The sequence below is a fragment of the Garra rufa genome, chromosome 2, assembly GCF_049309525.1.
Source record: "Garra rufa chromosome 2, GarRuf1.0, whole genome shotgun sequence".
Taxonomy (NCBI): Eukaryota; Metazoa; Chordata; class Actinopteri; order Cypriniformes; family Cyprinidae; genus Garra; species Garra rufa.
In genome coordinates this window covers 39,078,976-39,148,245 of record NC_133362.1, presented here as the reverse complement: position 1 = coordinate 39,148,245, position 69,270 = coordinate 39,078,976, and the positions used below count along the sequence as shown (strand labels likewise).

The 69,270-nt window shown below is 36.9% G+C and overlaps 2 protein-coding genes across 4 annotated transcripts; one reads left to right on the top strand and one right to left on the bottom strand.

The window, feature by feature from the left end:
• The first annotated feature begins 9,323 nt into the window (after positions 1-9,323).
• LOC141325498 (E3 ubiquitin-protein ligase UBR2-like) lies at positions 9,324-49,309 on the top strand. Of its 3 annotated transcripts, none has more exons than XM_073834237.1 (41): positions 9,324-9,451; positions 9,558-9,620; positions 12,089-12,209; positions 13,717-13,824; positions 14,274-14,362; positions 19,530-19,628; positions 20,800-20,963; positions 23,904-24,003; positions 24,088-24,216; positions 24,309-24,492; positions 24,642-24,703; positions 24,784-24,894; positions 24,984-25,049; positions 26,181-26,303; positions 26,428-26,491; positions 26,615-26,739; positions 27,089-27,141; positions 27,222-27,324; positions 27,411-27,459; positions 31,907-32,061; positions 32,349-32,442; positions 32,519-32,628; positions 34,123-34,203; positions 34,287-34,468; positions 34,638-34,843; positions 34,930-35,023; positions 36,884-37,042; positions 38,621-38,791; positions 38,879-39,027; positions 40,403-40,458; positions 40,622-40,718; positions 40,836-40,903; positions 41,100-41,235; positions 41,323-41,419; positions 43,808-43,935; positions 44,023-44,131; positions 44,228-44,284; positions 44,363-44,440; positions 44,562-44,732; positions 44,827-44,928; positions 47,902-49,309. In XM_073834237.1, the coding sequence occupies exons 1-41, from the start codon at positions 9,338-9,340 to the stop codon at positions 48,041-48,043; spliced, it is 4,569 nt and encodes a 1,522-aa protein (XP_073690338.1). In that variant the 5' UTR covers positions 9,324-9,337; the 3' UTR covers positions 48,044-49,309. The 3 variants fall into 3 exon arrangements, with proteins under 3 accessions (XP_073690338.1, XP_073690336.1, XP_073690337.1); XM_073834235.1 differs by having other exon boundaries at positions 43,805-43,935; XM_073834236.1 differs by lacking the exon at positions 19,530-19,628 and adding an exon at positions 19,348-19,446 and having other exon boundaries at positions 43,805-43,935.
• A 3,287-nt stretch (positions 49,310-52,596) lies between these two features.
• On the bottom strand, positions 52,597-59,259 carry LOC141325497 (peripherin-2-like). The gene is made up of 3 exons (XM_073834233.1): positions 58,293-59,259; positions 57,502-57,748; positions 52,597-55,876 (listed from the first exon to the last, which is right to left on the bottom strand). Exons 1-3 carry the CDS (start codon positions 58,871-58,873, stop codon positions 55,676-55,678), a joined length of 1,029 nt encoding a protein of 342 aa, XP_073690334.1. The 5' UTR covers positions 58,874-59,259; the 3' UTR covers positions 52,597-55,675.
• Between the last annotated feature and the right edge of the window lie 10,011 nt (positions 59,260-69,270).

Here is a 69,270-nt window from a genome sequence, read left to right as displayed (position 1 = left end):
TCTTAACCAAAAAAGGGTCACATTAGGGATGGGCGATATGGCCTAAAATCCATATTGCGATATACATTGCAGCCACTTGCGATAACGATATATATTGCGATATATAAATTATAATAGAACCATTTCAGAATAGGTTACATAGACCCTTAGGAAAGCCAATTTTTTTTTTTTTTATAAGAAATAAAGAAACGTTGCATGTCGTTTTGAGAACATTTATTGTGCAAAAGCAAAACTGTAATTAAACAACACAATGTTGCAGATAAATAAACTAAATGTAGTGGTAGAACAGATTAGTTGTGTTACCTCTCTTAGCCGGAACTTTTGCCCCACACACTCTACAGAGTATATTTTGCTGCTGCTCGTCGGACGGCTTAAAGCCAAACCACGTTCAAATAACAGATGTTGCACCCAGGGCCGCTGCTGGCCAAATGGGTGCCCTAAGCAGAAATTTACTTTTGTGCCCCCTCCCTGGAATATTACAGAAGTAAAAATAAAATAATAAAAAAAAACACCTACTCTAGGGGCCAAAATAGAACTTTATTCAAATAAAAGTAAATAGTAAATACATAAATAAATTGTATCATTTATAAATTACAATTGTAGCTCTACTGCAAAAAATACAAACTAAAATTACACTTTAAACAAAACAATTAAAAATGTGAAATCTTAATAAAATAAACAATAATAAACTGAAATAAAATCAACACTGTCATCTGCTGGAGCTTTCCAAAGTTCAAAATTTACAAAGGCACACTTCTGCTTTTTCTTGAGGCAAAGTCGTAAATGAGCTCTTCATATGATAAAGCCTTTGTTATTTGACAATAAAGCAGACGAGGGTTATGATGTCCACATATTTCAGTTGAGGAAATGATAGGAAAGATTATATGGATATTTTAATTAAATGTTTAGTCAATATTAAACAAGGAATTCGATCATCATGTAAGTGTAACAACTGTATTTAACAGGCCTTTGGTGCCCTTTTCAGGCATTTCTATTAAAATTATAATGTAAACTGTTAATTTTGTATTAGATTATGTATTTTAACACTGTTATTTAATGACACTATATGGTCATTATTAATCAATAATCATAATTGCCATAATTGTTTTAATATAATACATTTTAAGTAATTTTGTTTACTTAGATCTGCCTGTATTAATATTAAGAAAGATGCGTTTAGGCGTGAAATTATTACCGACATTAAAACACATTATTAATGTCGACAGAATAATATAAAGTTTCACAGGATTATGAACGCACCTGAAAGTGATGCACGGGCTTCATCTTGGGCTTTTTTTTTCTTTTGTTTCTCGGCGCCGGACTGTTGATGTCTCTTTCCAGGACCAGGCACATTGTTCATCAATTATTATCATCATTTTTGGCCAAATAGGCAGCCGTAAACAGAGGTGAGGGCGCGTGGCGGCGCAGATGCTGCGCGTCACCACGTGTGCTTACAAGCCTGCGTTCACCGTAAAATGCAATATATACATTTATATTTTTATATTTTTGTTTATTTGTGTATGTATATTATTAATATTAATGTATTATTATAATATATAAAAACGATTTTTTTTTGAGCAACTGGGATGGTGCTCCCCGGGAGTTGGTGCCCTACGCAGACTGCGTACTCTGCGTATAGGGAGCGGCTGTACTGCACCAGTCTTTTTCACGAGCTCCTCTGTTTCGCTGACGCTTTCAGCCATGTTTATTCAAGATGATGCGTTGCAGCCGGCTGCAGCTCGTTGCTCTAAATTTCGCGTGTAGTAGATTGCGTCATCAAACATGCATTATCGCGATAGTGCAATAGAATTAGAATCTCTATCGTAGGCCAATTTTGTATCGTTTATATCGCATATCGTTTATATCGCCCATTACTAGGTCACATATTAGCTGTTCATGTGACTCTTTTTTTTATTTTATTTTTTTTAGTTAATATAAAACTGATATCTCTGAATTGAAACAATGAAATTATGCACTTCTGTTGGGATTTTAAGTAGATTTTATTAATGTGTACATTTCTATATTTTGTCTTATGCTGAATTTTATCCAAAAGTTTGGGAACCCCTTGCAGAATCTGTGAACATGTAAATATATTTTAACTAAATAAGAGAGATCATACAGAATGCATGTTATTTTTTTATTTAGTACTGTCTTGAGTAAGATAATTTACATAAGATGTTTACATATAGTCCACAAGACAAAAACTAATTTTGGGAACCCTTGGTTCTTACAGGAACACTCCACTTTTTTTGGAAATAGGCTCATTCTCCAACTACCGTTTTGAAATCCATTCAGCCGTTCTCCTGTTCTGGAGATATCACTTTTAGCATAGCTTAGCATAGATCATTGAATCCTATTAGACCAATAGCATCGCGTTCAAAAATGACCAATGAGTTTCGGTATTTGTCCTATTTAAAACTTGACTCTTCTGCAGTTATATCTTGTACTAAGACCGGCGGAAAATGTAAAGATGCGATTTTCTAGGCAGATAAGATTAGGAACTACACTACCATTCCGGTGTAACAGTCAAGGAAGTTTTCTGCCGTAACATGGAGGAAGCAGGCGCAGTAAAACTCAACTTATTAACTCGGGGGGAGTTGGAGAATGAGCCCATTTCCAAAAAAAGTGGAGTGTTCCTTTAATACTGTGTGTGGTTACCTGGATGATCTCCGACTGTTTTTTTTTTTTTTTTGTAATGGTTGTTCATGAGTCCCTTGTTTGTTCTAAATGGTTAAACTGAGCACTGATTTTCAGAAAAGTCCTGCAGATTCTTCAGTTTTCCATCATCTTTTGCATATTTGAACTCTTTACAGCAGTGACGGTATGATTTCAAGATCCATCTTTTCACACTGAGAACAATTGAGGGACTCATATGCAACATATGCAACTATTAAAGAAGATTTACACAAGGTGTAAACTTTTAAACAGGTTGAAGATTTCTTTTAAATATAATCTTTTTCCATTTAGCAACAGAAGGTACTTGTTTTGCAAAAGACAAATTAAGTACAGTTTACCTTGATCTTCAAATTCAAACATCCCTTCTCTTAATGCATCATTGAATGTTTTTCAATAGTTGTGTTTGAGTCTCTCAGTTGCCCTCAGTGTGAAAAGATGGATCTCAAAAGCATACAGTCACTGCTGGAAAAGGTTGAAATATGCAAAAGATGCTGGAAAACTGAAGAATCTGGAATTTTTTTTTCTGAATAACAGAGCTCAATTGAATTGTTTAGAACAAACAAGGGACTTATGAACAACCATCACAAAACAACAAAAAAAAAGTTGTAGATCATCTAGGTAACCCCACACGGTATTAAGAAACCAAAACCCGGTTCCGGTTATGGCGGCGCTAGCATAAGACGTGGTGCAGGGAGCTCCCGAACAATTTCATCTAAATAACACGTCCTAAAGACCTTTAGTGTAACCTAAGTACTTTATTTATAACAGTTAAGTTGTTGCACTTCGAATTTTACGACAAGTATGCCGAATCCAAAGAAAACGGACAACAAGAAGGAAGATACTCACGAAACGAGACAGCCATTATCCGACCCGCCACCGTGGTTCCATGCAGAAATGGAAAAAGGATTTCTCAGAATCCAGGAGTTAATCGACGGACGCCTAAATAAATTCGCAGAATCCGTGGAGAAAATGAGTAACGAACTACAATCAATAAATCTGAGAATGATCGAAGTAGAAACAAAGCAGATGGAGATGGAAGAAGCGGTAACGGGCCTTCACAAAGATGTCGCGGATGTTAAGTCGGCTGTTGACGACGAAATTAAACAGCTGAAAGATAAAATTGATGAACTCGAAAATCAATCTCGTCGTCAGAATCTACGTCTTGTCGGTTTCCCAGAGGGAGTGGAAGGTAGAAATGCCGTGGATTTTTTGAAGGAATGGTTACCTAAGATTCTGGGGCAGGAGGATGAGATCTACGAAATCGAAAGAGCTCACCGCACTTTGCAACGACGACCAGCCGAAAATGGCGAACCACGGGCTATTCTGGTCCGATTCCTTCGGTACGGAGACACACTTAAGATCCTCAATGCGGCCAGAGAGAAAGGCAAGCTCACCTATGGTAACTCTAACATTATGATTTTTCGTGATATGTCATCGACCCTGTTCAGAAAGCGACAAGAATTCAGCGCACTCAAAAGACAGCTACGCAATAACGACGTGTCTTATGCGATGCTTCATCCTGCGACGCTGAGGATTCAGCTACCGGAGGGACAACGATCTTTCAACTCCAAAGCATCGGCAGAGACCTACCTTCGACAACATCATCCACATCTGATTGTCGGATAAGACACTAAATTATATGAACGAATTCCGGATCATTCAACTTTACCAACCACCCAAAAATATGTAAGAAAAACTGTACCATATAGCAACCGGGTGAGAGGTTTTTTCTCTAGGATGAAGATTTAGGAACTTCATTTTGTCAAGAGTGATCTTTATATTTAAAATCTGGTAGGAGAAAAATGTGATTATATTTTTGTTTAAGTGTTTACTAAAACTTGTGTATTTCGGGTTTGTCACTGTTCGAAGTGAATAATACGTTTGCTTTAAAGTACATAACTTAAGTATTTGTTGGGATAGACAGAACTGGTAAGGGAGCTAGTTAGTTTGGACAAGGAAGAGGAAGTCTAGGTCGACTGTATGATGCGGTGCATAATCAGTCATGGGGGTTTAAAGTTACACACTTCGTTTGGGGAAGTGGTGGGAGTTGTAGGGGGGGTTGGACAGAACACATATTTGATTCATTTAATTTTTGGGCTATTTAAGTTTCTTAAGCTGCTCTATAAGAAATATAACAATTAATATATAGTTAATGTCAAGTACACTAAAATACAAATATGTGACTTGGAATGTTAATGGTTTAAATAAAAGACTTAAAAGGAAAAAAGTAATACTATATCTCAGAAAGCATAATATTGCAATTGCCCTTCTACAAGAAACACACTTGACAGATTCTGAACATCTAAATCTTAAAAAGCAGTGGTCTGGACAGGTTTTTTTTTCTTCCTTCACATCACAATCCAGAGGGGTGGTTATACTTATTGATAAAAACATACCCTTTCAAATGGAATCAGTGGATAAAGATAAAACAGGTAGATATATTATTTTAAGAGGATCGATTGCGATGCAGAGAATAACCTTAGTAAATGTATATCGTCCTGAAATGGAGGGCGCTGAATTTATTCATAATATATTCTTCAATCTTGCATGCCCTATGACAGAGCTAATAATCGGAGGAGACTTTAATGTAGTCCTGGACCCAGTATTAGACAGGTCGTCCACTAAATTGTTACCCTTAAGTCAAGTTGCTAGAGCCCTAAAATACGAACTCTCAAGTTTTAATCTAATAGATATATGGAGATTTAAGAACAAAACTAAAAAAGAATATTCCTTCTACTCGCATAGGCATAATAATTACTCCAGAATTGACTATTTTTTTGTTCCAAAAGTGAAGGATTATTTGATTGAATTGTGCGAATACTTACCAAGAATACTGTCAGATCATGCTCCGTTACTTATTTTAGTGCAACATTCTCCGGAAAAGCCTAATAAGCTTTGGCGATTTAATGGCCATTTATTAAACGACTCTGAAGCGTTGAGCTTCATAAATAATAATATAGACAGTTTTATTAGTACAAATAGAAATTCTGCTTCTTCGGGTATGATCTGGGAGGCTATGAAGGCATTCTTACGGGGCCAAATCATTAATTTTTCTTCCGGTAAGAAAAAACAATATCAAAAACAGTTACAATTACTTGAAAAAGAAATTTCAATAATGGAAAGAGAACATTTTAAGACTAAGGATGCTCAGCTGTTTCAACAATTACAGTCCAAAAAATTGGAATACGATATTTTGTCATCTAAAGAAGCAGAAAATGCACTTCTCAGATCACGACAGAAGTATTACGAACATGGGGATAAGATTGGGAAAGTGCTAGCATGGCAAATAAGAAAAGAAGAAATTAGTAAATCTATACCTACATTATGTTCATCCGAAAATAAAAATATTAAACACCCCAAATTAATTAACCAAGAATTCTTAAATTTTTATAAATTACTTTATAAGTCTCAGGGAGTAGAGGATGCGGAGATTCAAAGATTTTTAAGTAAATTGGATATTCCAGTTTTAAGTGATAATGACCGAGAAGAACTTGAAAAAGAAATTTCGAAAAAAGAGATTCAATTTGCAGTTGCTGTACTAGCCGGGGGTAAAACACCTGGTTTGGACGGGTTTTCGATGGACTTTTATAAAACTTTTTTTTCTAAATTAGCAGAACCGTTGCTTTCGATGTATAAGGAGGCAATTCATAAAAAAGAATTACCAGAGACTTTAAACCAGGCTTTAATCACAGTTCTTCTGAAACCTGGCAAAGACCCTAATCTATGTACCTCCTATCGACCAATCTCACTACTTAATTCTGATTATAAAATTCTTACCAAAATGATTGCGTTACGTTTAGAGCGGGTTTTGCCTAGTTTAATTCATATGGATCAAACTGGATTTATTAAAAATAGATCCTCTTTTGATAATATACGGAGGTTAATGAATATTATTTATTCAGCAAAACAAACAGATTCTCCGGTGATTGCTCTTTCTTTAGATGCAGAGAAAGCCTTCGACCGAGTCGAATGGCCTTATCTGATTGCGGTTTAAAAAAAAATGAATTTCGGTCCAAATTTTATTGAAATGATTCGAATGTTGTATAGAAGTCCATCGGCAGCCGTCCGTACTAATTCTGATGTATCTTCCCACTTTTATTTATCAAGGGGAACCAGACAGGGGTGTCCTCTCTCCCCGCTACTTTTCGCGCTAGCGGTGGAACCCCTGGCCATAGCAATACGGGCACACGAATCAATCTTTGGGCTGGAGATAGGAGGTTGTGTACACAAAATATCATTGTACGCGGATGATGTGATACTGTATCTAACCAAACCTGATTCATCTCTATCTAATTTAGCTCAATTGTTGGAAAACTTTAGGGACATATCTGGTTATAAAATTAATATGAATAAAAGTGTTATGATGCCATTGAATTTGGCTGCGGAGAAAATACCCTTAAATAACATTCCTTTTTTATGGAATACTGAAAAGATTGTTTATTTAGGACTAAATATTCCCTCGAAGTTGGAAGAAGTATATTTTTTGAATTATTCCCCATTACTTAAAAAAGTAGCGAGAGATCTGGAAAGATGGAATTCATTACCATTATCACTAATTGGCAGGGTAAATTGCATAAAAATGAACATTCTTCCTAAATTTCTATATCTATTTCAGACCCTTCCCATTTCTGTCCCACAAAAGTTTTTTAGTAATCTCAACAGTTCAATCAGAAATTTTATTTGGAATAAAAAAACTCCAAGGGTTAAACTTAAGACATTACAGATGACATCCAAAAAAGGTGGATTACAACTTCCAGATTTTTTGTTTTATTTCTGGGCAGCACAGATGAGAGCAGTATGGTTTTGGCAGACGAATAGTGCATTTTCACCTGCATGGATACAGATTGAAAAATATCATGCAGGGGAAATACCTTTAGATAAGGCCTTATTCATCCCTTTGACTTGTGTTATGAAGGCAGTTAATAACCCATTCATCAGGCACACTTGCAAACTGGGGTTTGCAATCAGGAAAAAAATAATTGGCTACTTTCATTGTATAATAACACTCCGTTTCATTGCAACCCATCTCTTCCTGAGGCATTAAGAGATGGAATAACACAATATTGGCATAAAAAGGGAATACAGGTGTTTGGAGATTTATATGAAGAGGGCACACTAATGACATTTGAACAATTAAGATTAAAATTTTCTCTTCCTGTTAAACATTTTTTTAAATATTTTCAGGTGAGACATTATATTAATACAGTTCAAGAAGGTAAATTAAGACCTCTCTCTTCTCTCCCAATAGATGCTATTATAAGAGAGAAAAAAGAATCCAAAGGTTTTGTGTCTTATATGTATACCAATTTCAATGACTTGTATGGAGAGGAGGTATCGTCTTCAAGACTTAAATGGGAAAAAGATTTGGAATGCACTTTTGATCAAGATACTTGGGAACTTATCTGTAAAAGTGCCTTAACATTTTCATTTAATAGTAGACATAGATTAATACAGTTTAATATTTTACACAGGGTATATTACACACCTGAACGATTACACAAGATAAGTGATTCATATTCAGAATGTTGCCCTAGATGTAAAACAGAGGTTGGTACATTATTACATATGTTTTGGACATGTTCTGAACTTAACACCTACTGGAGAAATATAATTCAAACTATCAACAAAATTATTAATGTGAAGCTTCCACCTGATCCAAGACTTATGTTACTGGGGGATGAATCAGTTCTGCAGCTTGATCAAAGGAAGAATTTACGTTTAGTTAAAATGGCTTTGATAGCAGCAAAGAAATGCATAGCTATACAGTGGAAATCAGTAGAACCACCAAGTCACATTGTTTGGCTTAGAGAACTTTCATCTTATGTTCCTGTTGAAAAAATAATGTTTAATCTTAAAAAAAAGTCATCAATGTTTGAAAAGATTTGGGGCACATTTATTGAATACATGAATAATGTGGATGTTACATTGACTGAAAATGCTGATGGGAGAATGTGACTCTTCATGGCTTTACTCTATTATTTGTTATCATTGTTTATTTCCTCTTATTTTACACATCAGCTCAATGCCTTACAATTATATCCATTTAAGTGTTCTGTCTAGTGAGGGTGGGACTGGGGTGAAGGGTGGTTAGAAAAGAATGTTTACATGTATATTGAAATAATTCTGTAAATTGTTGATGCAAAATAATAAATATATTGATAAAAAAAAAAAAAAAGAAACCAAAACCCAAACTTTTACAGGGGGTTATTTTAATAATTTCAGCTATTGTTTTGACTTGTGGACTATATGTGCACATCTCTTATGTAAAATATCTTACTCAGGACAGTACTAAATAAAAAATATTATGCATTTTGTATGATATCTCTTATTTTGTTAAAATCATTTGCATTTTTTACAGATTCTGCAAGGGGTTCCCAAACTTTTGCATAAAACTATATATAAGCAAATACACATTTTTGGAACTAAAATTTACACTTACGAGTTGAAACAAAGAAAATTGATAAATTTGTCAATTATTGGGCCAGAGTGCTCCCTAATCAGAAGAACCAGGTTTTAGGGGGTGCATTTTAATCCCTCAAGATCATCCCTCATGCATGTCATCGCTTTTGATTGTACTGTATGTTATGTTAGTATATTTAAAGAAATGTAAATTGTTTTTTTTTTGTTGTTCTCAAGGGTGCGTGGAGACACGTACTATTGCATGCTGTTCAATGATGAGGTCCACACATATGAGCAGGTCATCTATACACTACAGAAAGCTGTGAACTGCACTCAGAAAGAGGCCGTCAGTTTTGCCACCACCGTGGACAGAGATGTAAGTTCACCTGCTGTTACTTCCACAGTGCCATTATTCAGGCTTAAAGTTAAGCACAGCCAGTTTGTGCTTTTGTTCATTGATTACTTCTGTTCACTGTATTTAGGGAAGGAAGTCTGTTCGCTTTGGGGACTTCCAGTTTTGCGAGCAGGCCAAATCTGTTATTGTGGTGAGTTATAAACAATCACAAATCCTATCCGTTTGCTTCAGATGTGTAAATCGATTGGGTTTTTTGCTCTTTGTACTAAAAGGTCAGGTTAACTAGAACATTCATTTAAGTTTTGTGGAAAAATGCTCCCCAATTTGCATATAGCAGTTACAGCACCAGTCAATTACACATTGATCACAAACAAGATTGTTAGTTGTGTTTGCAGAAATACGCATCACTATTACTATTTCCATAATTATAAACTTGATTTAAACTGATAAACTTGATTGTCGATGCACTTTTGTGCTACATACAAAAGTGATGCCTCAAATCATGTGGCTTGTAAGGTGAATAACTTTTACTACATCTCTAAGCAGTCAGGCTGAAGGTTTTCCTGTCAGTCGATAAAGAGTAAAAAAGAGTAAAAAAAAAACAACCACAACAATTGTGACCCATGCTGGCAAAATGAGTCGGGATGCACACAGCCTAATTTTGAGCTACAGGCAAAAGAAGTGGAAAATGTCACTTTTGGTAAAATTTAAGGTTTTCACAAAAAGGTGTTCATTAAGGCATTTTCTACCGACCCCAATGTTACAAATAGTACTTAAACATCTAAAATGATCTTTATTTGTACATTTTCTGAGAGGAGTAGCTTTTTCTCTGCTCACTTCTGGATGACTGCTGCTGCTTCCCACAAGTTGTAGGTCTATTGTTGCAAAGCGCAGCATTCCAGCTTCGTGAATATTCAAATTGAATTCTCAATGACTTAAAGGAGTAGTTCACTTTCAGAACAGAAATTTACAGATAATGTACTCACCCCCTTGTCATCCAAGATGTTTATGTCGTTCTTTCTTCAGTCATAAGGAAATTGTTTTTTTGAGGAAAACATTTCAGGATTTCTCTCCATATAATGGACTTTTATGGTGCCCCTGAATTTGAACTTCCAAAATGCAGCTTCAAAGGGCTCTAAACGATCACAGCCGAGGAAAAAAGGGTCTTATCTAACAAAATGATGGGTCATTTTCTAAAAAGAAATGACTATTTATATAATTTAACCACAAATTCTCATCTTTTCTAGCTCGGCAAGACGAGCATTTGAGATTAAAAAGTATATAAATTGTAAATGTTTCTTGAAAATAACCGATCATTTCACTAGATAAGACCCTTCTTCCTCGGCTGGTATCATTAAGAGCCCTTTGAAGCTGCATTTAAACTGCATTTTGGAAGTTCAAACTCGGGGGCACCATAGAAGTCCGTTATATGGAGAAAAATCCTGAAATGTTTTCCTCAAAAAACACCATTTCTTTACGACTGAAGAAAGAAAGACATGAACATCTTGGATGACAAGGGGCTGAGTACATTATCTGTAAATTGTTGTTCTGAAAATGAACTACTCCTTTAAGCCCAAACCAGTGAAATATGATTTTCAAACCCATGCTGATAAAAACAAAACGATCGTGCTGACTGACATTTGCAAAGCGTGTGCATAAAATGCACCTCTCTGATGGTGCGTACACACCGGACGTGACTTGCGCGGAAAAAACACGCTATTCGTGCGTAGTTGAACGCTTGAACATTTGAGTTTACTCGCGCCATTCGCACGGTAAAATTCGCGTCATTCGCGCGTGACATTTTCTTCACAACAGACGCAAATTCGCGTCAAGGGAGGGGCTTCTGCCACTCGTCAGCGGGAAAGTAGTTGTAAAATAGGTGAATGAGCTCAATTTGCCAGCTTTAGCTTGCTTGTAGTCTCAATATGTATGTATATGTAGGTCAAATTGAGTAAAGAGCGTTTTTTTAAAACTAACCAGATTGTCCGACCTCTTCACTCACTTTATTCCTAGCAAGATCCCTTTTATTCCTGTTTCTACAAAAGTCCAAAGATGTATCGTACAGCTCCGAGGAACCACAGACAGCAACGGTGATTTTGTCCGCCATTGTTGTTTCGGATTTCTGCCTCCGTCACTACTAGAGCAAGCTCCTGATTGGTTAACGCGGTGCGGATTTTCGCCAAAGTTCAGATTTTTGAACTCGCGCGGCAATCGCTTGAAACGCTCAACGTTTCGCGCCGCAGGATGGCTATTCGCGTCTTTGCATTGACTTAACATGTAAATCACTTGCGCTTGCCGCTTCATTCGCGTCCGGTGTGAACGCACCTTGAGAGTGCGCAGTCTCCCTGTGAAGTACATTATTGCGAAAAATGTCACAAACATAATCTGTTATGTCTTACAATAACGTTTAGTTAATGGTTGGGAAAATATCTGATGTGTAACATTATATTAGATCCATGCATTACAGTACTTCTAAATATAGATCTCTCTCTTCAGAAACGGCTTCTAATGGTGTTTTATTGGAGAATGTGAAAATAAAGTCATTTTTGAAAATTTGCTCATTTCGATTCACTTTGCCAGCACGTGTCACAATTTAGCATCATTGTAAACATGTAAATGTAATTGGTTTGTGAATGTGTTTGGAAACATGTTTTGCAGAGGAACACGAGTCGGCAGACGAAACCCCTGCGGGTTCAAGTCATGCACTCCTCTATAGTGGCTCATCAGTGTTTTGCACTCAAAGCTCTCACCTGGCTTGGCCAAATCATCAGATACTCAGGTCAGGCTCCTTAGTCTTTGTCACTTTTTGTTTCTTTGAATTTTTTCCTTTTAAGCTCTTCATATTATTAATTTTTATATTATATCACTTAGCTGTTGCAATATTTTTTTTTTTTTTTAGGGATGCACCGAATGTTTGGCAACCGAAATTATTCGGCCAAATAAGCAAAAAGGCTGAATAAATTACACTGAGCAATGACGTGACACGATCAAATAGAGGTGCACACTAATGCAGCAAACATGTCGTAGTTTAAAACTGTTCGAGAAAGATGCATAACTCATTATAAGCACAGACAGCGAGACACTGTTTAGAATTGCATCACATGTCTTTGATGAGAAAAGAAAGGGGTGGTTGTTTCTGGTTACTGTATAATGACTGAAATCGCAAAATGGCCTTAAACCATTAGTAAATAAACTACAGAACATTTTGTTGTCTAGTACATGCACTAACTGTATGTATTCTGACAGCTCTGCACAAGCTCCTTAGCCAGGGTTCAAAGTCCAAGGCAGGAAGTCTGATGAGAATCATTCATAAATCTGCTGCTGTCAGCAAAAAGTAGTACTGAGGTCTTGTGGGTTTTCGCTAAAATAAAAGTCAACATTCATAAATGTTAGCATTGTAATTTTACTGTTGTTCTTTAAAATAAAATAAAATAAAAGATGAAAATAATGATAACAATCATTACAACAGCTGTATTAATACATTTATTATAACATTCTCCTTTGCTCAGCAAGGCTGCATTTATTTGTACATTTAAAAAACACATGCCTGATTCAAGAAGCGGGTCTTAAAAATGGCCAAAGAATATATTACTAAATTATAAATTTTTGGTTAAATTGTGCTTTGTCGGTAGGCTATAATGTCTACTAGAATGTTACAAAATGTTCAGGGTTAAGTAGATATTTTGGATTGTTGTTTTGTAATTTATTTTTTGGCTATTTAATTTATGCGATGGTGAAAAAAAACATTGGTAAAATGCATGGGGAAAAAACACATTCGGTAATCGGCCTTCGCCCCGGTGTTTAATTTTGTTCGGCTTCAGTCAAGAATTTTAGTTTCGGTGCATCCCTAAAATGTTTATTTCAATAAAATAGTTGTGTTATTATGGTCATCATTAGTTTATCAGATGCTACAACAAGTTCTGTGTTTAAAGGGGTGACAAATATATATGTGGAAAAACTATTATTTTGCGACAATGTCTTGCTCTAGAGCCAGTCGTATGCAAATTTATGTGCTCATGTGACATCACAAATCCCCCAATATCCGAACGAGCTGTTTTTGGAAATTGAATAAATGAATACTTAATTTATAAATATATATATTTTTTAATAAATGCATTTTAAGCTATGAAATCTTTCAGGATGTTTTAATAGTACGAAGACCTCTAACATGTCTAAAGATGAAGGCAGATTTGATTCTCATGTCATGTCCCCTTTAATATAGCAGTGTGCTCTGTGTCAGACTGCTGTAATGAATCAGTGCCTGAGTTTATTGCTGTTCCCAGCAGATGCTCTGAGGAGGATCCTGTGCCAGGTGGGTCTGCAGCGAGGACCGGAGGGAGAGAACTCATCTCTAGTGGACACACTCATGCTCTGTGACTCCAAGATGTGGAAAGGTGAATGAATGATTGTGCTGACATCAGCTCTACTGAGATACTGCAGCACTGCAGAAACACACAAGCCCAGTAAATGGCATAAAAGCATGCCCAGATCACACTTTACCACCAAATCAAAAGAAAAACAGATTGAGATGTTTTATATTACAGGAAAATGAAGCATATTTTAGGACAAGTGAAATTTATTTGCCGTATTTATTTGCATTTTATGACTGACAAGACTGATGTCCCATCCAAGTGTCATTAAAGTAATGTGATTGTACATTGAGTTTGTATTCCTATTATTCTCAATCGAGTGTCTTTCCATTCCTACACTCCACTGGTTAAATAAATACATTTCAAGAAAATCATACAAATAAATTGCATTATATATTTGGCAGTGTTCTTGACGTGGTTTTGTGAGATTCACCCAGTTAAGCTCATGCTGTTTCTAATCTTGTTTCCTGCAGGAGCAAGAAATGTTTACCACCAGCTCTTTATGAGCAGCCTACTCATGGATCCAAAGTACAAAAAACTTTTTGCCATCCAGTTTGCAAAGGTAAGACTTCCATTTATAATGGTACAGTCCTTGTATTGATCAACCAAAAACCCCATATAGCCCCAAAAAGTGGTGAAATTTTAAGAAACCAGAAGTCATAATTGGTTGAATCCATGAAGCAAAATATATAATATATTTATAATATAATGCATTGCCACTGGCTTTACATTCTCATCTGGGCACTTACCTATCTTTACTTAGTTTAAAATGTTACAGAGTAACAGCCTCTGTGTTACGGGGATAGTTTACCCAAAAATGAAAAAAAGTAATCAGTAATTATTATTTTTTTAAAGTATTCTCTTCTGCTCAAAATACAGACAAAAATACAGACAAAGCTGTAATATTGTGAAATATTATTACAATTTAAAATAATGTTTTTTAATAAACTATTTTAATATTGAAAACAGATTTTTTTTTTTTTTTGGAAACTGATTCTTTTCTTTCAGGATTTGTTAAATAAATAAAATAAATAAAAAGATAAAAGAAAAGCATTTATTTAAAATAGATTTTTTTTTTCTAACAGTATAAGTCTGTTCTATCACTTATCAATTTAACATATCCTTGCTGAATAAAAGTAATAACTTATTTGAAAAAAAAAAAGAGTATAAAAATGTACTGATCAAAAATTTTTAAATGGTAGTTTATATATTTTTTTACAAAATATTTCCATTTTAAATAAATGTTGTTCTTTTGAACCTTTTATTTATTAAAGAATCCTTAAAGTATCACAGGTTCCAGCAAAATATTAAGCAGCACAACTGTTTCCAAACTTGATAATAAATCAGCGTATTAGAATAGTTTCTGAAGGATCATGTGACACTGTAGACTGGAGTAATGATGCATGACGCTGAAAATGCTGCTTTGATCACAGGAATAAATTACATTTTAAAATATATTCTGATTGAAAACTGCTATTTTTTTTTTACATTGAAAGCTCAACTGTACTTGACATACAGGAACAAACTTCATTGGTTTAGGATGAGTGAATGATAGATTTTTCATTTTAGGGTGAACTAACCTTTTAAATATTGATTTTAAATTCAGTGAAAGCACAAGTGTAATGTTAAATGTTCTGGGTCCATGTTACAAGTTTTTTTTTTTTTTTTACAAGAATTTGTCATGTTTGTTTTACCACAGAGAATATTTTCAACTCAAATTACATTAATACTCTTACACTGAAAGTCTATAGTGCAATGCATTACTTAAGAATTAACATTAAAATGCGTACATTTTCAAACATATTGCTACAAAACATAATACTTGTTCACTTGACACACATTTCAGTTTAAGTTCATTACCGGCATACAATTTATGTTTGTTTTTACAAACTGGTGAAATTATTTTCTGTGGTAATCCATTTAGTTTTAACTCAAACGTTATAAATTAAATTTACTGCACCGTCCTGTGAGACAGAATTGATTTCAGTTTCCACAAGCTTGTCTAGAATATGCCAAGTCTGTATTCTTACTAGAACTCCCAGTTCACTTTCACTTCAGACTTAGTTTGATTCAGCTGATTTATGAGGAAAAGAGAGTTTGAGCAGCCATTCCCTGTTCAGTGAGGGGTATCATCTCAGAGAGCGAGCATGTGTAATAGAGAGAGATACTGTGACTTAGAGGAGCTGCTCTGGCTGTCTTTGATTCGCTGCCTGCTGCAGTCCTCCAACTGACCCAATCACGCTGTGACAGCAGGAAATCAGTCTTTCAGCATGCACTCTGATGTAGGGCCCTACATTATTAATGTAACATAATAACATTATTATTTCTAAGACTTGTCCATTTAACTTCTCAAATTAAAATAATGTATACATAATTTTTTTTAAATAACATTACATTTTTATGGACATGAAATGTTTTATTTGTTCCCAATTTTCTTATAATCAATTGAATTCATAAAACTTGAACAATTTAAATTTAAAATCGTATAATTTAAAATGCTTTAATTTATTATCAAGTTAATAAAACAAATTATGGAAGCCTGTTTCTGCCACTGAATAGCAAATAAAAAAGGTTATTGCGACTTTCTGAATTCCGACTTTTTTTTCTCAGAATTGAGATATAAATTCACAATTGCAAGTTATAAAGTCAAATTTCAAAAGATATAAACTCGCAATTCTGAGAAATGAAGTTAGAACTGTGTGATATAAACTTGCAATTCTGTGAACATATCAGTCTTTTTTTTTCTCCTCAGAACTGGACATTATAACTCGCACTTGGATCTATATCTCACGATTTTGAGAAAAAAAGTTAGAATTGCGAGATACAAAGTTGCAATTACCAGAAAAAGTCAGGATTGCGAGTTTCTCACAATTCTGACTTTATTTCTGGCAATTGTGAGTTTATATCCCACAATTCTGAGTTTATATATAACAATTCTGACTTTTTAACTCGCAATTGCGAGTTTATATCTCACAATTTTGAGAAGTCGTCAATTGCGAGATACAAAGTTGCAATTGCAAGAAAGTTAATTACGAGATACAATGTTGCAATTGCAAGAAAATGTCAAAATTGCGAGTTTATATCCCACAATTCTGACTTTATATCTAGCAGTTCTGACTTCATAACTCACAATTGCGAGTTTATATCTCACAATTTTGAGAAAAAAGTCAAAATTGCAAGATACAAAGTTGCAATTACCAGAAAAGGTCAGGATTGCGAGATACAAAGTTGCAATTACCAGAAAAAGTCAGAATTGCGAAATACAAAGTTGCAATTACAAGAAAAAGTCAGAATTGCGAGATACAAAGTTGCAATTACCAGAAAAAGTCAGGATTGCGAGATACAAAGTTGCAATTACCAGAAAAAGTCAGAATTGCGAGATACAAAGTTGCAATTACCAGAAAAAGTCAGAATTGCGAGATGCAAAGTTGCAATTACAAGAAAAAGTCAGAATTGCGAGATACAAAGTTGCAATTACAAGAAAAAGTCAGAATTGCGAGATACAAAGTTGCAATTACAAGAAAAAGTCAGAATTGCGAAATACAAAGTTGCAATTACAAGAAAAAGTCAGAATTGCGAGATACAAAGTTGCAATTACCAGAAAAAGTCAGGATTGCGAGATACAAAGTTGCAATTACCAGAAAAAGTCAGAATTGCGAGATGCAAAGTTGCAATTACCAGAAAAAGTCAGAATTGCGAGATGCAAAGTTGCAATTACAAGAAAAAGTCAGAATTGCGAGATACAAAGTTGCAATTACAAGAAAAAGTCAGAATTGCGAGATACAAAGTTGCAATTACAAGAAAAAGTCAGAATTGCGAAATACAAAGTTGCAATTACAAGAAAAAGTCAGAATTGCGAAATACAAAGTTGCAATTACAAGAAAAAGTCAGAATTGCGAGATACAAAGTTGCAATTACCAGAAAAAGTCAGGATTGCGAGATACAAAGTTGCAATTACCAGAAAAAGTCAGAATTGCGAGATGCAAAGTTGCAATTACCAGAAAAAGTCAGGATTGCGAGATACAAAGTTGCAATTACCAGAAAAAGTCAGAATTGCGAGATACAAAGTTGCAATTACAAGAAAAAGTCAGAATTGCGAGATACAAAGTTGCAATTACAAGAAAAAGTCAGAATTGCGAAATACAAAGTTGCAATTACAAGAAAAAGTCAGAATTGCGAGATACAAAGTTGCAATTACAAGAAAAAGTCAGAATTGCGAGATACAAAGTTGCAATTACCAGAAAAAGTCAGGATTGCGAGATACAAAGTTGCAATTACCAGAAAAAGTCAGAATTGCGAGATGCAAAGTTGCAATTACCAGAAAAAGTCAGGATTGCGAGATACAAAGTTGCAATTACCAGAAAAAGTCAGAATTGCGAGATGCAAAGTTGCAATTACCAGAAAAAGTCAGAATTGCGAGATGCAAAGTTGCAATTACCAGAAAAAGTCAGAATTGCGAGATGCAAAGTTGCAATTACCAGAAAAAGTCAGAATTGCGAAATACAAAGTTGCAATTACCAGAAAAAGTCAGAATTGCGAAATACAAAGTTGCAATTACAAGAAAAAGTCAGAATTGCGAGATACAAAGTTGCAATTACCAGAAAAAGTCAGAATTGCGAGATACAAAGTTGCAATTACAAGAAAAAGTCAGAATTGCGAGATGCAAAGTTGCAATTACAAGAAAAAGTCAGGATTGCGAGATGCAAAGTTGCAATTACAAGAAAAAGTCAGGATTGCGAGATACAAAGTTGCAATTACCAGAAAAAGTCAGAATTGCGAGATACAAAGTTGCAATTACCAGAAAAAGTCAGGATTGCGAGATACAAAGTTGCAATTACCAGAAAAAGTCAGAATTGCGAGATACAAAGTTGCAATTACAAGAAAAAGTCAGAATTGCGAAATACAAAGTTGCAATTACAAGAAAAAAGTCAGAATTGCGAGTTTATTTCTCATAACTCTGACTTTATTTCTCAAAATTGTGAGTTTATCTGGCAATTCTGACTTAGCTCGCAATTGTTTATATCTCAGTTCTGAGAAAAAAAGTCAGAATTGTGAGATAAAAAGTCGCAATTACCTTTTTTATTTTTTATTTAGGGGCAGAAACGGGCTTCCATAAAAATAGTGGTAATTAAAGAAAAATAATCTGATTTTCCTTCAATTATTATTTTTAAAATTGTATTATTATTTTGGTAAGTGAATTATACTGTACAATGGACTTCATTTACATTTTTAATATGCATAGACATACTGTAAATTAGTTTTATGAATGCATACCAGTTTTCCACATTGCTGAAATCATAGGGCCCTGACACAGGTGTGGCTGACAGATTTCTACCTTTGCTTAAACAACTCTACAAAGTCTAGTATTAAAACAGTGTGTAAAGATTAGCCTTAGCTCGAGTCCCCCGGCTCCACACGTGCCCCAGTGCCACGGTGTAACTTCAGGCCACATGTGCCTGACATAGAACCGAGTCGGGGGACGTAACTGCAGATGGCCCAGACCTCTGACCAGGAAGGTGAATCTGCCCCCTTCCCCCCTTCCCTTAGAATTACCGGCGCCTCCAGACAGATTTTATGGAGGACGACCACGAGCGTGTAGTGTCAGTGACCTCTCTGTCAGTGCAGCTCTTCACCGCCCCTACTGTGGTGAGTACCACCAATCCCACACACCTCTCCTTTCTCTTCTGCCTCTTTCTCCTCTCCTCCGCCTCCTTCACCACTGCCTGCAGAACTATGAGCGCTTGCAGAGCGACTACGTGAAAGACGACCACGACAGGGAGTTCTCCGTCACTGATCTCTCTGTGCAAATGTTCACCGTGCCTTCTCTGGTAAGTACATGCAAGGTCTGCCATGAGGAAGAGGCTTGTTATTTCGGGTGTTTGGTCTCTTCTTCCATGTCCTTTTCACTCTTTGGCTTTCCTTTCCATCTGTCCTACTTTCTTTTTCAATTGTTCCTGCCTCTTTCCTTACTCTTGTTCCTTCCTTCCTCTTCCTCAAACAAATAATTTGGTTTTAAAGAAGTTTTGTTCACATATCAAATTCAAATTGTAATCAAATTAAATTAAGATATTGATATTGTTTTGGCAGGTTTCTCTTGTAGCTTGTCTACGCTGCGTACACAAACTGAACGCTGACATAGTCTAAACGCACCATTTAAGAAGTGTTAATTAAACGTCTCCCCATCAGTAAATTATCGCTTACACCAAAAATTTATTTCTCACCAAATATTTTCAGCTGCTTCACTACTCTTCTTGTTTTCATCCTCTTTGCTTTCCTCTCTTTATTTCCCTCTGCACTTCCACATCTTTCTTCTTCCTTTCCCTTGCCTTTGTTTTCATATTCTCTTCTGTCTCATCTTCTCTCATTAAAATTGAATTTCGCATATGGAAAAAAAACAGCATACAGGGCTCTATAAAATCCATTTTAATTTTTTTCACAAATTTAGTTTTATTTTTTTCCCATTTGATTTTTTCTAGACTACCTTTAAATGGTTAAATTAAATAGTATTAATCAAAAAGCATGTCTAATTAATTAAAATCATGAAATGTATACAATTTCACATCAGTTTGTTAAAAGATTAACACAAAATGACATGTTTAGGGCCCTAAGATATGTTTTATTTTTTCTCACCATATGTTTTATTGTTATCAAATTCTGCGTTTTAGCATGTCTAATTATTTGAATGTATACTTGATTTTCCCCTCAGAAATTCTGCGTTGTGTATTTTTAAATTTTCTGTTTATCAAATGAAGGCATAAAACATTAGTTGCATTTATCGTTTAATGATTGAAAATTAAGCAAACTTTTTATTTTTTTACAAAGGGGATTTACTATTAAAATTAAAACAAGGAAGAAATGATGTGTGATTATACCCTAAAAAATAATGTTTGTTTCATTTTAGTAGTAGTAGTATTAGGGGGAAATCATAGGGCCCTAAGCATATCGCCCAAACCTCCAGTTGTTGGTCAGGTGTAGCAGTGGTGTATCTGATATTTTCAGGCGCGGATGTTGATCACAGAGGAGAACCTGATGACCACCATCATCCGCACATTCATGGACCACCTCAGACACAGAGACCTGCAGGGTCGCTTTCAGTTCGAACGCTACACCGCACAACAGGCCTTCAAATTCCGCCGAGTCCAGAGCCTTATTGGAGACCTCAAGTAAGATTCTAAGAGCGTCCACCCATTTACACAGGAAGGACTTCATTTAGAGTATCATTTTGTGTCTAAATTTCCCATTTGTGACCCTGGACCACAAAACCAGTCATAAGGGTCATTAAGAATAACATTTTCTGAATGAATAAGCTTTCCATTGGTTTGTTAGGATAGTACAATATTTGGTTGAGATACAACTTTTTGAAAATCTGGATTCTGATGGTGCAAAAATAATTGCCTATAAAGTTGCCAAATTAAGTTTTTACCAATGCATATTACTAATCAAAAATTAAGTTTTGATATATTTAAAGTAGGAAATTTACAAAATATCTTCATGGAACATGATCTTTGCTTGATATCCTAATGATTTTTGGCATAAAATTGGATCTTTTTTACCCATACAGTGTATTTTTGGCTATTGCTACAAATATACCCGTGATACTTAAAGGAGTAGTTCACTTCCAGAACAAAAATTTACAGATAATGTACTCACCCCCTTGTCATCCAAGATGTTCATGTCTTTCTTTCTTCAGTCGTAACGAAATTGTTTTTTGAGGAAAACATTTCAGGATTTCTCTCCATGTAATGTATATGTATTGTGCCCCCAAGTTTGAACTTTCAAAATGCAGTTTAAACGCAGGTTCAAAGGGCTCTAAACGATCCCAGACGAGGAAGAGGGGTCTTTTCTAGTGAAACGATTGGTTATTTGTTGACAATTTATATACTTTTTAACCTCAAATGCTCGTCTTGTCTCGTCTCTGCGATGTGTAGTCTGTGTGATCTGGGTCAATATAGTTAGGGTATGTTGAAAAACTCCCACCTTTTTGCCTTCAACTTTAAAATCGAACTTCAAAACAACGCTGTTTTACCTTTTTTCGTAAAGGGCGTTTGATCTTATTTGTATGTTAACTTTGTAAACACTGGTTCGGCACTTCTGCAGCAATGTACAGTCGTGGCCAAAAGAGAATTACATAAATATTGGAAATTGGAAAAGTTGCTGCTTAAGTTTTTATAATAGCAATTTGCATATACTCCAGAATGTTATGAAGAGTGATCAGATGAATTGCATAGTCCTTCTTTGCCATGAAAATTTACTTAATCCCGAAAAAAACTTTCCACTGCATTTCATTGCTGTCATTAAAGGACCTGCTGAGATCATTTCAGTAATCGTCTTGTTAACTCAGGTGAGAATGCTGATGAGCACAAGGCTGGAGATCATTATGTCAGGCTGATTGGGTTAGAATGGCAGACTTGACATGTTAAAAGGAGGGTGATGCTTGAAATCATTGTTCTTCCATTGTTAACCATGGTGACCTGCAAAGAAACGCGTGCAGCCATCATTGCGTTGCATAAAAATGGCTTCACAGGCAAGGATATTGTGGCTACTAAGATTGCACCTAAATCAACAATTTATAGGATCATCAAGAACTTCAAGGAAAGAGGTTCAATTCTTGTTAAGAAGGCTTCAGGGCATCCAAGAAAGTCCAGCAAGCGCCAGGTTTGTCTCCTAAAGAGGATTCAGCTGCGGGATCGGAGTGCCACCAGTGCAGAGCTTGCTCAGGAATGGCAGCAGGCAGGTGTGAGCGCATCTGCACGCACAGTGAGGCCAAGACTTTTGGAAGATGGCCTGGTGTCAAGAAGGGCAGCAAAGAAGCCACTTCTCTCCAAAAAAACATCAGGGACAGATTGATCTTCTGCAAAAAGTATGGCGAATGGACTGCTGAGGACTGGGGCAAAGTCATATTCTCCGATGAAGCCTCTTTCTGATTGTTTGGGGCTTCTGGAAAAAGGCTTGTCCGGAGAAGAAAAGGTGAGCGCTACCATCAGTCCTGTGTCATGCCAACAGTAAAGCATCCTGAGACCATTCATGTGTGGGGTTGCTTCTCATCCAAGGGAGTGGGCTCACTCACAATTTTGCCCCAAAACACAGCCATGAATAAAGAATGGTACCAAAACACCCTCCAACAGCAACTTCTTCCAACAATCCAACAACAGTTTGGTGAAGAACAATGCATTTTCCAGCACGATGGAGCACCGTGCCATAAGGCAAAAGTGATAACTAAGTGGCTTGGGGTTCAAAATGTTGAAATTTTGGGTCCATGGCCTGGAAACTCCCCAGATCTTAATCCCATTGAGAACTTGTGGTCAATCCTCAAGAGGCGGGTGGACAAACAAAAACCCACCAATTCTGACAAACTCCAAGAAGTGATTATGAAAGAATGGGTTGCTATCAGTCAGGATTTGGCCCAGAAGTTCATTGAGAGCATGCCCAGTCGAATTGCAGAGGTCCTGAAAAAGAAGGGCCAACACTGCAAATACTGACTCTTTGCATAAATGTCATGTAATTGTCCATAAAAGCCTTTGAAACGTATGAAGTGCTTGTAATTATATTTCAGTACATCACAGAAACAACTGAAACAAAGATCTAAAAGCAATTTAGCAGCAAACTTTGTGAAAACTAATATTTGTGTCATTCTCAAAACTTTTGGCCACGACTATAGAACGATTTTGAAGTTGGGGGAAGAAAACGAGATGGAAGTTTTTCGACATACCCTAACTGTATTGACCTGGATTAAACGGACTACGCATGCACAAGACATGAGGTTAAACGGTATATAAGTTGTCAATTTGTTTAGAAAATAACCAACCGTTTCGCTAAATAAAACCCTTCTTCCTTGGCTGGGATCATTTAGAGCCCTTTGAAGCTGAATTTCAACTGCATTTTGGACGTTTAAACTTAATGGCACCATACATATCCATTATATGGAGAGAAATCCTAAAATGTTTTCCTCAAAAAACATTCTTTCTTCAGTCGTAAAGAAATTAAGACATGAGCATCTTGGATGACAAGAGGTTGAGTACCTTAGTTCTGAAAGTGAATAATCCTTTGAAGACTGTTTTGGTGGTCCAGGGTCACATTTCATCAAGCATTTCTCTTTGATGCAGGTATGTCCTGATAAGCCGTCCAACAGAGTGGACCGACCAACTCAGGGAAAAGTACCTGGAAGGTTTTGATGCTTTCTTGGAGTTGCTGAAATGCATGCAGGTGATTATACTAATCAGATTTTGGGATTGTGTGTCAGTGGGAATTGAGTAGGCACTAAAACATCTGTGTGTGTCCTCTTTGCAGGGGATGGACCCAGTAGTGCGACAAGTGGGACAGCACATAGAGATGGAGCCAGAATGGGAGGCAGCGTTTACCTTACAGATGAAGCTCACACATATCATCTCTATGATGCAGGAATGGTGTGCCAGTGATGTAAGTGCCTGTTAGAGACCGAGTCAGTCAAGTTAGTACCCAAAATGCACCTTTGAGCTTTGATACAAGTCTGTTATTTTTAACATGTGCAGGAGCGAGTGCTGATCGAAGCCTATAAGAAGTGCCTAAGCGCGCTGACTCACTGCCACAGTGGTTTTACAGATGGGGAGCAGCCCATAACCCTCAGCATGTGCGGCCACTCCGTTGACACAATCCGCTACTGCGTCTCTCAGGAGAAAGTCAGCATACACCTGCCTGTGTCCCGGCTTTTAGCAGGTCAGTCGAACATGGTTTCACACATGATCCAACGTGAATCTTTTGAATTATTTTGTGTGTATAGAGTATAGGAATTTGCTTTTGAAATTGCAGTGGTTGATGGGTATCCATACCACATGTCAACTGAACCTCAACTCTCTTCCTGTTAGGTTTACATGCTCTGCTGAGCAAAATTGAGGTTGCCTATCGATTCCCTGAGCAGCTGCCACTGGTAAGTTGGGGGGTTTTGGTTCGTGAGAATTGTTTTAAAACAATCTTGGTGATTTCTGAGACCTCTTTTGTCTTCTGCAGAGTGAATTGAGTCCACCCATGTTGATCGAGCACCCGCTTCGCTGCCTTGTACTCTGTGCTCAGGTGCATGCTGGGATGTGGAGAAGAAATGGCTTCTCTTTGGTCAATCAGGCAAGAAGCTTCTTGATTTGTTTCAATCTAATACTCAGGACGTTTAACAGTTTGATTGTTGCCTTTAATTTGTTCAATTGTTTTTGCAGATCTATTATTACCACAATGTGAAGTGTAGAGTGGAGATGTTTGATAAAGACCTCATCATGCTTCAGGTCAGTAGTGTAAAGAGATTTCATTCCAAAATTATTATCCAATAAGTATTTCTTTCCCAAATGAAAAGAGAAACATTTATTTATAATTATAATACTATGAGGACCAGCAACTGTTCAGTTACCAACATTATTCAAAATATGTTTTATGTTCAACATGTTTTATGCTTAAAAAAAAACCTTGGGAATGATTAATGATGACAGAGTTGTCATTTATGGGTGATGGTATGCTAATAAAACAAAACACAAAAAGGAAAATCACCCACTGCGCTTGACTGAAGAACTTTAATACAGTTGCTTTAATAGAGGCAATGTATAATTTTTATATGTAGTGTATATAGTATTTTATTTTTATATTTGTTAATTAAATTTCTTAAATGCTAGTGATAAATACACCTACTGTACCTGAAAATATTATTTAAATATTATTTAAATACTAATTTATTATAAATTATAAATGAGTATTTGTAACATGTAGCCTTTTTTTGTTCTTATTTTTTTAATACCAAAGATAAAATGACAAAGATTTTTTTTTTTTTTTTTTATATATCTTCGCCCACTTTGGCCTAAATATCTGCTATTCTTTTAGTTTGTATTTTGTTAGCTTGTAAGATTTTTGTTTCTATAAATGGGGGAAATTAGTTTGGCTGACAAAAGAATCGTTATAAAATTGTGATATTTCTGAAAAAAATCATGATATACATAACAGATAAACAGATATAACAGATAAACTAATTTCATAGGGCCCACAATACCCTTTTTATATTTGAAAATTTGATGATTCTTTAATGGCCATGTTTTTAAAGCACATTTTTGTCAGAAATGTCCAAAGAAAGCCAAAAATAAATCCTAACCAATAATACTAACAGTTAATACTTATACACACAATAATAATTTGACCGACCTAACAATACATCTAAAATATGTCTTAAATTAACTGATATTATTAAAATCATAGTGATTGTAGAGAATATCTATGTAAAATATCATTCTGGATGCACTGCATTAATGGCAGTTTGACAGGAAAGTGTCTTTAATTAATATGAAAGCAATGTATAAAAAAACGTTCAGCACAATTTGATTTATTTCTCTCTGCTAAGTATAAATTCTTACTCAAGCTGTTTTTGGATCTAGGCTGGGGCTTCCATGATGGATCCGAACCACTTCCTGATGATCATGTTGAGCCGTTTTGAGCTCTATCATATCTTCAGCTCAGCAGACTGCAGAAAGAGATACAGCAGAGAGAATGCTAACAAGGTCTGCTTGCCTCCAAACCACTGTTTGTCCTCATTCCTTTTTTTTTTTTTTTTCTTTGTTTGTTTGATTTCTCTTCTTGCACTCATTTCTGTTGCCTGTGCTGTGTGTTTTTTCTCTCTGTCAGGATGTGGTTCAGCAGAATAACACATTAATTGAGGAGATGCTGCATCTGGTCATTATGATCGTGGGTGAGTGATTATTTCTCAACACACATCCTTTAAATGTTGGCGTACAGGTGTATCAAGCTTATTAGACACCTTAGAAAGTAAAAAAATCCTTACGTGCTTTTCATGTTTGTTTCTTTCCTGCAGGGGAGCGATACACAGCAGGTGTTGGTCAGGTGGAGTGCTCTGATGAGATAAGGCGAGAGATCGTTCACCAGCTATGCATTCGACCCATGGCCCACAGCGAGCTGGTCAAAGCCCTTCCTGAGAATGTAAGCCAATTCTTAGTTTCATCTTTATCAAAGATCATAAGTAGTTCTGTTGGCTTTGAAATCTTAAAAAATGGCTTTGAAAAGATAAAATAATGTTTTAAAACACTGCCATTAAGCCATTATTTATTTTTGTATAATTCCCATTCCTGATCCTGATCTTTATTAAGCAGAGAATAGCTTTGTGATAGATCTCTGTGCTGACTTAACAACTGCTCTGAAAATAAGCGTTTTAAAAGAATTGATCTTGTTCTAAAGTTCGTGATGATTTAAAACACCCGTAGCAAAACCATGTTTTGTATTTGACTGCCACCTAGTGGTTTTTTATACACTTTTTGTTTTCTGCACACAGGAGAATAAAGAAACCGGCATGGAGAGGGTCATTGACAGTGTGGCTTTGTTTAAGTGAGTGTCTTGAATAAAAGAGTGTTGCCCAAAGAGTTGAATTGGTCTGTGTGTAATCCTTTGTGAATTGTGTTGTATAGGAAGCCTGGTGTGACTGGTAGAGGACTTTATAAACTCAGGCCAGAGTCTGCCAAGATGTTTAACCTTTACTTCCACCATTACTCAAGAGCTGACCAGTCTAAGGTAACACTGCATTATCGGAATTGAAACTCAGAAAGAACAATTGTTGAAAACCTATGTTTATTTTATTTTCCTGTTTTGTCTTTTAGGCTGAAGAGGCTCAGAGAAAGATAAAAAGGCAAAATGGAGAGGATTCAGGTACATATATATATACACACATTAGGTGTCGGCAAACAGTATAAACGTTACGTTTAGAAAAGCACACAGCATTATTAAATCATTAAATTCTAAGTCACTTTTTATCTACCAAAATTTTGAGAATACAGTTATTTAATTGGACATCACAATAACGTAAGTATTAGCACAGAAAACATTCATAGTGTTATGATGGACTGCACGATTTAGGGGAAAAAATCATATTTTAAATATCTCTAATAATTGTGATTTTTGATTTTAAAAAAGAAAAAAGGAGTCCAGGCTTGCTGTGATTGTTTCTAAGCTTGCACAATTTAATACTACTTCTACTAATAATTATTATTTTGTTGTTGTTCTTGTTACTTCTACTACTAATATATAAAAAATAAAACATCCTATAATATAAATCTATTAAAATTTATAAAAAATATAAAATATAAAACAATGAATTAATTTTCTATTTATTAGACATTAAACCATCAAACAACAGGGAGCCTTTAAAGCTGCTCCTTTAGTGTGGGTAATGTTTAGGGATGTAACGATATAAAAATCTCACGATACAACAGTATTGCGACATGTAGCATACAATATAATATTTATTGTGATTATTTAAAAAAAGACTAATGAAAACTTGGAAAAAAATTACAATTTTGTACATTTTAAAGTTCAATTCTTCTTTGTACTTTGAGAGCTCAAAATTAAGAGTTCCAACCCATGTTCTTAACTAAGAAAACTTAAGTCTAAAAAAAGGTCAGTGAATTGACTTGTACCTGAATGTAAAAGGGGAATCAACCCTCTTTTTATTTGTGGTATACTGTCTCAGTCTAATTTACATTTAACACTGGTGTTTTAGGAAGCCAAACAAATTAGAATATGTGACCCTGGACCAGTGTTGATTTCGTCAACGATGACGATGACGAAATCATTTCGTTGACGCCACTTTTTTCCATGACGATAACGAGACGTTGACGACATAAAAATGGCTCGTTGATGACTAAAACATGACGAGACGTGTGTGAGTTTTCGTTGACGAGACGAGAATAGACGAAAATGTTAGTGGGTGGTCCGTCAGACGTTTAAAATGCATGACATTTCCGCTTATTGTGCATGCCAATTAAAACCGGAAAGTATCTGACGCTATGGCAAGCCGTTTTAGCATTAAAAACTCCTTGTCATACTAGTATGGCAAGCCGCTTTAGCATTCTATCCTTGTTTGTCTTTTATGTTTTAAAACATTCCTTCATTATTGTAATTATTGGTGAAAATAGTCGATCCGGAAGCTCACATTGTGTTGAACTATAGATCTGCTATTTTCAGAACTTAAGTGACACTACCCAACAGCAAAATACTTAATGACCTACATTAATTTGTTAAAAGACTACTTTTCCCCCTTTTTTTTGACTAAAACTAGACTAAAACCTTTTTGACTTTTCGTAGACTAAAACTAGACTAAAACCTTTTTGACTTTTCGTCGACTAAAATTGGACTAAAACTATCACATATAGAAGTGACTAAAATTTGACTAAAACTAATAACCATTTTAGTCCAAAAGACTAAGACTAAATCTAAGATGGTTGTCAAAAACAACACTGCCCTGGACCACAAAACCAGTCATAAGAGTCAGTTTTTTTTTTTAAATTGAGATCTATACATCATCTGAAAGCTAAATAAAAAAGCTTTCTTCTGATGTATGGTTTGTTAGGATGCAATCTGAGGATGCAAAAAAATCTACATATTGAGAAAATGGCCTTTATTGTTGTCCAAATTAAGTTCTTAGCATTGCTTATTACTAATCAAAAGTTACATTTTGATATATTTACTATAGGAAACTTACAAAATATCTTCATGGAATATGATCTTTACTTAATATCCTAATGATTTTTGGCATAAAAGAAAAATCAATAATTTTGACCCATACATTGTGTTTTTGGCTGTTGCTACAAATATACCCATGCTACTTAAGACCAAGTTCACATATAATATTAGAAATAACAATTTTATTTTATTGTTATTCCTATAACAGTAATAGCCATTTATTGTAAAACAATTGCACTGTAAAATAAAATCACTGTGAACTGAGCCGTTCTGAGGCATGGAAAACACCACATCATGAGCTGATCACCTGAACAAAGTGCACGCTTTGCTTTGAAATGCACAGCGAGAACACTTGATGAATGGATTAACTCCATTTCGGTTTTAGTTTGTTTGACAGATACTGTACCAAAGCATAATGGCCCAAAGCACAACTTTAAAGACCTTTTATATTAGAACATTTTAAAAATCAACACTTTTTGCCTGAAAGACTTAAATATCGTCTTGTAGCCATGATAATATTAAGACCGTTTTGCTATCGCAATACCACAATATTGATAATATCGTTACATCCCTAGTAGGGGTGGAGCCGAACCCGAATACGGTATTCGGAAAGGCACAAATAGCGTGTTTTTTACGAATACTTAACTGGAACAAATACTTTAAAAAATATTTGTATTCGGGAACAAGAAAAACTTAATATCAAAAAGCTGCGTTTCCTCATGAGACCGCAGTCAGTGTATGCCCGCATGAGTGAGTGAGTGACATTCAGGAGTCGGGGGGTGGGGGTAAAAGAGGTGACTGACACAGTGCTATTGTGTTTTTCAGTCGGGCTACCAAAACGTTTGACCGGGCTGCCCGACGGTCTATCGTAAAGTAGAGAGCTCCTGCAGATCCTTAAAAACTCAAGAACTTAGTTGTATCAAATTTAAGGCCATAAAAAGTTTTAAATATGTTAAATAGTATAAGTAACGTCTTAATTATAATTTAAGAGGTCTTACAGTTGAGGACGGAAAGACGAGAATCACGATAGGGCTGGATTAAACTTCAAAAGGCAATGATGTCATTGAAGAAATATGCACGATGCACTTCAAAGACAAAATGTGGCACGGATGTCTTTATATGTATGTTTCTGAAGGGATCCGACTGTCCTCAGAAACGTGTCGTTTGCATTTTCATTTCATACCTGATAAAACTGCGTTAATACGGCTTTGTGTACAGCTGTTACTATGGAAACCGTAATATTTCAGCGCTCCTAAAGCGCCCCCTCGTGACAGACAATGAATTTTTATTTCCACATTTTTTTCAGCTGTTTATGGTCAAATTATTGCAATTATCGACCCATGTTTTTATGCAGCAAACACAGAGTTGTAAATGTAAAAAGTTAAGGTGCCTTCTAAAAATGTAAACAAGTACAGTAATATTTATGTTTTAAATAAATATAATAAACTATATACTTAATTTATCCCTTTTAATGGTATAAAGGATGAAATGCCGTAGTGTAAGATATTGTGTTTTTGTGCGAAACTACTGTATCTGAATTTTAAATCATGTCATTTTATAGCTTAATATTCTACTTTACATTGTCCAATCCCATTAGGCTACTGTTTATTTTACTTGTGCAGATCTTAAAAAGGGTCATGAATTGCTTTAAATTAATATTTAAAAATTCTGCAGATACACTAAATGAAATAAATATAATAAAAATAAATTTACTTCCTTGATATTTGTTTATATTTGTGTATTAAAAACGTTTTTGATTAGACTCCTATCTGATTTTCTATATTTAAAAAAAGGTATTTTTTTATTTGGGCTAGTTAAATTAAATTTCGGGCTACCAAAATCTGAAGAGTACATGCCCAAAGGGCTACCAGAAATTTTGAAATTTTGCGAGCCCTGGTACAGGAATAACCATTTTTAAATAAATTTAATAGAAGAGCTACTGCAAGCGATTTTTAATGCTGGAAATCCATTTATGCTTTGCTGAAACTTCCGAGTCTTCATTGAGAGATCAGGTCATGGTTGTTTATCAACAGCGGACGCCACGGGAAAGAAGTTCTTTCAGAAGAAGAACAGTTCTTTGAAGTATTATTTGTTTTTATTCTGTCTGTTCAGCATCCTCCAACAAGGACGGGTGGTGGTGGGGTTCATAATGTTCACAATGATATTTTATTAGTTGTTGGTTTAACCATGGATCAGGTAATGGCTGTTATGTTATTTTCTTTTCAATGACGTTCCTTGTTACATGTTCAGAAACATCAACCAATAGGCCTATTGCATATCCATAATTATTATAATGGATATAATTAAAGAATAATAACACTATAACGTAAATTAGAAGTGTAACGCACCAAAAAAAAAACTGGATTTTTACACCTATTTTGAATTTTACTCGAATACAAATACAAATACTTTTCCCCCCTCAACAAATACAAATACAGATACAAATACTGGCTGCTTTGCACACCCCTAATCCCTAGTAATGTTGCATTCCAGCACGTTGTAAGTGCTATAATGTATGCTATCTCCATTTACTGCAAACTGAGCGAAATATTTTATTTCGATTATTTGTGCAGCCCTAGTGTTATGTGATGACTGTGCCAATGTTTAAAGTGACTTTCATTTGTGTTTGTTATAGTTCTGCCTCCACCTGTTCTGCCTCGGTTCTGTCCGCTGTTTGCCAGCCTGGTGAACATACTGCAGTGTGACGTGCTGCTGGGCATTCTGGGAGCTGTGCTGCAGTGGGCAATAGAGCCCAGCGGGGGACACTGGTCTGAGTCCATGCTTCAGAGGGTACGTCTGTCTGTCAATGTGTGTGTGTGAGAGAGGGAAAGAAAGAACCGTCACCCCTCTGTCATATTAAAAACATAAGAGACTTTTTTTTCATAATTAGGTCATGCTTTTTAAGTACAGTTCACTTGGAAAGTGTTTAAATCACTGGATTATTTAAAAAATGTATTTAATATTTAAATTTCCATCACAAGTAACTTTATCTTGATATAAATTAGCTTTTACTGTGATGTTAGGCATTGTTCTTACCGCCCACCCAAGTTAGAGCTTAGTATGAACTTGTCCTGCAGGTGCTGCATCTTATAGGCATGGGCCTCGTGGAAGAACAGCAACATCTCGCAGAAGATAATGATACCAACTTCAACTTCACCCTCAAAATCTCCAGTATGTCTGTCTTCTGTCTCATATACACACATACACACCTCTTTTGAGTTTAGCTGATGGAATGTCTTCATTGTAGGACCAGGTGAGACTCCTGCTAACACTCCCAGTATCTTGGCTTTATTGGAAACCTTGCAGAACGCTCCTCATCTGGAGGTGCACAAGGACATGATCCGCTGGATCCTCAAGGTAAAGCTGATCAAAGTCTCATTACAAAGCCACCTGTCACTAGAAAAAAATGTGTAAATATCTCAGCTATACAATAGGGGGCAGCAAAAGTGTGATGCAAATCTCCATCTGTCCAGAAGTACTAAAAGTAATGTAACTTGCTTATTTGTTTTATTAGTCTATTTGTTTATTTTGAATTAAATTACTTATTTGATTTTTATTTTGTTTATTAGTTTATTTATTTTATTTTGGTGTTTTATTTTAAACTATATATGTATTTATTAGTTTTCTTGGTTTATTTTAAGATGTGGTTTGCTTGCTTATTTGTTTTTTTTATTATTAATTTTGATAAGTTTATTCATTATTTATTAGTTTATTTGTATTTGTTTTAGTTTGCATTTTTGATTTATTAGCTTATATTTTTATCTATTTTGTTTAGTTTTTTTATTTTAAACTGTATGTGTATTTATTTATTTTATTTATTTGATTTCTTAAATTGTTTATTTTAAGATGTAGTTTGCTTGGTTATTTATTTTTGTTTGTTTCTTTATGAGTTTTTAAAAATTATTTTCTTGTCGCTTTGTTTATTAGCTTGCTTGTATTTTAACTGTTTTGCTTCGGTGTTTTATTTTAAACTATTTATTTATTCGTTTTCTTAAATAGTTAATTTTAAGGAGATGTATGTTGCTTGCTTATTTATTTTTGTCTGTTTTATTAATTTATTAGTTTTATTAGTTTATTTATTAGTTTGTTTGAGTTCATTTATTAGTTTATTTTAAATAGATGATTTATTATCTTTATTTATTAGCTTGTATTTGTTTCTAAATTATTTTAGGAAGATGTAGTTTTCTTGCTTATTTATTTATTTTTGTTTGTTTTATTAGTTAATTTATTAGTTTTAGTTATTTTATTAGTTTATTTAAAAAAATATATATATATTATTTTTGCATTATTTATTAGCTTGTATTTTTATCTAGTTGGCTTTGGTATTTTATTTCAAACTATATGTGTAGTTAGTTTTCTAAATGGTTTATTTTAAGAAGATGTAGTTTGCTTGCTTATTTATTTTTGTTTTATTAGTTAATTTATTACTTTTAGTTTGTTTTAGTTAATTTTTTAATCTATGTATTTGTTTTAGGTTATTTATTAGTTTATTTTAAATAAATTTATTTTCTTTTTACTTTATTTATTAGCTTGTTTTTTAATCTAAATTTTTTTTATTTTATTTCTATTTTAGTTATTTATAATTTTAAAATTGTACTTTATTTTTTTAGCTTTTATGTTTTTTTAGCTTATGTTATTTTGATATTTTGTGTATTTTATTAATTATACTTATTGTATACTATTTTGTATGTAATGTATGTATTTATGTATAAGGTTATAATTGTATTCACTTTGGTTTATTTTAGTGCATTTTGTTTATTTTAGCTTGGGGTGTTTTCTGCTTTTTCATCTTTCTGTATTTTGAATATCATCATGAAAAAGATGTTCATATTTCGTATTGTGTATCTGCAGACTGTTGCCAACATCAAGACCACAAGGGAGTGCACAGCCAGTGCGCCCCCTAGTGACAGCTCAGGGCACAGTCAAGAGGAGGTGAGCATAAGGCGCATAACACGCTTGCATCATGACCTGTTAAAGTTGCGTTATTGTCTCACAGAATGTATGTGTATGTGTAGACGGTGCGGGATAAAGACAAGGCGGAGCGGAAGAGGAAAGCAGAGATGGCGCGGCTCCGGAGGGAAAAGATCATGGCTCAGATGTCAGAGATGCAAAGACATTTCATCAACGAGAACAAAGAGTTGTTCCAACAGAGCCTAGAGGAGCTCGACCCCTCCACCTCCTCCTCACTGGAGCATAGGTACACACACACACACACACACACACACACACACACACACACACACACACACACACACACACACACACACACACACACACACACACACACACACACACACAAGTATCACACTGTAAAATGTCACGGATCAAACAGATCCGGATCTCTAATTTCACTCTTTACTTAACAGCCCCAGTTCGTGTGATAGTTCACTGGTCTGTGTGGGTCCACGGCGGTGGCGTGCAGGCGGTAGTGAGAGGAGGCAGGTGGTGACGTGTATCCTGTGTCAGGAGGAGCAGGAAATCAGGTCCGACGGCAAAGCCATGGTGCTCGCTGCTTTTGTCCAGCGCTCTACCGTCATGTCCAAAAACCGCAAGAGACCTCCACACAACCCAGGCATGTCTTTATATGAGTGTCTTTGCTTCATCGCGCCATATAAGCGCATGTTTGCTTGATTAAATTCCATTGTGTTTGCGTTGCAGATAAGTATGACCCTCTCTTCATGCACCCTGACCTGTCGTTCGGCACGCACACAGGCAGCTGCGGACACATCATGCACTCGCACTGCTGGCAGAGGTAAGAATCATCACGGAAAAATGAGAAACACATGCTTCCATATGGCGAAAAATGTGCTCTTCCTATCAAAAGAGCAAATGAATGTAACTGTAATTGCTGGCTTTTCAGCAGCCTTGCTTTTAGAATTATTTCCCCATTCGCTATTAAATTGTTTCCGCCTGTTGTAAGATTTAAATCATCTGGTCCTTAAAAGGATTATGACGAAGATTTAACCCTTCAAGAGCATTATCTCTTGAAGAGTGTATTTGGCAGTAGCATAAAAGTGATGCTATGAAATGTGAAGTAAACTCTTAAAACCACTCTTCTATTACTTAAAGGGGACAGTTCACTCAAAAATGAAAATTCTGTCATTAATTACTCACCCGCATGTCCTTCCAAACCCCGTAAGACCTTTGTTCATCTTTGGAACACAAGTTATTTTTGATAATCCGAGAGCTTTTGTGGTGTTCTTGCGAATATTCAATAATTTCTTTGACGCACAAAGTCGTCGTTTTTGTTTTCTTTGTGCGCAAAAATGATTCTCGTAGCTTTATACAATTACAGTTGAACCACTGATTTCACATGGGCTGTTTTAAAGCCCTTGTGCTCCTAACTTTAAAAAATTAAGGAGCACAGTCAAAATTTCAGGAGCACCTTCTAATCAATAATCCAAAAATTCCCATTACGAGGCGATATTTGACTCCTTAAACTAATTTACAGGCATTTTTGGCAACTTTATTAAAAGTATGTCCTTCAAATTTTCTGATTAAAACAATACAATAAGAACAAGTAGAATAAAAAGTTACCAATCAAATGAAATCAGTATTAACAAAATTAATTTGTACTACAGAGGTGGCACAGAAGAACACAAAAGTGGCTTGTAGGTGTATTTTAATGTTTAATGAGGCTCAGAGTTGGCATGAGTGCAATCAAATTCATAAATTAAAATATTAAATATAAAATTTTCAATACAGAAATATTAAATGCTTTAAATAACTGAAAAGGTGCTTTAAACTTGAAACTAAATCTGCCAGCAGATGGCGGCAAGTCACTGATTTAATTAATGAATCATATCATTCATTTGATTCGTTTGAACGGCTGATTCATTCAGGAATAAACCAAGTGACTGTCTTTATGAATGGGAAATTGATTCATTGACTCACTAGATTAGTTTAAAAACGCACGTTCATTCATAAACTAAACACTGCTGTTTTTGAATGGAGATGCGCAGCGGCTCAGTTGTGACTTGTTTCAGACCATTTTTGACGACGTAATAGAGCAAAATCAGGCAATAGTGTTATAGTCAGACAATGTAAGTCACTTAATATTAACTTCTTGATTATTTAAGTGTTGTATTAAATCAATATCTCATTTACAAACACCCTTAAAAATCATTAAAAGCTGTCACTCATCTTAGTTCTCCATCATGATCTCAGAAAGTTCCGTTCTAATCAGTGATGCTCTCTACACTGCGCAATCAATCTCTTATTTACACTCTCTCTACACTTTATGAAAGGATTCGTCAGATATGTCTGTGATACATTACATAACATTGTAGAAACCTTTGAAGCTCCCCTGTAGCGCAAACACAAATATGCTGGTTAGTTACACATGGTGCTCCTAAATATTTTTTCACTAATCCAATCAGAGTTCTCATTTGTGCCGTGGGCCCCGACGCGATTTAACATGTTGAATCGAGCGAACTGCCACCAACTTGAGCCTGACAAGAGCCGATGTGTGGAACACATCAAACAAACTAGCCAGACAGATGCTGACCGACCGTCAGCATTGTGTGTCCCGCCCTTTATGCTCACTTCAACGTCTAAAATGAGTTTTAGCATTTCCTTGTGTGGTAACTGTTTCTAATGTCTCCCCTTGCAGGTATTTTGAAGCGGTGCAGGCTAAAGAGCAGCGCAGGCAGCAGAGGCTACGTGTGCACACCAGTTATGACGTGGAGAACGGAGAGTTCTTGTGTCCACTCTGTGAATGTCTGAGTAACACAGTTATTCCTCTGCTGCCTCTTACTAAGACAAGCTGCAGGTACTGAAATGCTCAAATGCTAACTTGTTTCCTTGATTTTGCCTACAAATGTCATCCCTGCAGTACTCTATTGATATAATAACTGTAAGAAATGCATAATTAGTATGACCTCTTAGATTGGCCTATTATAATCAGTGTTAGTGTAATACTCTCATCTGCAATAAATCGGGCAACCCCTTTGATACTTTGTGACGGAAAGCCCCACTTGTATGAGCTCAGCACTGCTATTAATACACACCGCCACAGGCTAAGCACCCTGTGTACTTTAAAAAGACATTACAGATGGTAAGAGATGTTATGAATGTCCATCCTTTATATGTGTTGGTGGTGCCCTTGAGCAAGGCACTTAACCCTAATTTGCCATTGTACTGCAAGTCATTTGGATAAAAGCATCTAGTAAATGCCAATTGGTAATCAATAAGGTATGCTGCTCACATCTGCAGCATGTTTGTTGTACATCTGCTTTAAAGTGTGGTCACATTTACAGGCCTACTGAAGTGCTTTGAAACACGCAGTGTTAGTCAATGTGTTGATGTAATTTCAACTGAAATAGGAAGACAAGGTGGGACATATCAAGCAGTCCCATCCCCCTTTTTTTAATAGCCAACAGCGTTTCGTTTATATCACAGGTTGGGCCAGATAAAGCCACATTTGACAGCTTATGACTGCCACAGAAATCAAATGTGACCCTGGACCACAAAACCAGTCTTAAGTCGCTGGGGTATGTTTGTAGCAATAGCCAAAAATACATCACATGGGTCAAAATGTTTGATTTTTCTTTTATGCCAAAAATCATTAGGAAATTAAGTAAAGATCATGTTCCATGAAGATTTTTTTGTAAAATTCCTACTGTAAATATATCAAAATGTAATTTTTGATTTGTAATATGCATTAAGACCCTAATTTGGACGACTTTAAAGGTGATTTTCTCAGTATTTTGATATTTTTGCACCCTCAGATTCCTGATTTTCAAATAGATGTGTCTCGGTCAAATAGTGTCCTATCCTAACAAACCATACATCAATAGAAAGCTTATTTATTGAGTTTTCATATGATGTATACATGTCAGTTTTGTACAATTTTACCTTATGACTGGTTTTGTGGTCCAGGGTCACAAATGGTCCGATACGATTTATGGTCTGAGCTGATTCACGCATATGAGCCGCTCCATGTTATCGTGTCTCTGGACCGTGACGACTGTGTCCGAAATCAGACTTCTTTTGCCCCAGTAGAAAGCATGTTTACACTGTCTAAAACGTTCTCTATCTCCTATATAGTGCACTACGTGCCATTCACCGTACAGAAAATAGTAACTCTGAACAAGTTATCAATTTCAGGCGCAGCTTCACAGTGTCTGTTTATAGTGTAGGGGGCAGGACACTTTTATTGGACAAAGTTTGATGAAAAGCTGAAATGCATCAAAATCGTTGATCCATATTTGCAGAATTGCAATTGAATGTTTATATCTCGTAAATGCGAATTTTGTCATTGTTTTGGAGCACACTAGCTTAGATAACCATTCTGTTAAAAATATGAGGCATTAGATGGATTTGATTTGATTGTTTGTGTTTGTCCCAGTTCTGAACAGCCTGATCTGAGCCTGTGGTTGAACATCACCTCTCAGCAGTCGAAAGCCATGCTCTCTGCACAAAGGAAGACCAAGGCTGCAGGTGCTGAAGGTGTTGATGAAATGGACGGTGTTAATGATTGTCCTCCACCTGATGGCTTCAAACTGGACTACACTCCAAAGTAAAACCACCAGTCACCTATAATTCCACTACGCAAAAGTGTCGTTGTTTAAAGTCATCACTAATCAAACACGTTTCTTTTTATTAGGAACCCGTACTCAAGCACCATAAAGGAGATGTTGACCACGTTTGGGACAGCCACATATAAAGTGGGTCTTAAAGTGCATCCAAATGAGCAGGACCCCCGCGTGCCAATCATGTGCTGGGGCAGCTGTGCCTACACCATTCAGTCCATAGGTCAGTCCAAGAAAGTGTTGAACTATGATGCATAATACCTCAAGTATTATTGTTATTTTTACCATAACACAACTCTGACAATAAAATACTGGTACAATGCCACATTGAGCAGCTTTTGGGTGTAATTTTCAGTTGAAGAGCAACAATAGAAGCAGTGTGAACCTTAACTGTTTACTAGCGATAAGAAGAGAAGAAAAGAATTAGAAAATGCCTGTGGACGAATGAAACTTCCTAAAGACCCACGTCTTTGTTCTCTTGATGCCTTTGAGGCATTTAGTAGACCACAGCTACTGACAGAGCTTACAAATGGCAGAGACGAGAAATGCCAAATGCCATCCTGGCAGGATGTAAACATGTTGATGCTTGTCATGAAGCCGCAGCCACTAAAGGAGTTTCTCAGCGTGGATTTCACATGATATGCGGGAGGTATTTAGACTCCCTGTTGGGAAAATTGATGGTACAGCATTTGGTTTAAGCCTATGCTGATGTCCATTATTACCTGTAAGCTATTTCAGTAGCCGTGGTCATCATATCAGTATTTCATTTTCCGAGTCGTGTTGTGGTAGAAATAGCGTACAGTAGGTCAGCGCCAGTAGCTCACTGAGTACAGCCGTTCTACATAATAATAATAATAATAATAATAATAATGACGCCCCCCATAGTCTAAAATATTTATATAACGATGTGGATTTTTTAAATAATATAAATCTTTCATGGGTTTTCTACTACATATTTCCGTAAGAGACTTTGTATTAAGCTGTAGAAGTCTTAAAAACTCAGGTTTCCTTAAAAAAACAACAACAAAAAAACAGTTTTTAATACAGGAACCAAACTTAAAAAATAAGACAACTTAAACCACTTTTGCAGTTTTTCACAGATTTTTATTTTAACCTATAGAGGTAAGTTTTATCTAAAAAATGTATTTTAAAATTTTTATTAGATCTATTAATTTAATACTAGTAGCTTCGGAATGCTATGTTCTTACGTGCTTCATATAGTGATATGTCCAAATAAGATTTCTGATAAATATGGAGAAACATTTTTCTTGCTTTACAGCTGTTTTTTCTGTAATTCATGTAAAATTTGAAATTTCTAAATTGTATACTTAGTAAAAATGGGTAAAATGTAGTAGTGACATGGTAATAACTTAGTAACAGTCGAAACAAAAATTTCTGCCTTTTCATTCGATTAGAAGTTATTCAGATATCTGGCTTTAGTTGAAAAATTATTAAGTTAAACTTGCATTTCATCAATTCCAAATGGACCCAGGGGTGCAAACAAATAAATAAATATGTGGAGTTTTTTGTTGCATTATTAAAGGGGAAAAGTACATTGAAAAGTATATTAAAATTGTGTTATCTCATTTTTCACACAGAGAGATTGCTGGTGGATGAAGAGAAGCCTTTGTTTGGAAGTTTACCATGCAGACAGGTAATTAAACGCATTTGAATAATTATGCGACTGATTGAATATCAATTTGATTGTTTCACGGAAATTAGTTAATAGTTTGTCCCATCCAAGTGGCATCTTAATTCTTTAAATCTTCACTCTTGAGTTTGATTTGTTTGGTAACCCAGATGTTTTGTGCATGCAGGACGACTGTTTAAGTTCTCTGACCCGGTTTGGCTCAGCCTGCTGGAGCGTCTCCTCTCATACCACTGTACAGAATCACTTTATTAGGCTATTATCAGGTAAGAATTAGCTTTGCAGTCTCTTAACACAAATACTTGTTCAGACAACGGATCATATATTACGATAATTGAATGAAAACCCTCACCTCATTCATATGAACATCTGTGTTCATTCAGCTCTTGTTCCTGATCCTTGGGTGGAGAATACGCCATGTATTCTGGACGTAGACATGTTTCACTTGCTGGTAGGTGAACAAACAATGTTGCTTCTATGTCTACTTGCACATATCATCAATACTGTTAAGAATCGAATAACTCGAGTTGGCAAACTGGCAGCATTTTGTTCACAAATTTAAACTATAAAAGCTTTTCACAGCAAAACTTGATGCCTTCTCACGTTGTTTTGGCATGACCTCTGAACCCAGTTAATGTGTGTGACAGGTGAGCCTGGTGCTGTCCCATCCAGCAGTTTTCTGTCTGGATTCCTCAGGGCTAAGCGCAGACACTGCACAACTGCACTTTCTGCATCTCGTCACAGTTGCTCACATAGTCCAGATCCTCCTAACCTCTGTGCCAGGTGAGAGCCTCATCCTTTTCTTTCACAAGCAGACGCATGTTCATAGAGACTTTATAAATGAATTTGTTTACTCCTGTGTGCCATCAGAGGAGGTGCAGATGGAGCAGGAGAGTGGAGGAGCAGAGAGGGAAGAGGAGGAGAAAGTGTGTATGCTCTATAACACACTCAGGACACATCTGGGAAGGTGAAAACGCACACATCTGCCAGCCACATTGTGACTGACTTGGATTTATATTGTTTGTTGTAACATTTCACAACGAAATCAAAAGAAACAAATACAAAATGAATTCCATTTTACAAACATCAAGATGTTTTGTATTATTATTAGTGTTCTCACTGTTTTTTTTTTTTTTGTGTGAAAGCTGAGATACTTTTTTCCAATGAAATGCCATTTTGGGTAACACTTTAATATAGGGACGAATTCTCACTATTAACTAGTTGCTTACTAGCATTTATTAGTACTTATAAAGCACATATTCTACATCTTTAACCTTAAACTTAACAATGACTTCATTAACTATAAATACGCAGCAAACTAGAAGTTTATTGAGGTAAAAGTAATAGTTAATGGTTTGGTAATAGTGAAAATTGCATCTTAAAATAAAGTGTTGCACCATTTTTTCTTTTTATGTTTTGAAGGGATCTGCTTATTGTCTTTATCGCAAAGACTTTTGTGTAAAATGGTCTGTGGTAAACATGATGCTAAACCAGTCTAATCATACGGCTCAAATTTCTCACAGTTTGTATCACTGTTCCTTGACAACAGTATCATGTTTCCACAAAAATATTATGCAGCACATCTGTTTTCGACAGATAAAAATCAGAAAGATATTAGTTTGTTTTCTGAAGGATCATGGGACACTGAAGACTGAGTAACGCTGCTGAAAATTCAGCTTTCCATCAAAGGAATAAATTACATTTTACAACCAACTACCAAATCTTGATATGATGTATATGATGTCTCGTGTATAAATATAGCTGCACACAGCAATCAAGGGGCCAAGCACAACAGGGGCGAAATGAGGAGCTAAGCATGGCATTGAGCATCAGACCAACTCCAACAATGCGTAATTAAAGACATTTTAGGGTAATTTTAATCAGAATGATTGAAAATTCGCAAATTAAACCTTAATTAAACCCCTGGGTGATCAATTTTGACCAGTAGGTGACGTTATCAAATCGACGTGGTGTGTTCTGTGTGAGGTGGCAATGGCACACACAACGTTTGGTGTCAGTATTTAAAAGCTTTGCAGAGACACAGCCCCAGACGTACATCTCACTTCATGCCTCAAATTTGTTGCGGTGCTGTACAAAAGCAGTTTTGGTAATCAACATGAAATCCATAACTTTTTGTCGGCACAGACTGAAGATGATATGGCCTGATTTGAATGAAAATAGGACCAACTGTCTAGGAGGAGTACGAAAAAGTAGGTTTCCCAACGTAATTCAAAATGTCAGACAGGAAGTTCGGCTGACTATGGCATAATTGGTATCTATGTTGTCGGCATGACCCAAGGAATATTTTGAGGTCACTTTTTAAGTGCTGTCAGGGCATAGTGCCGAAGACCCATACCGTGTTTCATAACGATACGCCAATGTGTTAAAACATAATAATAGCATTTTACAATAAAATTCAAACTGGCTAACACCCAATATGGCTGACAATGGGTATCATTTGACTCGGCATGCTGCACCGAATCTAAAGAGACCAGTTTTGCCCAAACCATTCAGAAGTTATAAGCAAAAATAGCTATTTTTCATATATCCTGACTATTAGGTGGCACTATGCTGAACAGGGTTCCCTCGGGGTCTTAAAAAGTCTAAAATTTAAAAATCTAAATTTTAGGCCTTAAAAAGTCTTAAATTCGCTGTTCTAGGTCTTAAATAATTTTACACAGGTCTTATTTTTCCGATGTCCATGTAACGCTACCTCTAAAGCTCATTTAAATTCTCTTTTTGTTGTTTCCGTGGTGTTGTAGTTCTTTATTTCACTATTCCAAATATAATTTGCTGTATTTAAACTACAAATGAGACCAACATGCAATAGCCAATCAGCTTTCTATTGTTGGCGCGAGTCTCTCTCTTTTTTGGTGAAAATCAGACAAACCGTGACTAGTTTGAAAAAGAAGGTTTTTCGAACTATTAAAAATAACGAGAAAAACTAAACCTTACGATTTTTTACACTTTGGTGTTCATTCGACTCGGCATGAGCCAAGAGGAAAAAATCCTTCTAGACCTTACAGTTAAAAAGTTATTAGCATAAACATTAGTAAAACCTTGGACAAGTGGTAGCGCTAGTTTGAGTTAGAGACTCCAAACATGTGGTGGTTAATTTCGAGACTGTCCTCTATCAGTGTGCCAAATTTCATAACTTTTCCACAAATGGGCTGCCATAGACTTCCAGAGCGGAAGAAGAATAAGAGCGTCAGTGGTTACCTTAGGTGCTTGGTCCCTAAATATCATCACAGCGGTCATTGATTTAAAAAATAATGAAGTTTATTTTTTAGGGGGACTGTTTCACCCCTACTAGTTTAGCTTGTGCCTAATCGGAATGTTTTTTGTGTTTTAGTAGTCTGTGTGAGGTGAGCTCAGGCTGGCATCTGTGGCGCTGTGTGAAAACTGGAATCCTGCCTTATCTGAGGGCAGCTGCTCTCTTCTTCCACTATCTCAACGGAGCTCCACCACCACCCGAGTTACACAGTAAGTGACTCAAACTTTACACTTCCAAGTTTTACTTGCTCACTCTCTCCTTTGCTGTATTATTTCTAATGATGCCTGTGTGTTCAGCTCTAGGTTTGGGTGAATGGGAGGCTCTGTGTGGATACTTGTGTCTGCCCTCCAACCTGCTACAGCTCTTCTACAGTAACCAGGAGCTCATGGAATCTCTGCTGCACGGGTAACCATCACTATCTAGCAAATCATCTCTAATAATATAATGATCAAATATTAGCTGTGGCTTAAATGAATTGTGGTGCGATATGGTTCTCTGCAGGTGGTGCTCTCATCCAGGTGTGCTGCAAGGTCTTCAAAGTAGCGTGGCTGTCATCAGGTCTGTCCTGCTCCTCAACACTCGAGTTCACTGCAGACGATGCTCAAGTTCTCACCATTCTTCTATTTTCTGTTTTAGGTTTCCTAGAGAGTCCAATCATCTCATAGAGCTGCCGAGCGACTACAGCGCCCTGATTAACCAGGCCTCCAGCTTCACGTGAGTCACCTGTGTCTTGCGAATCAAATGCGATTAACAACTAAGACCTGCCGGCTCTCTATTGAGTCATAGGCTTCTGGTTCCATGAATCATATGGTCTATTGATCCTGGTGGCGTCTAGGTGTCCTAAATCTGGAGGGGATAAGTCTCGTGCTCCTACTCTGTGTCTGGTGTGTGGTGCCATGCTGTGCTCCCAGAGCTACTGCTGTCAGACGGAGCTGGAAGGAGAGGATGTGGGCGCGTGCACTGCACACACTTTCGCCTGCGGAGCCGGAGTCGGCATCTTCCTCAGGTATAACGGGCACACTTTGTACGAGATATTAGGTGTGGTTATCATTGAGTTACCCTTTTGTGTGTGGGTTCTAAGGTTTGTTTGTTTCTGTCAGGGTGCGGGAAAGTCAGGTCCTGTTCCTGGCTGGCAAAACTAAGGGCTGTTTTTATGCTCCCCCATACCTGGATGACTATGGGGAAACTGACCAAGGGCTAAGGTACATCTCTATTTCTAATATTTCATGTACTTGATTAGGGCTGTCACAATTCAGTTTGAGTGCCCTATTTTTAAAAATCCTTGACTGCAGTTTGCCCGTGTTGAGTAACCAGCAAATACCGGAAATACCAGAGTCCATGAAACACATTATTAGACCATTTGCCATGGCTGCATGATATATTAAGCCCATTTAAAAATCAGAATAAAGCAAAATGTTATTGTTAATTCACAAACGCTATGATTAAATTAAATGAATATATGCTATTCAGGTTTAATATATGCGCTTTAATTTGTTACATGCGTGTTTATTACTCTTATTAGAGCGGCTCCGTTCACAGTAAATGCTGCTCCACACAAACTGTTATCATTTGCGTGTGTGGAGCGGCTCAAACTCCATCTCTGCATATTGCTATTAGTTTGGGTTTATTATAACGTTCATCTGGGAACAGAGCGTCAAACCCTCACTCTGAGTTTACATTTTGATGACCATTCCAAGAAATTACTGTGACTGTAGCATTTCTGTCATAAAGAAATATTAAAAATCAAGTGGATATTTGAAATGTTGTTTAGTCAATATTAAACAAGTATTCGATTGTGAGCTGTAAAAACTATCGTTAGTGCCCTCTATAGGCTTTTGTTATAATGCATTTATGTATCTATCCAGGTCTATGTATTTAACAGGGGTAACTCCATATATATATGGAGTTACCTCACCTGAATATGTTCATAGATTTGTGTTGGATGGCATCTTTAAAACGGAAATATGGATATTTTATTTGTAAACATCATACTTGTTCTTGCTTATTTCAGTTAATCGAGCTAAGCCAGTAGTAGTATCGACTGTGTCATGTAAACGTTCCTGAAGACACAAGAAGAGGAATAGAAAAAAAAAAAAAATTGAGTGAGTCATTTAAGCTGGAGCCGCTCCAATTGATTCAAACTCGTGACTTTGATCATTCAGCTCAAGCAAATCACTACAAAACCAGATGAGGCCATTCACTTTCAAATTTCGACATTCCTTGTTACGGTTTTAAAAAGCACATATAGTAATGGGTGAAACTGAGCTTTTTGAAACTCTGAATCAGTTAAACCATTGAGTCGCAAAATGATTCACTGTGCACCAATCAGATCACGTATTGTGAATCATTTGATTCAGATCAGGACTTTAAATCGCGTATCATGAATCAGCCTTTTGAGCGGGTTTGTGAACCAATTCTGTGATCTGTGCTCCGAGTCCTGATCTGAAATGATGGTTTGTGAATCATTATGAAGATGGGAACTTCATGGATTGCAAATCATTTGATTTAGATCAGAATGTCATCGGGAACGTAACTTTTGATTCACATTGGAACTTGGAGCAGGTTTTTGAATAATTTAGTTCTGTTCTGGACATCGGAGCGTAGATCTAGAATTATTTGATTTAGATCAGGACTTCGGAGCATAGATCTAGAATTATTTGATTTAGATCAGGACTTCGGAGCTGGTTCACTAATCATTGGTTTTAGATCAGAACTTTAAAGCAGGTTTGCAAATCTTTTGATACTGATCAGAACTTTGGAGCGCAGATCACGAATCATTTGATTTCGATTGGGACTTTGAAGTGGGTTTGCATATAATTTAGTTCTGTTTGGGACTTCAGAGCTCGGATTACAAATCATTTGATTTAGATCAGAACTTTGGAGCGGGTTCGTGAATCATTTGATTCAGATCATGACTTTGGAGCGAGTTCGCAAATCATTTGATTTAGATTGTGACTTCGGAATGGGTTTGCAAATCATTTGATTCAGATTGGGACTTCGGAGCGAGTTCACAAATCCTCTAAATCAGGAAAGAAATTCGGAGGGCGGATCACGAATCATTTGATTCAGATCGAAACTTCGGAGTGGAGTCACAAATCATTTGATTCCGATCGAGACTTTGAAGCGGGTTTGTGAATCATTTAGTTCTGTTTGGGACTTCAGAGTGTGGACCGTGAATCATTTGATTTAGATAGGAACTTCGGAGTGCGTTCGCAAATCTTTTGATTCAGATTGGGACTTCGGAGTGCGAATTGCAAATCATTTGATTCAGAGTGGGTTTACTAATCATTTGATTTAGATCGGAACTTTGGAGAAGGTTCGCAAATCTTTTGATTCTGATCGGAACGTTGGAGCTCACTTTGCAAATCATTTGTTTCAGATCGGGACTTTGAAGCGGGTTTGTGAATCATTTAGTTCTGTTTGGGACTTTGGAGCATGGATTGAGAATCATTTGATTTAGATCAGGACTTCGGAGCTGGTTCACAAATCATTAGTTTTAGATCAGAACTTTAAAGCAGGTTCGCGAATCTTTCGATTCCAACAATCATTTGTTTCAGATCGGATCTTTGGAGCAGGCTTGCAAATCATTTAGTCCTGTTTGGGACTCCGGAGCATGGATCGTGACCCGTTCGATTTAGATTGTAACTTCTGAGCGGGTTTGCAAATCTTTTGATTCAGATGAGTCATTCGATTCCGATCCGGACTTCATTGTGGATCCCGATAAACCTGGATGTTGCAGTTTTATATTAGTGTATTTATTATTTATCTTTTTTAGAATTTGCAAAATAAGACATTGTTTGATAATTAAGATCTCTGTTTGTAGTCTTTGGAAATCAAAAAAGAAGTCCTTAAGTCCTGGAATTTCATTTTACAATATCTGTATGAATTCTTTTTAACGGTTTTGTTCAATAAAACCGTATGATTACTTGCTTTTGATACTTTATTTAAACTAATTATTATTGCCTCATAGCTATTATGTATTTTAATGTATTTTAAAGGCTATTGTTCGCTTAGGTTTATTTTTATTACCACTAAAAAAATTAAAATCTGATTACACGATTAATCATCAGAATAATCAATGGATTTCTCGATTACCAAGATAATTGTTAGTGACAGCCCTACACATGATTATTTCTGACATTCGTGTGAGATTGTGTTGTTTTGTCTCTTTTTAGACGGGGAAACCCATTACACTTGTGCCAAGAGCGCTACAGGAAGATCCAGAAGCTGTGGCGCCAGCACAGCATCACAGAGGAGATCGGCCACGCCCAGGAGGCCAATCAGACTTTGGTGGGCATCGACTGGCAGCACCTGTGAAGTCACGTGATGCTTTCTCACACCTACGCCCACCCTTACACATAAGGGGACCCGCACAGCAGAGCTAGAGGTTGCCAAGGTGTCACCAAAGCCTCTTGCTCTTCCTCCACCCCTTTCTCCATCTTTGACAGTGGATGAATGCATGACTTTTTCTTTTCCTTTATTGGCGGGAAATTTTTCTCTCCCACTTTCTTTTAAATATGATATAAATACATATTTAAAAAGACATATAGCCAAGGTATTGACCCTCAACAATATGGGTTCCTTCGCAACACAGATATTCTGCATAGGAATGCTATTTAATTTTCTCCAAGTAATATTAAATTATTTTCCAGGTATTTCGCTTCAATATATAGGTTTCGCAAGACAGTTCTCTTTGACCGGTGGTGCTGCCCGTCAAGTAAGCACAAACGTCCCTCAACGCCCATGCAGGGATAGCGCCACCTGTAGGATACACAGCATCCTCTCTGCCCCCCTCATCTCTAATGCTGCAATACATTTTGTTAAGGCCGGCTAATTAACATGCTCATGTTCATACAATACAAGCCAACGCGGGGAAGATCCGGGAACACATGAATATGTCCTTGAATGCTTGGTTTCTGTTTGTCTGGGTTGTGTATGTGTTTGCGCGAGTGAGTTTTCATGTACAGGTGTTTAGTTGGTATGTTTCTAATACGATGGATTTCTAAGGTGGTCCGTTTTTATGACCGTTTATTTCTCGTTCTTTTGTGACGCGTATTTATGTGTTTCTCGCGGCTGTGTGTTGTATGGAATCATGCTTTCCTCGAACTGAACATGAATTCCACTCTTAAACATGATTTTTTGACGTGTGTGACGTGTGTTGTGATTTTGGACGTTTTGTTTCTTGATACTGCTGCCCTTTTTTTTTTTTTCTTCAGCAGTGATGGATGCAGAATTGCATATCCTTAATTCAGTTTCGACTTTGGTCTGCTTTAGACTGTTGTTTTTTTTCTTTATAGTGGCCTTGGCTTGGGGCTTTAGTCCAAATCAGAAGAGATTTATTTGTCTGCGACGCAGAAACGCATTAAAACACACCGTTGCTTCTTTCAGATACAAGTTTTCATGTCTCACGCAATTCGGATGAAAAGCCTGTTTCTAATGCGGTGAGGATATTTCCTGAGACATTTCCAGTGGCTGCAGCAGTGTATTACATCACGAACTGACTTGTTAATATGTGAATTCTTGTATAAATGGGTACATTGTACTATATTGTAAAACATTAATGAAATAAAAAAGAAAAAAAGACTCTGTTGTTTTGAAGTACTGCATAAAATGTAGTGATGAATGGGCTGATTAACCATCATTGTTTCCAACGCAGGAAGTCTTAGTTGCCTCATAAAGGCTAATGTTTGACCCATTTTACTGGCTACAGTTCTTCTCAACTGTGTTCTAGTTCTGTCCAGATCTCTTGTTCTTCCAGGAACGGTGCAATAAAGAGGATTAGATCCAGAGTTCAAGCTACTACTACAAGACTACTTGGACTTACAGATTCTAAGACCAGCCATTTTCTCAAAAGTAGCTGAATTTTTGTATTATTATTTGGTCGTAAAATTCTTTATTCTGATTGTTAAAATTGTTTCTATGCATATATTTGATCAACTAGAGACCATGTGTTTTTGTAATCTATTTGAGTGAGTAAAATATATTACAAGGCCTATTCACAGCAAGAACGATTGATAAATAAGATTTGCCAGTTCTTAATTAGAAAACCAGGTCAAACATCAAAATTAAAAGTATACCAATCCCATAGCTGAAATACATTTTACAGTCGCTGTTATGCATTACAACATTTTAAAAGCAATCTATCCACCTTATTTTTCCTGTAAGGATTGGGTATTTGTAAATTTTATGTGCAAGTCTTCCAGTCTTGTTTGTTTCCTGTTTAGCTGTACAAAACAGCTCGTTTTGCTGCTTGATATTGCAAACTGGTGTGTCTTACTCGTATTATTTGAATGTATTATCTTAATCATGAACACTGGTTTGTAGTGCAGACAGTTTTACCTTTTTGTTCAATTTGTTATTCTTCTCGCTATTTCCCTACAGCACTAATGAACTGAAAGTCGCACACATTCACGGAAAATGGCATTGCAAAATAAGGTGGATAGGCAAATAGTAATCGTAAAGGCTAATAGTTTTCATAAAGGAGCTCACACGAACAAAAAGACTTCCTATTAGGGCCCCTTTCTCAAAAATTTTTATCATTTATCGTTTTATCAGTAGAATGTAAAATGGGTAAGATATTTCAATACAAAAAATTCAGTCAGTGTTTTCATTAAACGAAAAATGCCACTGAACCGAATGGAACTTGCAAATTTTTGTGATTATTGCTGCTGAAAATGGTAAATTATTGTCATGTTTTGGGCTGTACTAATTGGTCGGACCAGGAGAAACATTTGGAGTACTGTAGACTGCCAAAGGTTATAACAAATCAAGGGGAAGAGTTTGTGGTTGGCCAAACTGAACCAGGATTTCCAAGAAGCTTGACAACATTTGTTGGTACTTATATATATATATATATATATATATATATATATATATAGCCATTATCATTATCACATAAAAAAGTTTAAATCCATTGGCTGGTGCCATGCAAAATAATTAAAGGTTTTTTAGGCCTATGGAAAGTATAGTAGTATCCGTGTTTTGTTTTTGTTTTTTTTTGTTTTTTTTTGGCATTTTGATTACAATTTGTTTAACCAAAATTTTACTACAAATACCATAAAGTGTAGCAAACCCTTTGTTAATTTGTGGTTACCATAGTTTAACTATAGTAACCATGGTTTTTGGTTTTTAGTGAAAACATGGTTAATTTTTGTAAGGGCCATATTGTTGCTAGCCATAGCTCCCTCTAAAATTGTTATAAAACAATGTGAATATTTGTCTGCTAAGTTCCAACTCTTTACAACAGTTATGTAATTTTGTTAATTTTGCAGCAAACTGAATGGTATTGATAATATTTGCAAGCAGTTTAATGCTTAACTAAGTAAACAAAGACAAAACTACAATAGTCTATTTACAAATGTATCTGACCTGTAAATGATGTCCTGAACAGGACAGTTTTGCCTCTCCGCTCCACCTGGGCGCTCTATTCTCGAGTCTTGCATTCTTTTGGCGGACGCGCGGATGGGCGGAGCGAGCATGCGCGAGGCGAATTGCGTTGTCAGTCAAGACGAACCGGATTACGATTTGGAAATAATCACTTTAGTACATTCGGCAGGCAACAGAAACAACAATATATATGAAAATAAAATATTAAAAAATAAATAAATAAATGGCAGCGGGCCAAATTGGCTGCTAGGCCACCGGGAATTCTCCCGGTTCTCCCGATGGCTAGTCCGCCCCTGAGGAACCTTTCTTGCGTTTAACCCTCTGGGGTCTGAGGGTGTTTTGGGGCCCTGAAGAAGTTTTGACATGCCCTGACATTTGTGCTTTTTTCAGTATCTTAAAACATTTTAATGGTTAAAGTCAGATTACATTGTAATCAGCACATATTGGGCTACAATAATATGCAAGCAACATTAATGTGCATGTTTGTGTTTTTGAGAAAACTACGTTAATGCGTGGTTATTGAAAATCTAAAGTTTTGAAGTCACTGAAATAAGGCCATGAAGCACATACAGAACATTTGTCACCAAGACCGTTGATAATTGGATGTGGTAGGCTAGAATTTTTTCAACCAAATGATGTGAAAATCATCTCGTTCACTCGTTCAGAGAAAACAATATATTGATGTCTGTGGAGATTCATTCATCCAGGTAGAAGTTCCTTCTAAATAGAGTTTAATTTACAAAAACACTGGACTTACAAACATACTTAAAAACACAAGACGTTTCAGTGTTCATCCAAACACCTTCATCAGTTGTTTGGTGCACAGGAAGTAACTCTGGCAATTGTAGACAAAGGGGTCACATGATCTAAATCACATGACAGGTGTTGTATTACATATTGATGTAAATTTTCTAAAACATGTTTTGTGATCGAAAGGGATTATTCATAGGTGTGGCAATGACCCATGAATATTTAGCAATTCACACCTGAGAGACAAAAGAGCCCTCCCTAATGGCCCCATCAATGACTGACTTCACTAGCAGGTAAGAAAACAATGTGAGAAGATTCAGAGAATGGAGTTTTAGATTAGGCTATTTGTATTTTATTTACAAGACTGTATAACCAAAACATACATAATGAAGGTCAAAGACACATTATTGAGCTCCCTCATCTAACCACACAGATGTGCACAGACTTTGTGGCATTTCTGAAAACTTTTTCTGAATTCTGTTCAACAAATGAAACAAGTAAATCTCACCTGCTATTTTGCATGCACTTAAAAAAAATACAAAAAATAGTCAAAAACTTGTTTTACACTAGAATATCAGTGTAGTTGAACATCTGAAGTTTCTAGTGCTCTCAGAGGAAAACAGTTTGAAGGGACTCAAGGGAAAGAGGGCAGGATTCTCTGAAACTTTAAGACGCGGGGGGTTACCTGGAGAAGCATCTTCTGCCATTTTTAGACTTGGCAGACTCTGCTTAAAAGACCCGCCCTCCTCACTGGACAGTTAAAAAGACTAATCAAACTAACGATGACATCAAGTATTACCCAATCAAAAGTAGGAAAGGAGGCATCTTCATAAAATGCGTGTGGGATGATTTGCATGAGACGCTGCTTTAAAAAAAAATTATAAAATATACGGGACAAAACCCGTCCCGTATTGATTCAAAACGGGACGCGCAATTTCATTCTCAAATACGGGACGATTCCGTATTTTAAGAGACGGGTGGCAACCCTAGGTACGCATCTTTACCACCTATTAACTTTAGCCCTTTCCTGCTTTCCTTAAGTCCTTCTCTATATATTTAGCAGCTTCCACACGTTTTTCTGTGGTTTAGACAGCATACATTAGCAGAACAACGCATTCAATAGTACATTAACCTTGCAATCAATGCTGTTGTTTACATCCGAGTATCTCCAGGATGGCCTCGCATCCGGGTAACTGACCAAACCGTGACATACGTGCAAACTGTTTTCATTGTTCATCAGCTCCAGTGGGAAAAAAAAAACGTACTTAAGTGATTCAACTATATCGTTTTGTGGGCACAGAACAAATGATGTTTCCTGCTGTATTTTTTACTCCATTATATCTTAAATCTCGAGTTTATCTCATGTTTAAAGATATTTCCATCGAGACTGAGAAGAATCTACCAATGACCAACCCTGCTTGATTTGCTTGCTAAATTGTGATTGGACCTTTTTGCCGCGTATTTTGACTTCCCTGGCTGCACAGCGAGATGGAAAATGAAACCCAGCGGCTGACAAAGGTAAATTTAATTTATAATATGCAGATATAAAGTCTAAATTTACCTAAAACTAACACAATTTCTCTGTTGGCTTTTAATCACTATCATTTCCTTCAGAAAACGACTGGTATTGACGGTTGCGTTTGTGTGTCATAAATCGTCTGGGTCACGCTAGGTGTTAATTAATCTCTAAATTCGAGAACAACTTCCTGTGCAAGCGATTGGGGTTATCCTACATATGTGCTCGAGTTGTGCTTGTTTTCTGCTCGTGTGTGAGATGTACCTGTCCCAGAGCTTCACCTGAGAAGGTAAGCTGCTCCACAAAGCTGATTAACTGCTCTTATCCAGCCAGTCACTGCCAGAGAAAATACCACATGACACATGTCCTGTTTAGCACTTACTACCCAAAGTTATACGTTTTCACCCTTATTAATCGGCGTTTTACTTATTAATAATAATTTAGTATTCATTATATAAGCCTGTTACTCCCGAATAGATGCAATTAATTTAACTGTATTGAGTATTTGTATGGAATTAAATGAAAATAAAGTGTCAATGCTAAATGAATATATAACAGTCAAACATAAAAGTAGGCATTTTGATTATGGCACATTTTTGACAGTTTTTGTGACATTCACCCATGCATGTGGAGTGTAACAGTAAAGCCTCAATTCTTTTTCTTAATATTACGCATAATGTACAGACAATTTCAATCAGAAAGTCACAGCAAATAAATTGAGCTTTGCCAGGGAATGCCCTTTCCCATAAAGCACTGCAAATGTGTAATCATGGCAATCTCCCTATGCTCTAAAAAATATGTATTGGAGTCATTTTAAAGAAGCAGCTGTAGTGTGAAATTATGTTCTTCATCACAAACAGATGAAGAAAATTTCAGACAGAATGTCTCTAAACCATACAACTTCCTTTATAAATTTTAACCTAAAATATTAATGTTACCATTAATTTTGTATTTGTTGTTTTGTCTTGTTCAAAGGTATTTTGAGGATGGGTGTTCAGCTGTTCTAGGCAGGACAAAAGCCTCATTTAGAGAAATCCATTTCCTTCTCTTCATCCAATCAGGTAAAGCTGTGTCCCGCTGGGCCTCGGCTGTCCAAACATCTTTCACCTGTGACCATCTCCACAGCCACTTATTACCTTGCCCCACTCTCACCCCTCATATTTAAGTCTTTTAAATAGTCTTTTAAAGACTAAAATAAAACAGAAACAAAGAGTCACCTCTGTTCAGAGCTAGCTGTGCAACTATATATATACATGTGTGTATTGTGAAAAATAACACAGAATTCACATTAAACATCTTAATCTCACAAATGGAGTTTCCTACATAATCCACTCAATCCACAAAAACTGACAATAATGCAAGGTCAAATGTACAGAAAGAGGTGCCAGTGAAAATTAAAAACTTACACAAATGATATGAAAATACAATTACAACTGATTGGGTTGTCTGACTTAGATTAACAAATCACACACAACTGACTAGAATCTTTTACAAGCTGGTACTCCGTAATTTCTGCCTCACAACTGTGAGCTCAACAGAGCGCTGAAGTTGAGGCAGAAAGCCTGTTTTCGCATCTCTTCAACTTGTGAGGCAGATATTTAACCCGAGAACTACACACATCAATGGTGAACGTGTTGAGTACAATTACAGAGTTCTGCTCTCCAATAGATCACCATCAACATGCTTTTGAAAATCAGACAACCTAAGGCCTGTTAAAGGCAGCGTTGTGTAAAAAGCAAGATGTGCCACTGTTTCCATCCCTCTAAGGTCTGGGAGGTGACTGAACGTTTACAAAAACACATTTTCCTCAGCTGCCGGTTAAAAGCTGCCGTGTGACCCCATCAAGAAAAGCAACTTCTTATTGAAAAGTGATTTTATAGAGGTGAAATGATGAAATGTGTTATTGCATGTGTGAGGCTGTCGGGTTAAACATCCGCTCAACCAATAAATAAACTGTATAAGAATCAAACTTTATAGTACTACAGAAGGACGTGGACAGTGAGGCTTAATTGGTCAGAATATTTGATAATATCAGGACATTTACAGATATATTTAATTCTTAAAATATTAAAAAATAAACGTGTTAATTTTAATTGAATTCATATTTACATTGTAATGTGTACATTCACATATCAATTCGAGTCTCATTAAAATGTAGGTGTATTGATCTTATATGTATGCATATACACCTATATTTTTAAGAGAGAACATTTTAATCAACCTTTCGTGCATTCCTTCTCCCAAAGGTAGGAGTGGCCACTGATTTGATGGGGTGGGAGGGGACATGACTCTCGGCTTTATGTGGGAGCCGCTTCTGCATCTCCCTCCTGTACCTGGTTGCCGCTAAACAGCGACTTGATCTTTGTCATGATGTCAGAAAGTGTCTCCTTCACACTCTTTTCTAGCAGCCATCCCTCACTTTCGCTCTCAGGATTTTCTGGGTCTGTCAGGGTTTCCAGTGAAGTAGTCAGGTACTGCAGACCGACAGTCACGACAGCCTGAAACAAATTAAATTCAGTTATCATTTGGAAGTGATTACATCTTTGGAAGATACGCGTCCACAATAGGGTCTTTTTAGGTTAATGAATCTCTAGTAACTTCCACACACGCTCAAAGCATCATCAATGTTGTGTGCCTCTGATGTTTTGACCCACATTAGTTCTACTTTTCCAGGAAATATCCAGTTTGGCAACAAGATCTTACACTCTTAAAAATAAAGGTGCTTCACAATGCCATAAAGAACCTTTAACATCTGAAGAACCTTTCTGCTTTACAAAATGTTCTTTGTGACGAAAGAAGGTTCTTCAGATTATAAAAAGTTAAGAAACAGATGGTTCTTTAAAGAACCTTTGACTGAATGGTTCTTTGTGGAACCAAAAATGGTTCTTCTATGGCACCACTGTGAAGAACCTTTTAAAGCACCTTTAGAATGTAAGATTTACACCTGCGGTTCAAGCTAAGGTTAACCCTCTTGAACTACTTTTTTGCACATTCGGTGTCGTGTCACATTGCGCAATCAATAACAGTTCAGATTCAAGGTTTGCTATACGCACCTACTAAATTGTGTATGCTTAAATATAAAGTTAAAAAGGATTTGTTTACTCCTGAATTAAAATTTCCTGATCATTTACTCAAGATATTCATGTCTTTCTTTCTCCAGTCGAAAAGAAATGAAGGTTTTTGAGGAACACATTCCAGGATTTTTCTCCATATAGTGTACTTTAATGGGGATCATTGAGTTGACGGTCCAAATTGCAGTTTCAATGCAGCTTCAAAGGGCTTTTACATGAGTCAACCCAAGGAATAAGGGTCTTGCCTAGTGAAACGATCAGTCATTTTCTAAAAAAATTAAAATGTATATACTTTGTAACCACTAGCTCTGTGGGGTAGGGTGAAAAACTCCATCTAATTTTCTCCTCCAACTTAAAAATCATCCGACATTGATGTTTTACCGGTTTTAGTAAATAACGGTTTTGTCTTTGCACGTTTCCTTTGTAAAACTAGGCTGGTACTTCCACCTACGTCATGTGTGACCTTTCCAATGTGTCTACGTCCAAAGTCGATCAAGTGCAGAAAATGACCTATCGTTTCACTAGATAAGATCCTTATTCCTTGGCTGGGATGGTGTAGAGCCCTGCAATTTGAAACTGCAATTTGGACCTTCAACCCACTGATCCCCATTAAAGTCCACTATATGGAGAAAAATCCTGGAATGTGTTCCTCAAAAACCTTTATTTCTTTTCAACTGAAGAAAGAAAGATAAAAACATTGAATGATATATGGGTGAGTAAACTGTAAGGAAATATTAATCCTGAAATGAACGGAGAGGAAAATATGAAAATGTGAATATGCCAAGTGCATGTTATTTGTCAACTTGTCACCTATATCTTGTCATGCCATCAACGTAAAGTGTTAATCAAATAAATTAAGCAGATAATTAATCTGATTCTTTCAGACCTATTTATATTACTCTTTACGCACCAACTGACCTTATAATCTAGCGATTTACTTTATAATCTAGCAACACACTCTTTACCCACCAAGAGTGTAATCTAGTGACAACGTCAAATGCCATGAGTTAGCTGTGTTCAGCTTTGGATTCCATTCAATCTCTAACACCCACCTGCATAATAATAAACAGCAGCACAAAAGCACCAATACTGTTCATCATGCCCCCATAGTAGGACACCAGAGCCTCACGGCAACCTCTGGTCCAGATGTTTAGATCCTCAGTGTGGTGGTCGTAGCTGTAGTGAGCTGAGTTGTTGGTCAGGTGATGTTGGATACAAGGGCGAGGGGAGCCAGGGTTGCAGCAGCTGAAGGGAACGCTTTCCATCAAGTATTTTCCTTCCACATTGCTCTGGACACGTCTAAGAAATTCAGGCAGGCAGATATTTTAGATATATTGATTAGCCCTATTCTTGGGTGTGGTGTTTAAGATTTCATGAGTGGCATGTTTCAACAAATTTTATCTCCATATTAACTTTAAGAGGTGAGGACTCCAGTCTGATAAGAAGAGCACCTCTTTTAAATTAGATTTATAAAAATCTCCTTGGGATGATTTAGCCTCTTTGGAGGTAAACATTGGAGGCCAACTCCACAGGAGGTAATAGATTGCACAATGTTATGATTTGTGTGGAAGGTAAGCTTTAAAGGACTTTGGAATAGGATCCTGACAGATTATCTAATCCATGGACCCGTTTGCCCTTTTTAACCCATTCCCTCTTTATAAAACCCACCAGCCGATTATCTACTTAGGGATCTCCCAAACAAACTCTGAAATTTGATTCCACTTGCATTCAACATAACAGTTTTCATGAGGTCTGCTTCGATACAGTAGTTTCATTAGAACCACTTATATCCCATCTCTTATAAATTGTTCCAGTAGTACTCAGTACTAAAATCAGTACTCACGCTTTAACTTCGTCATTGCTGAAGTCCAAGTAGCGGTTGCTAATCCACTGGATCTCAAACCAGTCCTTGTAGTTGTTGTTGCCACAGCAGCGGAACTCAATCTGGGTCATATCTAAGGTTCTCTTCATGAAGCATCGTCCTGGCGTATCTGTGTCTTTGTAGTACTTCATTCCATTCTTCAGGCCTTCGGCCAGGGCGAAGTGCAGAGAGATCTGCATCAAGAAACACAGCAGAGCTGTGACAAAAAGGGTGATGCAGAAAACCACACATCCACACATGTAGGCCTTCAACATAGGTTTCCACTTGGTGAACTTGATTGTGTCAAGGGAGTCATGGCAAACTTTGCCTCCAAAAGCGTTGATACCACAGGCCACGAGTCCCACCAAAATGAGCAGGTTGGGCACAAAATGGCTCTCGTTGTTATCCATCATCTCGCTTCTCTTACGCAGCTCGATCTTGAAGAATATCCCCATGCTGAAGATGAGGATCCCAGCCATGACAGAAAGCCAGAACAGGAGCCACAACGTTTGGGCCAGCTTAACCCGCTTGGCCAAGTCAAATTTTATAGGCATCAAAGCCATGTTTTTGTTCTTAGTGTCTAATGAGCCACAACTATATATTCAAATGGATTTCTTCTTTGGTATTACCTTTTATTGTACAATTCGTGTTGTCTTTCCCTTGCTGAAATTCTTGAACAGAAACGTTGTAGTCCAGAAGCTTAGTTTAGTAATCCGTCATCAAGCATGGAACGTGCAGTAGCAAGGATTCCCCTTCCCATACCCATTCTGACCACCCACAATTCAAGAAAGTCCATGCTGTTGCCAACCAGAGGCCTCTTCCTCTGGAATTTCACATAAATCCAGCAAATGGTCCAGCTGGGGGGCTACGTAGCTTTTCCTGATGGTTCCCTTCCCTGCAAAAGGGGGTGGCCGGCTGAAGAGCTGTGTGATTGTAGATTCAAGTTCCTCTACTTCATCCTAAAACCCACTAATCAGTGCTGATCCCATTTGCAGATGAGCTGAGGACTCTAATCCTTTATCTTACTCTGTAATTGGTTAGTTACTTTAGCACGTTTCCTCTTTTACCTGCTGGTTTTGCTTGGATCTGGGGATCTCTGGGTAGTCTTTAGACTAAAGCATGTTTGTCTGTTTTTAAAAGAATCAAAAGTTATATCAACGCAGGGTATAGCTAGTTCCGTTGGAGGTCTGCATCAATTATATTAGTTAGACATGGGTAATATATGCCACTACGTTTTAGAATACATTTTTATTTGGGGCAGTCGTTACAGTGTTGGAATTGTATCCCAAAGGTTGCGGGTTCGAGTTAAGGTACTTGATCAGGGAGCAGTTGCGGGTTCGAAGCCTTGCTCAAAGGACTCACCTCAGTCGTGGTATAGAAGGTGGAAGAGGGCACTGTTCATTCACTCTCCCCACCTACAATTCCACAACTGAGGTGAGACCCTTGAGCAAGGCACCAAACCCCCAATTGCTCCCTGAGCGCCACAGCAAATAAAAAACAAAACAAAATGGCTGCCAACTGCTCCTGGTGTGTGTACACAGTGTGTGTCTGTGTGTTTGTTCATCACTCATTGCTGTGTGTGTGCACTTGGATGGGTCAAATGCAAAGCACAAATTCCAAGTATGGGTCACCATACTTGGCCACACATCCTTTCCTTTTCTTAAATCCACTTTGCTCCACAAGAAGCTGTATAGGTCTCCTAAGACTTGTAATTGACCAATCCTTGTCCTTGGACAAGCCTCCCCTAGCAACTCCAAAGTTGTGCACAAGCATTCCTTAGTTTTTCAGAGGTGATTTTTATACCATGAAAGAAATAAAGCCACATTTTTGATGTCAACAGTTTACTCCTTTTTATTCCACAACAACTCATGAGAAAACGTGGCCCATGCAGGCAGATTTTGCCCCTAAGTCAATCTGATGTACTTTATCAAAGAGCAATTAGCTCATTTGACAATTGCCATTAAGAGAAAATCAATGTTCTGTGTTTGCAACTAACCCTATTTGAAGCAATCACAAGCTCTTATAATTAGTAGTGAACTTTAAGTCCTTTGCCACTTTGCTTAAGCCTAATCAAATACCTAAACATTCTGGCTCAGAGGCAGTAAGTGACGATTAAGACTTTTGGTGGATTGACCCCAAGTCTCTTGTAGGGTCTCTTGTAAGAGCAGTTGACCTGACTTTAGGCTGAGAGCTAATTTATTGAGTTGCAGAGTTGCCTTGCAGCTGTGTCTATAAGAGAACCCAATGGGTGGGCATCCCTCCTGTAATTAGCGTGCGTTGGTCACATGTGACAAGATTAGAAGGACCGATAGGATTTGAGTGACTTACTGTCCGATCCATTTAGAGGGACACGTAGGCACTGGATGAATAGCACGCGATGCTTTTACCTCAGCAACTGAGATGGTTGAAAAACTTGTTACACTGAAGCTGAAGTGCATGTGTATTCCTGTTTGAATCTTGTTTGGCTGTTGTTTATCTGGGGCGTTCTGAAGTCACATCATAAACTGCTTCTCTTTTTGTGATGACCTCTTCTGTAGTGGGCAAATTCCAGTCGTGGCAGAGCCCTTAAAGTGGGCACTTTGGAGGGAGCAGGGCACTTGCGTGCCAGTCTAGCTGTTTGGACCACACTTGGCGAAACGAGCAATAAAAGACAATATAATTCCCTCATTATCTTCACCTGAAATGTTACCATAACAATGCGTGAAATCCATCACCACATTAGCCATTAAAATATATCTTATTGTTGCTGTTAATATGTTCTAAACAGTGATGGGAATAACAGCATTATAAATAAACAGTGTTACTAACGGCATTACATTTTCAGTAACAAATTACTGTTTCTCCTGTTACACCCTGTTACTGACAATAAAATGTGGCGTTACTATAATTTTCTTCTGAGGTAAATTCTGGCTTATTCCTCTCAGCGGGTCTTCCAGAAATGCAAAGTAGCAGAGATAAACTTGATGAATGTTAACGTTTGTTTACGGAAGTGATGTGGGCGTTTGCCTACATGTTCACGCATTTCACGTGGATGTTGAACATTTGAAAAGCGGAGCCACTTGTGGGCGTGATTACATTATATATATATATATATATATATATATATATATATATTGAGTTTAGATGGGAAAAACTGGAGCTCATGGTGGTATCATACGGATTACTTTATCAGAGAATATTTGTTTTCAACGTGAGTTAATTTAAAAGTAGACATTTCAAACTTTCTTTACATATATTTATCTTGTCTGTGAGGCCCATATTCACGGAGATTCAGGTTGTTTCTGTTAAAACAGGTGACGGAGACTGGGACGACAAAGAGCGCAACCTATTTATTTTACAAAAGCACATTGTTTTGTTGTTCAAAAACAATGTACGATCTGTACGATCAAAAATGACTGAATATTTTTAGTTATTTCCGCGATCATCAAGAAAAAATGGTGCCCCCGAGTTTGAACTTCCAAAATGCAGTTTATTTTCTAAATAATTTACAATTTATATACTTTTTAACCTCAAAAGCTTGTCAGCTCCCATCTCATTTTCTCCTCCAACTTCAATATCGTCCTGCAGAAGTACCGACCAAGTGTTTACAAAGTGAACATGCAAAGAAAGTCAAACACCCTTTACAAAAAATGGTAAAACAGTGATGTAAGACGATTTCAAAGTTGGAGGACAAAATGAGATGGGAGTTTTTTTTGACATATCCTAACTGTCATGAGCTGGAATACAGAGTTCACACAGATGAGCGTTTGAGGTTAAAAAGTATATAAATTGTAATTTTTTGAAAATAACCGATCGTTTCGCTAGATAAGACCCTTCTTCCTCGGCTGGAATCGTTTAGAGCCCTTTGAAGCTGCATTTACACTGCATTTTGGAAGTTTAAACTTGGGGGCACCATAGAAGTCCATTATATGGAGAGAAATCCTGAAATGTTTTCCTCAAAAAACATAATTTCTTTAAGACTGAAGAAAGAAAGACACGAACATCTTGGATAACAAGGGGGTGAGTACATTATCTGTAAATTCTTGTTCTGGAAGTGAACTGCTGCTTTGAGTTCTGTGTGTATGTTTTTCCCCTTTATAAAACTTGCCATCTCTTCTTTGGACCCTGCAGGTATAGTAACATTTATCTAACCTATCTAATATTAAGCACATTTCTTACCTATCAAACTTGCATGATGAAAATGTGTGTAATATATCACAGCAAAACAAAATCCGCCTTATTTTTCAACACAGAAGTAAGCTGTTTTCTGTGAATGTGCAAGACTTACAGTTTCCCTGTAGGGAAAGCATAAGAATAGTGCAGTGTGTTCACAATAAAGACAATACATTCAAACAATATGGTAACACACACCAGTTTGCAATATTAAGCAGCAAAACAAGCTGTTTTGTACAGCTAAAAATAGCAGGAAGCTTATGACACCAGAAGACAGACCTATTACATTTACAAATGGCCATGCCACTCTTACAGGAAAAATAAGGTGGATAAATTAACCTTTCCGCCTTAAAAAGAATCGCAATAATTGTCATGACCATAAGTACTGATAAACTTACTTAATGTGACCATGAAGTGACCCTTCACTAACAGAATCCTGAAAAAGCCCTTTGTGAAGGGATACAAATGGCATCCCCTTCCCAAAATGCCCTTCAAGGGTGCAAAAGTGCCAATTGTAACTCGCCTTTCTTTGAAATTGTACAGTGCTGTAATCTCTTCTTAATTCCAGAGAGAGTACAGTATAGGCAGTAGTATATACTGTACAGTAGTACAAATAGGAGCAAATAAGAGGTACATGTTCAAAGCTTTGGTGTATTTACTAGTTCTACACATTTTGCACAGTGAACTCTACTGACACCTTGTGTCAAGCTGTGAATTAGTTTCTCTCACAATAGATCACAACAGTGACCACCCACTTTTTCAGTAGCCATGCTTCTGGAAATATTTCTATTCATTGTTTTCACAGAGATGTAAAAAAAAAAAAAAAAACACTTTAAATGACTTGAGCCAACCAACTGCAAAATTAAAAATAAAAGATACAAATTATTTTATGACGCAATGAACTACTAATCCCATGAAACAGTTGGTAAATTCAGTTTACTTATGTGAAGTAAGTTCAAACAGTCAGTGTCTGTGAACTGATTCAAAACTCAAAATTAAACATGATTCCTGTAATAAGATTTTTTGCAATTTAAGCTATTTATTTTTTTAATGCATATCACCCAATTTTCGTTTTAATTAGGAAGCGGCTATTTAAAGTGCAATAGATGCGATAGATTCTGTTTTTTTTTTTTATGTAAAAATAACTATTTTATTTGCAATAATAGGCCTATAATGTGCTATTTAATATAACTTGCTATAAGATGCTATTTATACTACTTAGTGCAAGTGGCAGATATTTGCACCTTAGTATTACATTATAAAATGGTATGCAATAATAACGCATTGAGTGTAAATTATAATTTTTATTAAAATTCATTTAATTGGATTAATTTAACTGGATTGTCCTTGGGACAATAAAACCCTCCCTACACCTAACCCTAACTGATTACCACCCGTGAGGCACTTTATTTGACACTTTTTAGTTATTTATTTCATTTTATTGAAAATAAATGTCTTTCTTACGGTGCCCGCCAGGGGACACCTTCGGTCCACTTATGTTTGTCGTGGCCACGACATATAAACTCGTGGGAACATGATATTATGTTGTGGCCACGAGATATTAATTCGTGGGAACGTCATATTAACTCGTGGGAACATGAGTTATATATGTCGTGGCCACGACAAACATAAGTGAACCGAAGGTGTCCCCTGGCGGGCACCGTACTTTCTGATGTGATTTGAGATGTGAAAAGGGAGAAGAACAAGTTCAAACTCAGGTCGATCGCATCAAAAAGTCACCGCTACATGCTTTACCGCCTTCATTCAAGGGCGAAATTAGTGTAAATAGCCTTTGCCAATAGGGCTGGCTATTTGCGCTTAGAGTAAATAGACACTCCGTTTTAGTCTTTCACAATGAGGAAATGCAAGTTTGGTCATTTGTTTTGGTCTAATTGTTAAAATTTCCTTCTCAATTATTTAGAATTGGAATTATAGTATACAATAAAAACAATATAAATCTTGGCTCTGGGTAGTTTTGAGTTGATGTGCTGCATGGTCTCTCCCTGAGAGAGGAGCACATGCCTCTTCCACGCAGGACACCGTTCTTTCTCAGATAAATAAACAGGGGCTTTCAGTTTGTCTGTGGATAATTAGCTGCAGAGTTCAGATTCACGCTCACTTCAAAGAGCAGCAGCTTCATTCTTCCCGCTATTGTGTTTCATTTAGATATTTTTTTAACAAGGGCCACATGTTGCTCTGGCTTGCTGTCCAGGAGATCATTCTGAGAGCTAAGAATCTGTTTACCCATAATTTTCTTGCATCAAGAACCCTTTTTTGTTTCCTTGAAGGCTACACCGCTTGCTTTCATGAGCTTTTGGGTACCTTTTGCCAGCCCACACAAGATAGATAGATAGATAGATAGATAGATAGATAGATAGATAGATAGATAGATAGATAGATAGATAGATAGATAGATAGATAGATATGAATCAGTAACTTGATGACAAAGAGTGAAAAAGAGAGAGGTAATGATGAACAGGCAGAGGAAGCTGAAGAGGAGGATTGGTGACACATGCACATTGTGCCCTGGTCTTGGAGGAAGGAGGGGGGCATTACAAGAATTTCATAACAAGCACAAGGGCATTAATATGTCAGGGGCTCATTGGAAGCAGATGTGTGATTTATTTTTACAGGCTGGTAGTTTGGGTCGTTGCAACAGGAATTGAAGCTATTCTTCCAGCCCCTTCCCTCCCTCACCTCCTCTTCCTCTGCTATAAACCCACAGCCTATCGCTGTATCATGATTGTTTTCACTCCACTACTGTTTGTGTGGCTACACATATGTGTCAAAACTCTTAGGAATGAGCTGTCCTGTTTTTATGATGTTTTGTAAGAATTTAAAATAAGAATATTTATGTGATATATTTAATATACTCTAACCAAACGTTCTGGTACACAATAACTGTTGCACATTTTAGAATAATAGCAAATTCATCAAAAGTCAAGTAAAGCCTATGTGCAATTTTTTGCTCAACATTTTGTATGCCCACTAGATGGCGCCTGTGACATTGAATTCATGTGCATTTTGACATTTTACGCTTTCAGGCTCTTTAAAAGTTAATTTTTGTGAGCTAAAAAGAAAAGTGTCTTTTATTGAATGTCTACAATAGATTCTTTGATAGATATTCCATAGAAAGAGACATACATAAAGAGTTGAAAAAGCGGTCTGTGTTTTAGATTGACTGGCTGACACATGTGAAAGACTGGAGCATTTAGAGTGACAGTCTGATGGGAGGAAACGGCCCATTATTTAATCAATAGAATTGCATCAATTTGGGGAAAATTTGTGTCCAGTGAAAACAAACGAACAGCCAGTCCAGCAAAGAGGCCGATTTTTCTTTTGCGTGACTCAGAGTGTACATGCGAGAAGGCCTTCTCACGCCTGTGAATATCTTTGCAGTGAGTTTTCATGTTCTCAGATGCCCATGTGTCCAAACATGGCTACCACTCGGGATACAAATTGAATCGTCACTCTGGCCCGTCAATCTGTTTCAAGGTCTACCTGCTCATTCCTCTCGTGACCCCTGCTTGTAAACCTCCAGCAGGGTCGACGAGTTGATGTCAGTGTGAGTGACATGAAGTTAACCCTAGAAGGTTAAGAGGTTGTGTGGGGGGATGGACGTCACTAATTGTGACTAAGAATGCGACTTCTGTAGAAAACATCCCATATAAACTTTGTTTGCTGTAGGATGAATACAGTGCTTTGCGAAAATACCCCTTCGTTTTTTATCACATTTTGTTGTTGCTGCCTTATGTTAAACTGCTTTAAATAACTTTTTCACATCAATCTACACTCTATACACCATAATGGCAAAGCAGAAACAGGTTTTTTTTAACATCTTTGCAAATGTATAAAAAAAAAAAAATGATTTCAATGCATAAGTATTCATACCCTTATCTGGGACAGTTGAAATTTTGCTCAGGAGCATTCATGTTGCTTGTAGATGTTACTACATTTCGGGTGAAATTAACCTGTGGCAAATTCAATTATATGGGTATGATTTGGAAAGGCATGCTCGTCTTAATAAAAGGTCTAACAGCTGAAAATGCATATCAGAGCAAAAACAAAGCACTGAGGAGCTTAGAGACAGGATTGTTTCAAGCCACACATCTGGGGAAGAGTTCAGAAAAAATACTGCTGCATTGAAGGTTCCGCAGAAGCATGTAGTCTCTGTTACCCTTAATGGAAGAAGTTTTAAAAAACCTTGACTCTTCCTAGAGCTGGCCTCCTGGCCAAACTGAGCAATTAATGGAGAATGGCTTTGGTTAGACTGGTGACCAAGATCCTGATGGTCACTCTAGTTGAGCTCCGTGATCATATGTGGAGATGGGAGAAACCTACAGAAGGATAAACATCACCGCAACACTCCACGGATCTGGGCTGTATGGTGGTGTAGCAAGACCCAATCTTCTCCTCAGTGAAGACACATGAAAACACACTTGGAATTTGCAAAAAAAAAAAAAAAAAAAAAAACATCTTAAGGACCCTCAGACTGTGAGAAACAAGATTCTCTGGTCTGATGAACTTCAATTTCAAGCATCATGTTTGAAGGAAACCAGGCACTGCTCATCACCTGCAGAGTACCAGTACCATCCCAAAAGTAAAGTGTGCTGGTAGCAGCCTCATGCTGTGGAGCTGTTTTTCTGTGTCAGGGACTGAATGACTCGTCAGAGTAAAACAAAAGTTAAATGCACCAAAATATTGAGATGGCCTTAATGAAAACCAAGTCCTTAGGAGAAGGCTTACCTTCCAACAGGACAATCACCCTAAGTACACAGCAAGAGTGGCTTATAGACAACTCTGTGAATGTTCTTAAGTGGCTCAGCCACAGCCTGGGCTTGAAACCAATCAAACATTTCTGGAGAAACCCGAAAATGTCTGCCAGACCCTATCCAAGCTGACAGAGCTTGAGAGGTGAAGCAAATCTTCTTGCATCATACCCAAAAAGACTTGAGACTGTGCTTTAGCTAAGTAATGAGTTAAGGGTATGAATACTTATGCAATGTACTTATTTCAGTTTTTTTTTATATAAATTTATGAAGTTGTGACAATTCTGTTTTTGCAAGTCATTGTTGTTCGTGGAGTGTAGATTGATGTGGAAAAAAGGAAACGAATAAAAAGGGGTATGAATATTTTTGCAAGACACTTTATATCCATGGTTTGGGTAACATCTGATCCGTCGACTCTTTATTGGCATTGATGGTTCCATAGAAAACCTTTAACAAACCATGGAATCTTTCAATTCCACATATGCTTCTTTATAGTGGAAAATGGGTTTTAAAATGCCATTTTAAAATGAGTTGTTTTAAGAACTGTTCACTGAAAGGTTCTTTTCGGAACCCAGAATGGTTCTTCTATGACATCACTGCAGAAAAAACCCTTTTGGAACCTTTATTTTTATGAGTGTATAAGAGCAAATTTAAACAATTGGAGAGCACTGAAAAAGCAAAACTCTGAAATTCCATAATTTTTAACGCACATTGCTTTGACAAATGCCTCTGAGAGCCAGCGAACAAAGATGAGCCAAGAATAAGCTGATTCAAGGAAAGGGAGAAGACATGTTACAGAGGAGAACACCTCTCGCCTTGTTCCTGACAATGAACGTCTCAGATGGGTGGCCAAAAGTGCTGTGTGAAGCCGGGGCCTGTCAGGCAGTTTTATGTCAGGCTAAAAGGTGCTGGAATAAAGCTGTTAATGGGGCCTGCTCTTTACTGTCCATCACTCTCGACTGGGCTATTGGGGGGCTGCCACAGCAAACATTCTCCACATACACACACCTCATATATACTAGGATGCGGTAACATAAATCTAGCGAAACTTGTGAAAACTCTCTCACATTCCAAGAGTTAAGGATGCACAGATACAAGAGAATCAGTTTATATGATGAAACGGCTCCTTGTAAGACGATTAAATGCTTCTCCGCAAGGTCAGAGCGCATTCCTTGTTGCCTTTCTGATCAGAGACAGTGACTCATTGCTGCCTCCTGCTATTCCCATACAGCTGCAACAACATATATAAGAGATTTTAATATCATCCATGACACTCACAAACTCGTCTTTGTTGGATCACTCAATGGATTGTTGAGTGGAGAAAGCACAGAAGACCAGAAGACAGAAAAGCTCCCACAGCTGAGAAACACAAGTTCTAGCATTAGATCTAGTCACTAAGCTTGGTATTTTATTATCCATAGCATTGCAGTCTCTAGTAGAAAGCCCAACACTTTCTGAAAGACTGGCTGGGAAAAGGCTTCAACGAACAGAGAGAATAACAGAAGAAGACATCAGTCCTAATATATTAGAAAAAAAACATGGAAAGGAGTCTGTTTTAGCTTCCAGACTCCTTATCTTGAGCTGAAAGTGAAGGAGACCTCACTGTTGCACTTGAGTGGCTTCCAAGAGATTTGTTACATTCTGAGTTACACTCCTGCTTCGAGAATATAACCTCTCAATTGCCAGAAGGGGCCTTGGAAGGGGAGCCACCTTTGGGCCTCAGATTATATTCTTTGTCTCCATTCCAAGATTCCGTGTGCAGTCAAACGAGACTTGAAGGAGACGCAGAGGAGATGAGACGAGCAAAATGGCACTGAAAACATCCCTCAAGAGAAACCAACTGAGAGATAGCACTCTGCAGCTGAAGATTTGGCCTCGGGTGGAGGTGAAAATGAGCAGCAGTAAATCTGACAGACTTTATCTGAGAAGAGACTTAAACCTGTTGTGCGTGCTTTGGCCTGGGCAGGAAACAGCATGGCCACTCTTGATCCTTGGCTTTGCACCTTTGACCCCAATGAATCACAAAGCTAAAAATGGAG

What these genes read in the sequence shown, in the direction of transcription:
- LOC141325498 (XM_073834235.1), top strand. Translation starts at nt 9,338, where the DNA reads ATGCTGTTCAATGATGAGGTCCACACATATGAGCAGGTCATCTATACA. An exon ending in GAGACCTCCACACAACCCAG is followed by an intron (nt 34,844 to 34,929) that starts GCATGTCTTTAT and finishes TTTGCGTTGCAG; the next exon opens with ATAAGTATGACCCTCTCTTC. An exon ending in TAGACATGTTTCACTTGCTG is followed by an intron (nt 40,904 to 41,099) that starts GTAGGTGAACAA and finishes TGTGTGTGACAG; the next exon opens with GTGAGCCTGGTGCTGTCCCA.
- LOC141325497 (XM_073834233.1), bottom strand. Translation starts at nt 58,873, where the DNA reads ATGGCTTTGATGCCTATAAAATTTGACTTGGCCAAGCGGGTTAAGCTG. An exon ending in AGCAATGACGAAGTTAAAGC is followed by an intron (nt 57,749 to 58,292) that starts GTGAGTACTGAT and finishes TGAATTTCTTAG; the next exon opens with ACGTGTCCAGAGCAATGTGG. An exon ending in TGCTGTTTATTATTATGCAG is followed by an intron (nt 55,877 to 57,501) that starts GTGGGTGTTAGA and finishes AATTTGTTTCAG; the next exon opens with GCTGTCGTGACTGTCGGTCT.